Below are 72,089 nucleotides of genomic sequence, written 5' to 3' on the forward strand. Positions count from 1 at the left end.
CATGTCAACGCACCAAGGTACCAATCAAAAGAGATGAGATGCCATTAAGGCCAATGATGGGGGCAAAGGCATTTGCAAAGTGGGGCATTGATTTTGTGGGACCTATATCACCCCCTGCATATTGCACCCATACCCAATATATCATTGTGGCTACGGATTATCTCACAAAATGGGTCGAAACCAAAGCAACACAAAAAGCTGATGCACGCACCACGGCTCAATTTTTGTATGAGAATGTTTTTGTACGTTACGGGTTACCAATAGAAATTGTCAGTGACCGTGGAGCACACTTCCTCAATGAAGTCATTGAATATCTACTAGAGGATTTCATGGTCATACATAGAAAATCAGCACCATACCATCCACAGGCCAATGGGCAAGCGGAGGCCACAAATAAAACACTATGCACGGTTCTCACTAAAATAGTGTCACATTCAAGGACCGATTGGGATCAACAGCTACACTCAACACTATGGACATACAGGGTAGCTTACAAAACCTCAATCGGAACAACACCATACAACATGGTGTTTGGGCTAAATGCTATACTACCCATAGAGTTTTTAATCCCAACTCTACGAGTAGCAACAAGCTTGGATTGGACAGGGCATGAACTCTCTTCACGAATTAAGGATCTTGAAAAGCTAGATGAACTCCGCTTATGAGTTGTCGCTTCGATCTATGCTAAAAAGAGAAGGCAAAAGGAATTTTTCGACAAACATGTGCGTACCAAAGAGTTTAAAACAGGTGATTACGTACTTGTTTATACCTTGAAGCAACATGCCAAGAAACTAAAAAAGCGAGGGATGGGACCATTTGTGATTCATGATCCATCACAAAGTGGGGCTGTCAAGCTTGCTACATTAGCAGGTGAAGAAATGCCAAACTGGATTAGTGGGTGTCGACTAAGGAAATATCACCTACCACTCACACAGGAGATGCTCCAACAAATTCATCAAGGAAAGCAAAGAATGAAGGAAAAAGAGAGAGTAAGGGAGGAAGCTCAAACCGAAGCACAAGAACGCATTGCAAAAAGACGGCTTCTGCGACAACAACAACAATGTAAACCACCATTGAGAATCAATGCCATTCGACTGGTGAACTTGGAAGAGGACACAGTAGAGCCAATAATTACAGTCAAGGTGGGCAACAATCAAGTTGAATCACCAACCTTGCTCGATTCGGGTGCTCAAGCAAATTTGATCTCTTACGGATTATACCAACAACTCCAAGTCACAGATCAACTTCATCCTACTTCCCAAGTGCTGGAAAGTAGCACATCACATCCATTGAAAACATTAGGGTGGATTATATTGCATATACATTTACATCAATATATTTACCCACACAAATTCTATGTGGTGACAGATGAAAGCACACAACAACCAATGATGCTAGGGCAACCTTGGCAAAAAGCATACAATGTCCAAATAGAATGGAAAGCACAGGCGGTCAAAATCAGCACGAACAGCAGGTGATAGCTTTTGCTCAAAAGGACCATCAGGATCAAATGCAAGCCATGCAATCACTGGCAACAAAAACAAAAGAACACATACCACCAAAGATCAACATGAAACCTGAGACAAACAACCAGGTAAAGGCCAACCATGCTCATCACAGACAGCCGAAATCATCGACTACACTGCAAAAATCTAGGCTACCAAAACAAGGTAAACAAGTATGGCTGCGGAAGGATAGAAAAGCCATGGCGGGAAAAACACAATGTGACAACCGGATTCCAACAAAGCAGATGGTGCAACCCAAAACCAAGGTAACCAAGCAGATATGGATTCCAAAGAAAATGCTTATCCAAAACCCTAATATCACTCACATTTGGATACCAAAGCAAAAGACAAAGCAAATACCTATGGTACAAGCAACAATGGAAAGCAGACATCTGCAGGTCAACCCGGAAAACAAATATAAGAGGGTGCCGATGACAGACAAACCAGTGGCAAAGTTGGTAGCACCAAGCTACCAATGGAAAGCCAAGGCCATACGGCCCATAGCTATCACATCCCAGCCAATTCCATCCTCAGAAACAGCTACGAGTCCATCAACAGTGTCGGCAAAGCAGTTGCCTCTGGCCAAAAAGACCATTAACAAAGAGCAGTAGAATTACAGCTGCTACTTGCAAAGAAAACAGGAAACCTCGACGGCGAATGCCAATAAGCATCTTGCTTATTCCCTTCTCTTGCACAGCATTAATTTTTCCATGCATTAACCGAGTATGCATAAAATAGGGCCACATTAATCGGCCAGGCATTAGCACGACTTTTTCAACCTATGCACGGCACATACTACGAGGCGAGACCTTGTCGTCCGGGAGGACTCCGACTAGGAGGGGGGGAGGCATTCTCAATGCGGAACCAATAACAGAAATAGCAAAAAAGGGCATGATTTTTGACTTTTTAAAGGGTTGACGTTTGATTGCGAAATTTTCTGGAGTAACCCAAGTATATATGCCCTTATACAGCATGAAGCTACAGGTATATGGGGCCAAACGCCAAGTCAAGCCCTTACGTGTGTATATAAGTAGAAATAGCCATTTTTCAGGCAAAATACTGGTAAAACGGAGAAATCCGGCCATAAAAATTACATGTGAGTGTATATAATGTGTTGCGGCGATGTTTGTGATCTATTATGAATTTTGGGGATTTTCTGGGTTTGATTTGCTATTTTCCTTTTAATTTTGCTAATTTTTGGCAGAAAAACTTCAAAAATACAAAAAGCAGGTGAAAAATAGTCGTAATGAAAAACAAAAAATATGGGGATGACCAGTGACTAAAAGAATACCTATGGTACGGTGGGGGTGCAATTATGAGACTAGAGCGGAAAGCGTGTTTTGGCCATGTTTTGACCGAAATGACAAATTTCTGGTAAACAGAGCAAATGGAGTCCAAATCCAGAAATTTTTGAGCGTAAACCGCATCTTGCAGAAAGATAGGAGTACATGTCAAATTTCATGAAAAATGGTTCGGGGACCTCCATTATAAGAATTTTTCACCCCATTTTTAGCTCATTCTCACTATTGACCTTGTGGAGAGAGCTTCTGCCACCTAGAGCAGATCGATCTTCCAGCAGCTTCTATGACGCGCACAGCTACCCGACCAGCTCCAGACATGAGAGGTAGGCTCACCACCTTGAGCTTTTCCCGCATGTTTGTCATTCTGTCGCGAGAACTAGCGTAGAAGTCACACACAAAGCGGGCGGTAGAGACTTGCAAGTAGAAACGGCGGCCAAACGGCTAACCCAAAAGCAACAAGACTTCATCGGCAGCTTACCCTAGTCTAGGAGACCAGCCCTGGATAGCCAAAGGCAGTGGGAAACCATCGGGAAAAACCCTAATTCCCAAAAACCCGCAAGAGGCCACCAAATGGGAAATCAGCGAAACGGCGACCAAATGCTACCAAAATTTATAGGTAGGAGCATATCGACATGCTCGACAAGTCCATATGACCCGCATGACCAAAAAGTGACCCGAAGCGCCACTAAACCTCAGAAACGGCATCACACAGACAAAGCGTCAAAATGCACTTGCGGCCAAACCACAAGTCCGTTTGCCACCAAACTTCACGAGCGGCTTTCCTAGACCATCAACAACCAAGTCCTATGGTGGTGGACCACCACAAATCATCAAAGGTATGTAAACACAGCCACGGGTGCTTCTAGAGCGACAAATTTCCAAATGAAGCTCCGGTGAAGCCGAAGTCGACAAAAACCATACGGCAAGGATCCCCAAGGGATTGGGAAGCTATGGAAACCAACATCGAGGAATTTCATCACCAAAAAGCACTCCAAAAGTCAAAAAACGGCTCGGAGGCTCTGAAGTCCACACAGGGAGTTATACTCTATCCATTTGACTTTTTTGTTGAAATTAGGCTCAAAAGGGACTTAGGGGGGCAAAGGGCAAGCACTGGGAGCACTAACAAAGGAAAAATCACCAGGAGACATCCTACGCGTAGGATGTCTCAAGGGCATTTTTTGGCACAAAACCCAACAATTCTTGTCATGCACATGTTCTGAATGACACTTACAAGCCATACCCCAAGTTTCATCACATTTGGATGAGATTGGACCTCATATGCATGGAAAAACGCAAAGTTAGGGCATAAAGGCACTAATGGGCCTTTGACCTACCAAATCTTGTCCAAATCTCATGAAACTTGCACAACACATTCACATGCATATCGGCTAACTTTCTGTGTGGTCTGGGAGTTAAAATGAGGAAATAGACATCCTACGCGTAGGATGTCTTATGGACCATCTGGGCATGAAGGAGAAGTTTTGTCATTTCAGAATTGATAACCTCATCAACAAGAGCCCATATGTCAAGCTTCAAGCCCTTCAAATCACTTTTGAACCCCAACACCTTCAAGATACACTTTTTTGAGCCCAAAAACACCTCACAGAGCCCTACAGGCATCAATTATTATCCAAATGCAAATCCAAGAACATGGCTATGTTCCATGGGTCAAGGACAACACCCAGATCAAGTTTCATGCAATTCTGATGAAAAAGACATCCTACGCGTAGGATGTCTTAAGCTTAGATTTAGAGTTTTGTGCAAGAAATGACATCATAGGAGCTAATACCATGATGCATTGAGCCCATATACCAAGTTTTAACCCATTTGGACATCAATTGCTTCCCATGATGGACAATCTACCAAAATTGGGACCTAAAGCCTAAATCAGCCCAAAAATCCACTTTTTGACATCCAAATTCAAATCCAAGCTTATAACCATGTTCCATGAGCCTTACACTACCTACATGTCAAGTATGAACCATTTCTGAAGAAAAAGACATCCTACGCGTAAGATGTCTAGATGGATTTTTTTGGTCAAATTTGCACTGTGAGCACATGCACAGCTTCACAACTTCCTTTTAGGCTATAATTTCAATTTTCAAGTCATTTGGATAAGTAAAACTCAGTTTAGCAGCTGATATGGAAAAAACGTTAACTTCGGATTGCTGAGTGCAACAGGGTCTATGGCAGCCTCAAAGTCACCGGCAAAGAAGAAGAGGATGACAATCAAATACTATCTGGACAAGGTGGAACCATTTGTCATTCCAGAGGGAACATTAAAGCCCACAAGCACCTTGATACAGGAAGATCTACTAGAATCAAACGACCTAAATATCTACCAAGGTGTGTTCAAGGACAATGACGGAAATGTAATAGAGCTGCCAATGCTGCCCAGGGAGCTCAATGAATTTGTCCGAAGCAAAATGGCCGGCTACTTGGAGAAAATTGACCTCCATAACTATTTCGAAGCAATCCCAGCAGGGGTGGACGTCAAAAGGGTATGGGAGTTTGTGACCAGCATTAAAGAAGATGGAGTGGCCAAGGTGACTGATTTGCACGGCAGACCCAACATAGAGATCATTATCACGGAAAGGGTTGTCGCCCATGCACTAGATCTCTCCAATCAGGGAGACAGCGTGACAAAGAGAAGGGATGAAGTAAAGGTGTACAAAGAGAAAAAGGATAATTACACTTTTGAAGACATCGCCAACCTAAAGGTGGCGATCATGAGCCAATTGTACAACCAATACTTCCACATGTGCACGAAGAGGCCGCAGAAGTACAGGATGCCGCCAGGAGCAAGTGCCACAACATTTATTTGGGCAATGACGAAGGGCACCCCAAAGATAATCAATTATGCGGCATACATACATGACATCCTAGTGAAGATGGGGAAAAAAAAGCCAACCTACATAGTGCCAAGAGAGATGATAACCAAGGTAGTTTATGCAGCACTGCACGCCAAGGGAAGGTGGCCTGACCCCCCATCTCAGAATGACTGGCTCAGGGTGAAGGAAGACAAAGAAGACGAGCCACAAAGAGAACCAAGGGTGGCTACAAGGTTGAAGAGACGACTAGAGCCAGTGGAAGAGGAGAAACTTGAGCAGAGGAAAGGCAAAAAAGAATCTTCTCAAGTGCCAATCAAAGAGACTCGATCACAAAAAGCGGCTAGACTCAAGAGGCTGATGGAGAGTTTCCGAGCAGAAAGAGCCCTCAAGGGCAATTTAAACGAATTATGGAATCTATACCTCGAGTCTATGTCCGGATCCTCAAGAAGAGTGTAGAGGGACCGCTTTGAAGACTACATCAAGAATTTCGAGATTCTTGATGCCGCAGCGGAAAACATTCCCCACATCCCTTTCACCGAGGAAGAAGTGGAGCAGATACCCTTGCTAGATGAACAAGAAAACCAGGAAAGGGAAAGAAAGACGAAAGTAGATAGAGATATAAAGGGCAAACCTACAGCTTTACCAGATAGCCCTAAACCTAGCCCACAGCCATCACCATCACCATCACCACCTCCTAGCAGCCCTCCACCAGAAGATAAGGAGGCTGGAGACAATCAAGAAGAACACCGGGCTAAAGATCAAGAGCAAAAGCTAGAACCTGAGCCCAAGGAAGAGGCCAAGCCTGCATCTTAGCAAAAAGAACTTGAAGAAGCATATTATGCATTTCTGGACCTGCTAGCTGCAGGTTGTACAAGAGAAGAAGCCGCCACAGTCGCATTCGACTTGGTGAGGACAGGGCATGAAGAGCAGATGCCAAGCATCCGGCTAATTGAGCTAAAGGAGATTGCTACCGACACGGTAGACCTGCAACCGCCCTCAAATGATTGGGATGTGGTGATGACAATGCTAGCCGGAATAAGGGCACAATCTGTGGCATCAGACGAGGAATTGATAACTCTAAAGGCCACTGAAGGAAAGACCAAGATGGAAAGAGATCTACTGTAGACAAAAATCCAAGGACACAAAGAAAGAGAAGCTCACCTCCAGGTCACCTCCAGGCCAGCCTGGCCACTGCTCTACAAAACTGCCAAGCAAAGGAAGAAGCAAATGAGGCAGCGGCAAAGAGATTGCAAGCAGCTGAAGAAGAGTGCCTGCAACTCAGCAAGTCATTGCGAGATGAAGAAAAAGAAAGAGATAATATGACACTCCAGCTAGCAGAAGAAACTAAAGAAGTAGAGGCCTTGAGGAATGCCAAGGAGAAGGCGGAAATAGAACAAGAAGCAAGCCTGGATGAAGTCCTTGAGCTCAAGGACCAATTAAAAGTCAAAGATCAAACCATCCAGAGGCTATGAGCATCACCTGCGAGAGTTAGAGCTACAAGCTCAACTCAAGTTATTTCGGAGAGTCAAATGTATGAAGAGCAGATGCAAGAACTCCAAAGGGAGTTGACTCTTGAGAAGAAGCAGAGGGTGATCATGGCTGAAGGTTCTATCGCAATGCAAACCAAATTGGAGGACAGCCAAAAGGCCCTACAAGAAGAGTTGGAGAGCATAAAGATAAAGCTCGAGGAGGCTGAAAAAGTAAATGCTGAACTCAATGACCTCCTAGTGACTATGGGCGAACAAGCCGAAGTGGAAAAGCAGACGCTCCTCAAGCAAATTGAGGAGTTGAAAGGCCGGCAACAAGCAGAAGCAGAGAGCTCAGGGCCAGCTGCCAATGAGGGCATCGACCTTGACAATGTGGCAGATCCTGTGGACACACCCATGCCAGAGGAAAGCATAGCAGGCTCCTCTCAAGAGCCCCAGGCTCTAACACTAGAAGAGGAGGAAAAATTGCGAAAAGCAATAGAGGCAGAGCTCAGAGAAAGCACCAAAGAGGCCTTGGAATGGGAACAGAGGGTTTTCAAATCAATGACAATTCAAAAAATCGACGCCAGCGATCTCAGGCGTGAATGGCTACAACCCTCTCTCCCATATCCATTGCTTAAATATGAAGCGGAAACAATAAACCAGCGGATCAGAGAAGAGCCAACGGTCCCTCTCTACAACGCCGACACCTCGAGGCCAGAAGAAGTAAGGTTGATAGTGGATTCTCAGCCCAAGTGGAGGAAGGCTTGGCTTACCAAGTACCCGCAGTACCTAATACACTTGGTAGAGGCACCTAAACACATCAGAGACAACCTCAGCTTCTGCCCTCTACCAAGGGTTAGGACGTGGAAAGCACACGAACTCTTACAAAGAAGCCAACCCACTTGGCTGAACTACCCAAAGCTGCCAGGCGTGAAGGCAGGTGAGAGAATAAGTGTACAATACATGGTGAAAACCCTAATGGGCGCCATAAAGTTGTTCACTGGCTCACCTGACCTTACATGCATCATGATGAGAAAGATCTGCAGAACAATCCTAGCAGTGTTTGAAACCTTCAAGCCAGGACAAGTGACTGACAGCATATTTTTATTCCAGGACACATACAGATGTGCTTATGATATGTCAGGTCAGCCTTCCAAGGAGGTGATACATGCATTATACCAAAGAATCATGTTCCTCCCATCTTATCACCTCCAGGCGTTTGAAGAAGCTTTCTACACGGGATTCTTTACCATGCATACAGACATCTTTGGACCAACAATGCTAAATCTACATGCACGGTACGAATCACTGCTAAAGATGCGGGAGACCATAAGGTGAAGCAAAAGATCAAGGCCATGTCGGGGACGACATGAACAAGGAGGGGGGGGATGTTAGAAGCTGGACACACCCCACGGCATCTAACTACTCGGCGGATTATTATTTTTTTGTAATTAGTCATTCATTGAGGAAAATCCGGTTTTTCACCTTGTAAATATTGGGACTTACAGAAGTTTCCAGATTGTATCCCAGTTTTGATAGTTAGATGAAGTAGATGGATGATTTTGAAACTTTAGGGTTTGAGAAGTTGTAAGGTATATATATCACTTTTTGACCTTAATGAAAAACCTTTTGTCATTTTAAACAAGTTTAAGTTTGTGAGTGAGCATATTGTGTACGTGAGAGAGAGTGTGAGCTTTGTCTTGACGCTACGTATGCTACAGTGGTCGGAATCGAGTGCGGAGAAGTGCAGCGTGTTGCCCCCGACTAGAGCTACGAGCCGATACCAACATTGCGCGCGTACGGCCCGGCTTTGGGAGCTCCTTCTACGAGCTTCATCGGTTGTTTGGGTGAGCATACGTTGTCCGATTTTGCATTGCAGCATATCCACGCATTCACAATGAGTAGAACTACACATTAGGCACTTCATATTTCAAAAACGAAGACCTCCAGATTTTGGCCAGACATCCTACGTATTTCTGCACCGGGTGTTTTGGGTCGTGATTTTGGTGCACAGACCTTAGGGAGAGTGGCCTATAGGTATTAGTAGGGTCTCCTTCAATTTCTATGGTGTTTCGGAAGTGTTTGATAGGTATTCGGCTCTAGCAAGCGTTGTAGGAAGCATCCTCTTTTGTTCTCTTGAAGACTGTGACTTAGACAAGTGGTAGGAGCCTCTGCAGGAATTAGTTAGGAGTCGGTCGAGTGTAGGTTGACACCTTATGCTTGCTTCCACGCGCCTGCGGGTCGAGCTTCATCCTTAGCTGACATTACTTGTTAGGTGAGTTCTCGTTGTGCTGATGTCCGTCGCAGCGTACCCGTCCAACAATAGTCTAGCTACGATTTCCATTAGTTGGCCAGATACTCTCCGGCTGGCCAATTTTATTGTAAAAATTGAATGGTAAGTGAGGGAGTTGACCACCAAAAGATGTGCCATGCTTTAAGTAAAGAGTGGAGTCTTTTCCCAAAAGCAGGAGGCTATTCCAAGCTAAAATCTAGCACTACTTGTAGCTTGGTCATCACTCTGACCAGCAGTAGAACCTATAAGTTGGCATAGAGTGCTGAGTTTTCAGTGCCGTCTATTGCATCTACTACCGCAAGGCTATACGTATCTATTATACGGAGTGGTGTAAGCTCTTTATCACCATCTTCATAAGCTCTTCTCTCTTTGGAAGAAGAAGAAGAAGAAGAAGAAGAAGAAGAAGAAGGGTACTCTCTCTCTCTACTTTCTCATTATCTTCTCTCTCGTTTCACGGTGTACACGCCCTCCAGAATCTTTCGTGGTGGATACCTCTATGTAGCTCTCATCACCGCTCTCTTGCAGAAAAGAAATAAGCCTTTCAAAAGATCCTATTGATTGTAAAGCACGGTGAGAAGCTCTAAACTCCATAGCCATCATCTCTCTGTTGTTTTTTTGAGTAGTCATCCTCTCGGTGATTGTTTTTCGCATACCAGTGCATGTATGGATTAACTGAGTATGTATGAAGTTGCCCCATGATTATTTCATCATGTTTAACACGCTAATTTATGCACATAATGCGTTTATGATCACGTGCGTACATAAAAAGCGCTTTTTGTTTCACGTCATAGAGGCGGTAGGAACTCTGTTTTGGTCATAAATCAGAAACCATTATGAATCAGCCCGAACCCTTTATACCAAAGATAAAACACATCATTTAGAATATTTTATCTCTTGGTGTCATGTGAAAAACAAGCACGACCTAAAAGATATGGTCAAAAAACAGTTTGCTACTGCCCACTGTACTTAACCAAATTTTTTGACTCCATACTCCTTGGAGAACCGCCATATAGATTCACCAGATGGGCAAAACCCACTTAACCAATTGAAAATCATTATGTAACCAGTTTTACCTACACATATAGGGGGGGTACCATATGAAGTCGTGAGTTAACCGAGTTGTTTTTATATATTTTATGGTTTTTTTGGTGAGTTGATTTCAACTATTAGATGGCCATAAACCTATCTGAGAGTATATGGTTAAACATCCCGAACCACATGGGCAGATATGATTAAAGTGGCTTTCTTTTGGGGTTACCGTTTGTTGTGTGAATACCATATGGGTGAAGTGATGTGATAGAGTGATAGTCTATATTATGGAGCTGAGCTTGATGCATTAGTTTGAGGTCAAATACTTTCATTTGCATGTTTTGCGTACTCTCAAAAATGCCAAAAATTTGTCTTTTGCATATGTGTGAAGTTATGGGTTATGGTTGACCTAAAGGTCAGAGCTGTTTTGCATCATGTTTATGGTGTTGGAATGTTATCATATGATGTATGGAAACTTATGGATTGATGTGGGTGCCCCATATGCATGGTTATGATTGATTTCCACCTTTCTGGGTCAAACTTAGCTATATGTGGTAGAGGGGTGAAGTGTAGATGTGATGCATCAACTTTGCATGGTTGGATGTTGTCAAAAATTGGATTTTTATATCATCATTAGTTTTTGACCGGACCCTTTTTATGCATGAAAGAATCACGCCCTAAGGGTCACATGTGTATGGACTCCAAATTGATTGTAGGGTTATGTCAAACTCCAAGTGTGGGAGTTGGTTCAATGTGATTATGATTTATGGTTAAGGTTTGAGATTCCCTCATGGATTATGGTTGAAATTTTATGGTGGAAGCCGGTGTGGCTTATGGTTTTTTCTTTTTCTGGATTTGGTTATGTTGCCGAAATTTGTGCAGCCATGTTATGTTCTAAAGTGGTTATGCAGGATTGGTTGTGCCTCAACCAAGTTGGGTAGAGTGCTCACCAATGTGATGGGATTGGGTTATGTTTTATGGTTTTCGATTGGATCATGAAGTGATCGAGATGGTTTATGATAAACGTGTAAGCGTAGAGACCCTGTATAGTCTAGCTGCTTGGAAAAGATTGTTTGTGCATATCGAAAGTGCTATTGTGATTGGATGCATTCTCATGGCAGCATCGCTACAAGACTAGGATCACCTACATCGCTTAGCCTTAGACTAAAGGGTCATTGACATGGGCCTTTGCTGGATTGGGGGTCTTGCCTAGGTCTTCTTCTTTTTTGTTAGGCTCATCTACACGGTTATGTCTGGCTCAGGTAGGTTGGAGGTGTTCTGGTAGCAAAGTGAAATTCTCTATGTCCATAGTAGAGTGGAGGCGGATGGGTGGACCGGTCGATCCCTACTACATAGGGTTCGGTGCTCTGAAATTTTTGATGTTATGGTATACCCAGACTTTGTCATTGCATTAATACATGGTTGCCTGTTTCATTTAGACGGGGCATTTAAAGATTCTCTGTTGTCATTCTCTCGCGTCTTTGTGCACTCTATTTCACCCTCCACTATATTCTCTCTCTCTCTCTCTCTCTCTCTCTCTCTCTCTCTCTCTCTCTCTCTCTCTCTCTCTCTCTCTCTCTCTCTCTCTCTCCCCGCATTGCGGTGTACACATATATTCACCCTCCACAATGTTATATTTTTCTTGAGTACGCTTCCATTCATAACACCCATTCAAGGGTAGCACTAGTCGCTGGGTACCTCTGATGCAGTCTGGCTCATGGCCTAAACTCCATGCTTGGTCGAGCGTTGAGGACTCGAGAACTCCTCCCCTATGCAAATTCTTTTGCAACTCTGATGTATATTGAAATTTGTATAAAGGTGTGAATTGTATATTTTGTGCATAGACTTCCGGGAAGGGTATCTCTCACTTGGTCTCAGAATAATGCTTAGGGTTATGGGATATCCTAAAGCCTGATACTAGTCAAGTTAGTTATGCATTGTGCACGCATTCATGCATGTTGTTTGAAAAAAGATATTGTATTCATGATGCATCTATAAGTGACATTGGTTGGTGGTACTTGTTTGACTTGTCTTCTTGAGTGGAAGTGTTTGCTTTGAGTTATGATTGAAGTGTTCAAACAACGGTGTTGTAATTTCTTTGAGTATTTGTTTTGTAGTAAAAAATGGCTCCCAATGTGATGTCTCAATGCTTTAGCCAGGGGAATGAGGTTTTGACCATAGTGTTCAGCAATATGGTGACACGAGTGTCAAGGGATGAACGGGAACTCTTTTACTTAGAAATCGGGACCAAAGTTTTTGGAATGCCAAGAAGCACAACTTATTGGAAGAGTGTTGGTTGTAGTTACCTTACTCGTCACCAAGAACCCTTCCGTCATTCTTCATCTATATTGATGTGACAGTCCAAGAAATTGGTTTTCCAACCTCAAACTACTTAAAGTCTGGTTATGGTTAGGCCTAGAAGATATGTTATACTACTTGGCAATGTGTTCCCAAATGTTAAGGATTGTCAAAGTCGTTAAGAAGTTTGAAGCTCTTGCAGCTGTAGGAAAAGAGAAGTTGGAAGATAACTACAGACCATATTGTCGCGTGGGAGGTCTGAGAGAATACCCTGTTATAAGAGTTAAAATATTATTTAGAGAATTAGCTCCAAGACACCCATAATATTGCAATGAAATCGTAAAGATCAATTTTTGATGAATAAAAGAAGCATAGACTCAATTTTGGTTCACATATATACTAAGTTTTCTCTCTCCTTGTCTTGTTTTAGATGGATCTTCTTAATCGTCTAGATGAACTCCCAAGTGATTTTGCACAAAGAAAATTTTTCAATTATGCGGTTGGATTCAGTCTCCATTGGGAAATTAAAGTGGTTCGAGTTTCAAAGGGGACTAAAGATTACCTTGTACCCAACACTTACGTAGAATGGGAGTTATATGTTGAAGCTCAGCCTGAACATCAAGCACAAGTGCCTAATAGGTTTATGACCAACCCACAGCTTTGGGTAAAGGAAAAGATCCAAGAAGGCGATCTTAAAGTGCAAGGATATGTTCTTTACCTTAACTTATGCTCTCTTTTGGACATACCAAGTCATGAACTCATACTTAGTAAGAACGCCCTTATACTAAACCAAAGATACGGCTTTTGTGAGAAATTCATAATCAGAGTATGAAAGAAGTGTTAAACTTTAATACCCGAGATGTGAACAAGTATAAGGGTAGAACCACAGTTGTAGGAACCAAGAATCGGTTCATAGGACCCTTTTTGTAATTATGTATCTCCCTAGATACACTATGTATCTTTTTGGCCTTCTGCGGTTATAAAAATTTGATTTTGATATAACACATATTGTTTTGAGGATTTAATATTTGAGTTTGAATCTTGATTTATCATCCTAACTAACTGAGTGATGGGGTGTGTGTGTAGATGACTGACATCTTACCTCGTGGGTATGGGCGGATATACTCTCTCGCCTTATGGTGGAAAAGCATTTCCAAACTGGAGCAGAAGTGCAAACGCTTGTCACTACCACACAAAATAAGAAATACAAGAAAAGATTGATTTCTAAAGGAGATGACCTTTACTTTGGTAACCGTCTTTGTATTCCAAATCAAGGTAGAATCAAACTTCAAATATTATTGGAAGCTCATGATATACCTATAGCAGGACATCTAGGATACATTAAGACTTACTCTACTGTAAGAAAGAGTTTCTTTTGGCTGGGACTAAAATATGATGTGTTGAACTATGTTACAAGATGCTTAACATGTCAACGTATTAAAGCTGAACGAATTCGATACCCCGGTAAGCTTCAACCTATTGATGATCCACAAATGAAATGGGAATGCATATCCATGGATTTTATTACATGACTTCCTACATCTCTAGGATATGACTCTATTTTTGTGGTTGTTGATATGCTTACAAAGATGACTCATTTATTTCCAGTCAAGACAATGTTTATGGCTAAGGATATAGCTCAATTCTTCATGAAAGGTGTTTTCATGTATCACGGTTTACCTCTACGAATAATTTTTTATTGTGATGCAAAATTCACCTCTAATTTTTGGAAAGCCTTATTCTCAGCTATAGGAACCCAGTTAGCCTTTAGTACTGCTTATCATACTCAAACTGATGGACAGAAAGAAAGGACAAATCAAATCATTGAAGACATGTTAAGAGCTTATTATATGCATAAGCAGGGTAAATGGACTAGATATTTGTATTTGATTGAAATTGTGTATTATTTCTCATTCCAACGCTCAATTAGGATGTCTCCTTTTAAGCATTGTATGGACAAGAGTATCTTACTCCACTCAAATGGACAGACCCTCTCATACGAGTTCAAGCATCCAAAGAAATGTTGGATAAAATGTAACTACAAACCGATCTTATACGATAAGATATTAAGACTGCTCAAGATAGACAGAAGAGTTATACTGATCCAAAACGATCTGCCAAACTTCTTTTTAGGGTGAAAGGGTATTTTTTAAGGTTGAAATTCAAACGTAGTTCTTTATCAATAGGTAAGTGTAAGAAGCTAAGTGCCAAATATTATGGACCTTTTGTAATCACAAAGTGGATTAATGATCAAGCTTACAGGCTCTTGTTACCACCACACATAAAAGTACTTGATTTTTTTCACGTTAGCTTACTCAAGAAGTATGTACCTGATCCGCAACATATTCTTGATGATTCTCTATTATCTAACTTTACCAATGGAACTTTTGAGGTATATCCCAAAGTAATACTTCATATCAGAACCAAGCCTCTACGCATAATCGGACCATTATTGAACACCTTGTTAAATGGTCAATGTATCCTCAAGAAGATGCCACTTGCATGATGATGTAATGAGACTAAATTATCCAGATTTCATATCGAGGTGAGGACACCTCGGATTTTTCAAGTGTGGGAGGATGTAAGATCCCCAATTTTTGGGTCTCTTCTAAAAATAAGAAAAATAGCTTTCCATATCTATTTTACCAAATTTTGACTTAAGATGCTTGATTGACATTGTTGGAAGGTTCTAAAGTAAAATAGCAAGGTTGTTTCCATGTTCCAGTAGGTTAGACATACGTTTGGTGCAGTTTTGAAAAAATATGCTATTTTTAGCCTTTTTCATGCTTTTAGGTGTTTTTTTCCAAAAAACAAGGTCGGATCCTTGATCTACGTGTTCCAAGGAAGCTATGGTCCAATTTTATAAAAATTTGTTTTTTGAGTGCTTTTTACTCTATTTATAGTTTTTCATGATTTTTAGTGTTTTTTAGTAAAAAGCGAGTCCGCTTTCTTATTCTAGTAGACGAGGAGAACTCATAGCTCAATTTTATAAAATTTTGCCTTTTTTTTGTTTTTTACGCTATTTTTAGCTTTTCGTGCTTTTTGCGTTTTCGAAAATCAATGTGCTTTTTATGATGATCCAAACGAAAAAATATTAATTTCAGTCTTCGTCGGATTTAAAAATGATCACCTGGAGCAAAAACGGGACCAGTCGGGATTTTAATGCGAATTTTTTTATAAAAAGCGGTACCGTAAATACGTTGGGGCAGTACCGGGAAGACATAATTATGTCGGAACATTACGTTACGATGAGTAGTCACCCTCTCAGTGATTGTTTTTTCACATACAAGTGCATATGTGGACTAGCCGAGTACCTACGAAAGTTGTCCCATGATTATTTTATCATGTTTAACACGTTGGTTTATGCACATGATGCGTTTATGATCACGTACGTGCATAAAAAGCGCTTGTTGTTTCACGTCATAGAGGCGGTAGCAACACTATTTTGGTCATAAATTAGAAATCGTTATGAATCAGCCCGAACCGTTTATACCAGAGATAAAACACATCATTTAGAACATTTTCTCTCTTGGTGTCATGTGAAAAACATGCACGAGCTAAGAGATGTGGTCAAAAAACAGCTTACTGCCCACTGTACTTGACCAAATTTTTTTGACACCATGCTCCTTGGAGAACCACCGTATAGATTCACCGAATGGGTAAACCCACTTAAACAATTGAAAATCTTCATGAAACTTGATGTTAAATGAATTTAGGTCTCCGTTATCACTTCGAGAATGCGAGTTATTAATCGTTCTATAACCTGTTTTACCTACACGTATAGCGTTGCTACCAAGGGGGGGTACCATATAACGTCGTGAGTTAACCGGGCTGTTTTTATATGTTTTATGGTTTGTTTTGGTGAGTTGATTTCAACTATTAGATGGCTATAAACTTATGTGAGAGTATATGGTTAAACATCCCGAACCGCATATTAGGCAGATATGATTAAAGTGGCTTTCTTTTGGGGTTATCGTTTGTTGTGTGAGTACCATATGGATGAAGTGATGTGATAGAGTGATATTCTATATTATGGAGTTCAGCTTGATGTATTGGTTTCAGGTCAAATACTTTCATTTGCATGTTTTGCATACTCTCAAAAATGCCAAAAAATGTTTTTTGCATATGTGTGAAGTTATTGTTGGACGGATACGCCGCGACGGACGTCAGCATAGCGAGAACTCACCTAAAATATAATGTCAACTAAAGACGGAGCTCAACCCACACGCGCGTGGAAGCAAGCAAAGGGTGTCAAACTCTACTCGACCGACTAATGACTACTTCCTACAGAGATATCAAATCTACATGCCATCGGTTTTGTGAATGTGAGAGTCACCTATGATGCTACCGCAAGCCAAAAGCCCATTAGACGTTCTCGAAACGCCACAGAACTTGAAGGAGACCCTACTAACACCAATAGGTCGCTCTCCCTAAGGTCCATGAACCAAAATCCCAACCCTAAACACCTGGTGCAAAATCGCGTAGGAACAACAAGACCTTGAAATCTATTTGAAGCATTCAATCAAGGTAATGGTATGGACAGTAATAATGGTACAGATTAATCACTATTTCTATCTGTATAAGTTTTATGTGGTCAAAGATACGTCAGTGCAACATCCATTATTGCTCGGTCAACCATGGCAGAGACAATACAATGTACAGATTGATTGGAGCTCTGATACAGTAAACATTCAACATGCTACTACAAACCAAGAAGTTCCCTTTGCGGCAGAACAAAATGACAAACCATCGACAATGGACTCAAAAGCTAAGGGCAAACAACCCTTCCTTACAACAGATCAGTAATGGATTCCAAAGACCAAATCAAAGGAGATTAGTATTGTGGAGCCAAGCACAGAACATATTCCAAGGGATATGTTCAACAAACTTACCAAGAAACAACCACCAATGTGGTCACCAACAGCACCTAAGCAAGTCTAGGTCAAGAAGGTAGAGGCTGCACAATTACAGCAAACCAAGCTTAAAGCTACATCAACAAAGACAAATGATAAACCATGGAAACAAAATCAAGTATGATCAAGTATGGGTGTCGAATAAGTTGATTGATGTACAAGATAACCAAGCGCACATCTGGATTCCAAAGCGACACAACAAGGAACTCCCTTCAGTACAAATCCCTCAGATCCAACCAAAACCAAAGCCATATAACCCACGAAAAAATGTGAAGCAGATTTGGGTACCCAAGAAATTAGGACCAACTTCAAAAAAACCAACTCAATTTTGGATACCTAAACAAAGGACAACACAAATGATATATGTGGATCTTGGATTCAAACAAGAATGTCATCACAAGTTGCAACACGATCCAGGAGTACAAAGGCATCCATTCTCAATCAAACAACGAGTGGCACAATTAGAATGATTATTATTTCACCGCTCTATTATTGGTACTCCCATAACAAGAAACCTGAACATCGAATGCCAATAAGAAAATTGCTTATACCCTCCTCTCGCACAGCATTAATTTTTTCCCTGCATTGATCGAGTATGCACATAGGGCTACATTACATGGCCTGCATTAGCACATAGTTGATACCTATTCACAACACATACCCTAAGGAAAAACACCATCGTCCAAGAGGACTCCCACTAGGAGGGGGGGAGGCATTCTTGACATACTTAAAAGTACTAACAAGGCACTATTTTCTATGCTTTTGAATTTTGTTTCTTTTGGATTTTTTGGTAAACCCAAGTATATATTCCCTTATCTAATGTGATTCTACAGAGATATGAGGACAAACGCCAAAAATGAGCCTCTAGTGGGGGGGGGGGGGGGGGGGGGGGGTGAAAAAACTAGTAGTTTTTATGCAAAAAAAAAAAATGAGAAACATGGAGCAATCCGGCCAAAAATACTACAAATGAGTGTACATAGCTGCTTTTCATTTTATTTTTTATTTATTTAGATTTATTGGTATTTTTTGGATTAATTTAATTATTTTTCTTCTATTTATGTTCTACATGCTTTTTCCCTAAACACATTACATCTATCTAAATGAGTTGGTGTCCTTTGAATTGATTTTTAATCCATCATGGTGATGATATATTATGACAACGAGATTTAGGAGCTTCATGTTGTTCAAAGCATACATACTATGTGAATGAACCAAATAATACTTGACTCATCGGGGCTTTGGTATCAAAAAACTTACAAGCACATTTTACATAAGGCTCAAGGGAGTCTATCTCTAGACAAAGCCAAGTTAATCAAATCACCATTCAATACGTGCTTTTTGGATCCTAGCAAGTGTGTCTCAAACGGATCTATATAGAAAACCAAGATGCCATAAGCAACCGTAGAGTATTATTCTCACTTTACTTGGAATATTTACATACCTTATATAAAATGTGCCTGTAAGTTTTTAGACAATATTACCCCTATGAGCCAAGTATTACTTGCTTCAATCAAGTAGTATGGTATGCGTTGAACAACCTAGAGCTCCCAGATCTAGTTTTCATAGAATATCACCGCCATATTTTTTATTGTGTAGCTGTCTATGGTTCAACTTGGTAAGTTGTCTAGGAAAATTTAGGCCTCTATCTAAATAAGATCTAGAAAGCCTTTGTTGGGTAAGGTTTAGAGTTGATGGTCAACTCTTATTGAGCCACCTCAACTTGCTTAATTAGGAGGAAGGGAAAGTTTTGGTGACTTTATTAGGAGGAAGGGAGTTTGGTGACTTTGGGCACAAGGTCCAAAAAAATGTGGTTTCACTCATGGTAGAATAGTTTTGTTGGAACTCTTTGACAGCTTCAATCACTATTGGAGTCTTGCAAAACACACTACCTTTGGCAAGTACAACACGTGTGGCTGGAATGGTAAAAAATACCATACTAGGACCATACAACTTTTGTAAGAAGCTTGCAAGATCGGCACTTGAAGATAAGAAGGCATCTAATTCTTCACTATGACATTTAGTGACGACATGCATTCGTTTGCTAAGATCCACAAGGGGTTTAATACTTTCCTTTGCTAATATCCACAAGGGATTTAACACTTTCCTTTGCATCTTGTTAATAGTTGCAAGTAGTCGAACCCAATCATTGAATCTAAGCAAATGGAAGAGAGATTGAGAACCTTTTGAGACATAAGAAGAGATTATTTGATTAGGTGCTTCAATATTTGGGAAACATTTTACCAAAAGGCTAGCTCTAGAGATAGTCTTGATTGGTATCTCCAAGCTTTGGGCAAGAGAAATACTTTGAAAGTAAGTTTAAAGGAGCTTTTTGCACTTTTCCAGGTAAGTTCTCATCCTATAGGCTTTTATATTTAGCTAAAGCCATTTTCATGAGCATCAGTGAGATAACTTTCATTCTAATGGTCTTTTTGAAGAGAATAGTTTCATGGAAAACCAAGGCTTTGGTAAGATAATTGGCACAATGGAAGTAGATTTAGGTGCTCCTAGATCCTAAAAGAACCAACAAATTTGATAGGTATTATTGTTGTGTGTAGGAACCTCTCCTCCCTAGACTAATCATTAACCTCACTACCTCATCACAAACCAACCCAAAAGGTACAACGGTTGTGCACTTATTGTTTGTGTGTGTGTGTGTGTGTGTGTGTGTGTGTGTGTGTCTTTGTCCAATCTTAGTGCATAAAACACAAAAGAACTTGATAGTTCAAGGAGACAATTAATCAATGGTAGTGATTTCATTGTACAAATTTTCAAATCTAATAAAACTTTGTATCAAAGTTGTCAAAGAATGAAATTTCATTCTATTTAGTATAGGGTAGAAGGTTATGTCCTCTTTCATAAAGTTTTGTATAGTAAGAGACCCTAGAATCAAGGAAGAAGGGTCCTCATCGACATCCATACAAATAACATGAGCAGAATATTAGGCTTGGATGTGATTTACAGGCATCAACAAATCCACTAGTTGTTATTCATCCTAAGAATCCAAAATACTTATTATCATACGATGAGTAATTGATAACTAAAGAGAGCATCAATGATTCTTTCTCAATAAGTGTGTTGGTCACAACCATAGCCATAAGAACCAAAAGCCAAATTCTTGACCAATACACTTTAGAGGCTCTTGCTAATCGTCTTAAAACATATTCCTTGGTAGGCATTCCTTGAGTGTGAACAAGTATCAATGTATACTATGTAAGACCATATTCATGGCAGAGAGAGAGAGAGAGAGAGAGAGAGAGAGAGAGAGAGAGAGAGAGAGAGAGAGAGAGAGAGATCTCCTAATAATCACAACAAGGATCATAGATGTTATTTAGAGATCTCCTAATCATCACAACGAGGATCCTAGATGTTATTTAGAGATTACTATTTTTCTTTCCACAAAAGGTCCTTATTTTACAAGTGAACCAAGAGTGATTAGACCGTGTAATGTATGAGTGTAACAAGAAGCCTCTTGAACTGAGCCCAATGGATATCATTTCCATAATATTATTTGTGAAGTTTCAAAACTAGCCAATAAAAAGTCTCAGCACCCAGTAAAAGTTTAGAAGCTTTAACTCCTTGAACTATGGAGTAGCTTTATTAGTCTTATAGCATATAAGTTAGTAAATAAAGGCCCTATCACCCAACAATAAAGGATTTATATGCTTTTTTGCAAAGAGAAGTATTTATGCAAGCTAGGCCTCATACATTCCTAAAAGAGACACCTCTATTACATCAAATCTTAATGGTCTTCAAAAGAGGCACATTAGTTAGGTTTGATTTGAAGTCAATAAATATTCCCAACACCCTGTAGCCAAGCAGTGCTGTGAATGGGTCAATTCACAGTGCTTGAGAGTTAGTGTGAATTGGTGAAGTTTCCACAGTGCTGTTAATGGTCTTCAAAAGAGGCACATTAGTTAGGTTTGATTTGAAGTCAATAAATATTCCCAACACCCTGTAGCCAAGCCTAGCTTGTTTGTATGGGTTTCCTCTAGTTCAATAATTAAATTATACTTTCATTTCTACAAGAGAAGGTTCCACAGAGCAAAAGCAGTGAATCTTCTATTGCTAAGGGCTAATTCACACAGCATTTAGGCAATGAGCTACCACAACAAAGAGGTTTCAACCATTTCAACAAAGAGGCTTCAAGAGGGGCATTAAAATTTTCAAGTTTCAAATTTAGGAAAACTCTCTCAAACTCTCTCTCTCTCTCTCTCTCTCTCTCTCGCGCGCGCGCGCGCACACACATTAAAACTCTATGCATCCAAGCAAAACATTTTTCACACATGGAAATACATATCCTCATTCCCTTTGGAGATGGTATAGTCATAATGCATTTATGTGGAGTCTAGACACTAAGATCGATTAATACTATTCCATAGATTCTTAAAACCGCTCCATCAAGCATTATGGGAGAGAAGGATTATGGAAAGTTCAATGGTCAAGGGCTCTCCACTTGGCAAACCAAAATGAGAGTTTACCTTATGAAAAAGAATTTGTAAAGTATCATCAAGACATCCTCAGATAAGTAACCCAACCTAAACATCCAACACAAACTAGGGCTTCATCTTCACATATTATTGAACATCTCCAATCATATCCTTGCACACAAATTATGTACAATTTTTTGAGTGCACAAGATCGATCTAAAAACAAAATTGTATAGGCTTACAATGGAGAGTGGGGAGAACATTGCAACCTTCACCAATAGACGTGTAATCCTAGTCACACAACTTATATACAACAAATGTGAACATGTAAAAGAAGACAAAGCTGCAATGTTACCAAGAGCACTTCCGACCCCATATCCTCACATTGTCACAATCTTAGAAAGACAAAGCATACACCAGATCTTTAAAGAGTCATCAACTCTCTACAAGAGCAGGAGAAGAAGCACAAGATCCATTCGGGGGGGGGGGTTAATCTATTTAGCTTTCTACTTGTCAAACCAAATTATTTACATGCGAGAAGCTAAGACACCAAGCAAAGAATTGCTACAAGAATAACAAAGGCACCCATTGTGACAACAATAGGTCTACCACGTGAGATACTACTTCAAAGATCAAACCAAGAAGAAGAAGGCCATCATCGACGCTTGATTCCAATTCAAACATATTGTGGAGCACATGTGACTACCACCCTCCACCTCATTCTATTGTATCATTTTGGAGATAACCCCAGAATACTTCGTCATGGTTATCAACATTAGTTTAAGAGGAGGGTTCCATGAGATAGTCACTTTGGCAATTGTGAGGCACTTATGATTTATGAGCCACCTTTAGACTCTTACGAGTTTGAGTATGAGTCCAAGTCCGAGTCATGATAGATACCTTATGAGTATAATATGAGCCATTGTTGACATATGAGTGTTTCTACACAATCCAAACCCCAAGAGGAAATTTTATTAAGATGGGTTTTAGCCTTTGAACCACTTCTTAAGATATGCACATGACATTACATGATAGTTGATGGCATGACAAAAAATGAAACCCAATGTATATGAAGTGTGTGCATCAATTGACGTCCAAATTCATTCCCCCCTTTTTAGGGTGACCCCATTTGTAAGGATGCTTGTACATAAGATTGGCACCTAGTGAGAATGCTTGCACGAGATTGGCACCTAGTGAGAATGCCACCTTCACTAATTCATACTTGCTCTCAAGCCTAGCTCAAGGCTACGGGTGACTGGCTTTCATTTAATTCGATTATCAAGTTGTACTTTCATTTCCATTCTCTTGCTTAATGCTCTTATGATTATGTTAACCATGAATGGCTCTTTTCTCAATCTCCATACCTAACATTTTTGTGGGCATCCACTATTAGTGTACGTCTTCTTATACCATTAAATTAAGTTTAGAAAATTCTCCATGTATATTTACGAGCATGAGAATCCCAGTGAACAAAAACCAGTCCAGAATATCAATTAAGCCAATTTCCAATCCTATGTCCATCTGAAAGTCAAGTAAAGTCTATTTAGAGCTGATATCTAAGTTGAAAATTCCTAAAGCCCATGTAAGGACTGGTCATAGCTTCAACAAGAAGAACCAAAATGCCACATGTAACTTTTTCCGAGAAAAGCAAAGTTAGCCCAAAATAATGTTAATCAGTGTTTCAAACATTCCGCCATCTATTTATGCAGTTATGCGCTAGTAAAAGGGTCGTTACAGTGTTCTAAAAGTTAATCAATGTAACTAGAACTAGCGAACTTTCCATACAATACATACCATTAATATTCAGCCTTTCAGTTTGAGCCACTACTACATGTTGGGTATTCAAAATGAAAGAAAACTTAAGTACGTTGAAAGTTCAAGGTCACCACCACTTTTCCAAGTTTAGCCATAGGTGCTAGCAAAAAACAGTGAGGTGGAAACAAAAAGATGTGAGAGTGAGCAAAGTGTTGCTCACCTTAAACAGCAAGAGAGGTAATGATTCTCCAATAACACCTCGAGTAGGATGGCATGGCGTATTCCGGGGGAGTGCGAAGATTTGCAGATAACATTCGCCATTGCATATGCAGAGTGACCAACCAATACTTTGAACTCATAATAGGTGAGGTCTTACCCAAGGTTCATATCCTAATGGGGCATCGTGTTCACATTTACCCGGCCAAGATAGACAAATTGTTACAAATTTTCTGCTGCAAGTATACTCTATTAGTAGTGCCTTCCATGTAAATATCTGTATAACTGAAAGGAGTGACCTTAAAAGAAGCTAACTATCAGTTATATGTGCTGAAGCCCAGGTAATTAGTAGATTTTTGTTTGCACTATTAAGTGCGCGTGTGCGTTGTGTGTGTCGCACGCACAAGTCACCTGCCCATTTCCTCATACAGATGCATCACAGAAGAGCCTACGACATGTTAATTAGAGCAAGACAGACAATCCTTCCTCCCAAAAGAAGCAGAAGAAGAAGAAAATAGGCATATTACTCTGCTTATGGTCCTTATGCAACCCGCAATACAAATATCTGCTCCGATACTCAAGACTCTAAAAGAACAGTAACCTAAAGCTCCTATCATCCTTTTGCAAGCCAAAGGATCTGCCATGCATTGAGAAACCTCGAACCAGCCGTGAGACCCAAGAAAATTGCCGCAGCTACCATAAGCAGTGGCTGCACTGTAGCTTTGTTGTTTGCAGAAGTCTCAATTTCCTCCTTAGGAGCCCTCCAGTGGTTGTAAATAGCTGTTGCAAGATATAAAATCAAGACCGCAGCTTTCAAGGCAGGTTCAGAAATGGCAACAAGTAGAGCTGTTGCTGGCAGAGCTGCCAAGACTGCATCTTTCTTTTGCACTAACAGAGAATAGCCCGTCAAAAGCAGCAGCAGCAGAACAAAAACAGTAGGATTGATCACCCTCCAAACTACAGCTGCTCCAAAAGCACTTGCCATCAGAAAGGACCATGGCTGCTCACTTACAGCTCCCGGGTTGACAGCCTCACCAATACTCAAGACCAATGTAACAAGCAGTAAAGCCCTCGTTGTTGGCCATATCGACGTGGTATTGACAATCACTGTATACACACCTCTTGCAAAGATGCTAAACCATCCTGCCAATGTCAGCACCCATGCAACCGGCACTTTCACTAGCTGTAGTGCTTTGACCAAAAAAAGAAGAGCCAGCCTCTGTATGAAACCGACACTTGCAAGGGCCATTACTACTAGGATTGATGCCCATTGGACAAGTTCTTCCAATATTGCTTGCCTGGTTAGATATACAAGGGTGAATCCTGTAAAAGGCAAAGAAGCAAATAATTAAAGTAGGCATTTGACTGATTCCAAGCTAATCAGTCAAGCAGTGAGCATCGTTATAATCCAGAGAAACATCCTGATGAGAAAAATTGTTCATGTACTGGCTTAGCCTGACAAAATCTGCATGAAAAATCAAATAATGAAAAGAAAAAAAAAACAGGAGCAAAGAGGACATCTCACAAAGAAGCTCGAGAATTCTTTTTATAGAACTCAGACAGTAGAAACAACTTTCTGAATAATACTGACTATGATGATAAAGAGTACAAACTGCTGAGTACAATTGAGTGCAGTCTGTTGCAGTGCCAGTACATCTACCTACCTAAACGCTCTTAAACGAAACCCTTCAAACCAGTGACCTACTGTTTCTTAGATCCTGAACTAGACAATCAACACAAGAAGCAAAAGCGTACACACTGAACTTCACCAAACAGCACCTGACTGCCATCTCCACCAAATCACCATATCTGAGTCAAGATCTACAATGACCACCCCAGTGAAAGAAACACATATGAAATAGCCAAGCCACCCTCGGACACCCAAGCAGAAGTGGCACTCCAGTCTACAACAAATCTGGTTAGGTCAGGGAGAACATGTAGCAAACAGGCAAATACAATCAGCCGAAAAAAAAATTACAGGCCAAGAACCCCAGTAAAGAGAACGAAAAACCAAACACAAAAAGGGGGTGACCTACAAGGGCAGGAACGAACTAATGACGTGCACCAGGGTGGGAGCGGGACTCCCCTCGCACGAGCACCTCCGCGTGTGAAAGTCCCCCCCCCCCCCCTCTCTCTCTCTCTCTCTCTCTCTCTCTCTCTCTCTCTCTCTCTCTCTCTCTCTCTCTCTCTCTCTCTCTCTCTCTCTCTCTCTCTCTCTCTGTGGCGCGAGGGCGAGCAGGAATCTGAGGCGATGCAAGCTGGCTGAGGCGAGGGCGAGCTGGCGCGCTGCCAACCTGCTGGATGAGGGACGAGGGGCGAGCTCTCTCTCTGCTGGACGAGGGGCTTGGGCGAGGGAGAGCTGCTGATCTTGGACGAGGGACGAGCTAGACTGGGTGAGGGGCGAGCTGCTGGTCGAAAGGCGAGGGGCAAACTGCTGGACCTGGTCAAGGGTGAGCTGCTAAGCCTGGGCAAGCTGCTGGTCCTGTGTCAAGAGGGCGAGCTCCTGGGTCGAGGGCGAGGAGCCTACCAAGGGCGAGGACGAGTTGCCTGCCCAGGGCGAGGGTGAGGGTCCTGACCTCTGAAGGACGAGGGCGAGCTACCTGCCAAGGGCGAAAGCGAGCTGCCTACCAAGGGCGAGGGCGAGAAGAGCCAAGGGCGACGAAACGAGGCCAGCCTGCCAAGGCTAGGGCGAGGAGTCAGCCAGGACGAGGGCGAGGACTTGGTGACGAGAGCGAGGCCAACCAAGGCGGAGGCGAGACCTCTGCCGGTGAGGGCCTTGACTCAATGCTCGCTTTGTTTCTTCTCTTTCAGATGGACCAACCAGCCGAGGATGGTGATGCAAGTGGCTTCACCACCCCACAAAAAATGAAAGCGACTTTCAAGCGGAGGAACAGAGATAGTATACTCTCGATCACTGCAGGCAGGGAAAACCGTCAAGAGTCCAAGATGATTTAATGATGGAGAGGGTTCAAGTGATGATTAAATCTGAGCTCAGCTTTATGAGAGGTGACATCAGGAAAGAGATGTACGCAAACGCAGATAGTTATAAGAATTCTATGTATGCAGATATGAGGAAAGAATTAGATAAAGCGATGCTTGGTAGGCATGATGAGATGTATCTATCTGTGAAAGGGGAGATGCAGGCTCTAATGCGGGCAGAAGTGAATGTAATGGAATGTATTATGCAGAAAAAGTTGGATGAGGCAATTGCAAGCTTTGAATCTTGGAAAACCAATGTGGAAAAGTGCATGAAGGAAAAAGATGCAGTGATTGAAGAGCTTAAAGGGGAACTTGCAGCTTGCAAAATTATGCCCAAAACGGAAGGGGGAAATCAGCCCTCGATGTTAAAGGAGCTCGAAGATATTAAGGAGCACGTGAAAACTCTGCGTGAAGGGGAAGAACAAAACTCGAAAGAGGCTTCCTAATGGATGGAGCGCCTTTCTAAACACAGGAGAAAGTTGACGAAGCAGAAACATGGATTGAAGGTGCAAAGAAAGGGAAGGTACGGATGCCAGAAACCGCACAGACTTCTACCATCATCAATATGACCATTGAGGACGAATAGAAGAGAAGGACTAGAGCCCTCCATGTGCGTATTACTGGTATCAGAGACACCGAATGAAACCGGCCCGTAGGGCGGTAGGCGTTGGCTTTCACCCGAAATTCTTTACTTTAAACACACACACAGAGCACTTTGCAAAGGAGACCTGTAACGGGAATTAACACTTAATCACACACGACTCGGAAGCTAGAATGCTCCGAGCAAACACCGACAACCTGTAGGCCCCAAAATTGGCGCCACTTTCGGTATTTCTTTTTTCTTTAGGAGGGTAAATTACAAGGTAAGGTCCTCGGAATCCTTCACGTGTATCCACCTAGATACCATTGGATTTGGCCAAATTTCGGCAGCATAACAACCCCAAAACTTGCGCGAAACCAATTCCCCTGCTAGAACTCACTTGCACTGGCGTATACCCTTTGATTCCTGGCCAAAAACACTAAATTCAGCATGCTGTATTTACTGGTTTTTGCCCTGTTTTCAGCCCCAAACAGTCCCCTTACTGTCCTCTGCCAGTGGGGCACGATTCCCAAGTGTCCTGGCGTCCGTATGGCTGAAAAACAGTCAAATTACAGCGCATGCACAGCGCTGATTTTGCACCTGTATGGTGAGGTTATGACCCTCACCAGTGCCTGCTTTGGAGTAGCCCTGTTCCTGCTCAAGGAGGCTCTTGCCTCAGCACGAAAGCATGAACCCACACAGCTGTACATCAGTCAAATGAGGAGCCCTCTTGTGGGGCATCACATAACTGCACGTAGGGGAGAGAGAGAGCAGTGTGTAGCGTGCAAGGAATCACTCCTAGCACCACACTGTATATGAGAGGGAAAGGAAGCACTTCATAGCTCTTAACCTGTGACAAATTGCATAATGAGGCCTTCCCAGCTTAAAAATTCAGCGCCATTTCTTCCTGGAGAGGTAAGTGCATAAGAAAATGACACTTGGCGCATTTTCAAGCATTTGCCCGTTTCGGGTTCGCCGCTTAAAAATATCCCAACCGACGAGTCAGTTGACTTTGCGGCAGAGTTATAAAGTGTTCCCCTAGTCATACCGGAGGTAATGACGCGAACACATTTCACGGCCCAAAATAGCAGTTCCCTAAATTTTAGGAGATGCTTCCGTTGGGCTCCCACTGGTCTTCTGACCATCTATCCTCATTGGAACCGCATCCAAAAGTGCAATGTGGCCCAACTGTCAGATACTTTTTGTTGGTAGTCCCACCTTGACTTTACGCCTTAATTGAGTTCACATCCTAGTATCCACCAACTTACTAAGTGCAACGAGGGGACCTATATGATCTTGCTATGAGCCTAGACATCCTCTTACCATACGAATTCCAGTACCGACCACTTCCCGTCTACAGGTGAATGTACCATTCACATTGGCCATACAATGTCTGACCGTTTGCTACTTCAAAAAGAGGGTCTCAAAACAAATAAAATAAACCCCATTGGAAAGAAACCAACAACCAAGGTTAGCAGTAGCCACATCCTTGTGACATGGTTAATAACTGCCACGTCCTCGTGACATACCCCCCTCTTGAAATCGCAAACGTCCTCGATTGCATACCATAAATACACGCCATTGATGATCTTGTGTTGTCAACACTCTTTTATCATCGCATGTATCCACAAGAAAGGTCGTAACATACATAGATACAAATGACTTAATGAGACCTTCATACTTTTGCCATTTCCATCTATGGCACTGAATTCATATGTACATTTGATGTACTAGCTCTATCATTACCCCTCCTTTGCACACGTTGGGTTGGGGCATAAGTAGGCTGTAACCCAAAGGCTTCAAGGTAAAGCTGCAATACATTTGGTGACTCTGACAGTTCATGCTCTTCCATCCACTTTACATCCATAGGCGGATAGTTCTTGAACTTCACCAAATAGCGTCTTGCAACTTGTCCTTTAACTTTTCTGTCCTTATGTGCCAAAACTTGCTCTAGTACCAGGATCTCATCAAGTTCCTCAACTTCTAGCTGATTCTCATCTGGCATATCTTCTGGCACATCACCCACGAAGGGTCTTAGAAGACTCACGTGAAACGCATTATGAATCTTCCACGCATCAGGCAATTTCAGCCTGTAAGCCACAACGCTGATCTTATCAAGCACTTGAAAAGGCCCATAGTAACGCATATAGAGCTTAGGAAACAGCCGTTCCTTGCCTTTCATCTTCTTTAACCTTGCCTTTTCGAACCTTAACAAAACACAATCACCAGGTGATAGCAGCAATTCACGACGGTGACAATCAACAGCCTTTTTCTGCTTTGCCTGAGTCTTATCCAAGGCAACTTTAATCTTCTTATACATCTCATCCATGTTCTCAACATATCGATCTGCCTCAAAGATCTTGTCCTTTGTATGCAAAATGGGAGGAACCTTTTTGCCGCCTTCGACAATCTCAAAAGGTGCTTTGCAAGTAGACGAATGCACCGTATTATTGTAAGCATACTCAAGCATAGGCAAATACTGTTCCCACTTGCCCTTATTATCTGACACATAGCATTTCAGCAGATCTAAGACAGTAGAATTAGCCTCTTCTGATTGTCCATCAGTTTGTGGATGAAACGAAGACGAGAACTTGAGCGTAGTACCCATGTTCTCAAACAATCCTCTCCAGAACAAACTGGTCATGCGAGGATCACGACCACTAATAATCGATTGTGGCATACCATGGTACTTAAACACATTGTACATGAACAAGCGTGCCATCTGATCAGATTTTATCTTCTTCCTGAAAGGGATAAAATAGGCCTGCTTGCTGAACCTGCAGATAATGGTCCATATACCATCATTCCCTGTTGGCGTCCTTGGAAGATCAAAGATAAAGTCCATAGCAATGCTTTCCCATGGTTTATCCGGAATCGGCAGTGGTTGTAACAACCCTGGTGCCTTTTGCCTGTCAAACTTGACCTTTTGGCAAACTATGCATGCTCGCACAAAGGCATCCACATCTCTCCTCAAGGTAGGCCAATAGAAGAATGTCTCTACCGCTTTAACTGTTGCATCAATGCCACGATGCCCTGCATACGGTGGGACATGACTCTCTTCCATGACCTTATGTCGCAATGGCCTAGTGACACAAAGTCTGCCATGCATCATCATAAAACCATCTCTGAGGAGGTAGTGCTCGTGATGTTGCCCCTCTTGTAACTGTTCAAAGATCCTTGCTAAATCTTCATCAGCAGTATACTGTTCCTTCATGTCATCTAACTAATGATGATAAGGAATTGACACAGCTGAAATTTGTGGCTTTCTTGATAACGCATCAGCCACAACATTCTTCTTGCCTTCCACATGCATAATCTGGAAGTGGAACATGGAAAGAATGTTTGCCCATCGCATATGCTTTTCGGATAACTTTGACTGTGTCAAGAAGTATCGCAAGGTCTGATGATCTGTTTGGACAACAAAATCAGCACCTAAGAGGTAGTGCTTCCAGCTAGAAAGCGCATGAATCACGGCCAAGAGCTCTTTCTCATAGACCTACATAGTCCTCTCTGGCCCTTGCAAAATTCCGCTTTCATAAGCTACTACCGGTCCATCTTGCATTAGCACTGCTCCGATGCTACTGCCACACGCGTCACACTGGACCACAAATGACTTCCTGAGATCTGGCAAAACAATAACTGGATCTGAAGTCAACTTTTCCTTTTTTAAGAGACTAAAAGCTGAAATCTCTTTTTGGGTCCATCTAAAAGTGACCTCTTTCTTTTGCAATGCGTAAAGAGGCGATGCTATCTCTGCAAAATTTCTGATAAACCTTCTATAGTAGGAACACAATCCCAAGAAGCTTCTGACATCGTGCACAGTCTTCAAGTCTGGCCATGTCTTGATAGCTTCCACCTTTGCGGGATCCATTCTAACACCATCCTTTGAAACAATGTGGCCCAGAAAGTGGATCTCTTCGAGGAAGAATTCACTTTTCTTAGGATTGACAAGTAACCTGTGACTGTGCAGCTCTTCAAACACAATGGTCAAGTGACGCCTATGCTCCTCTTCATTCTTCGAATACACTATCATGTCATCGAAGAACGTTCCAACAAACTTTTGATGCGAGCGGAAAATCCGGTCCATCATTCTGTTGAACGTGGTAGGAGCATTTGTTAGCCCAAACGACATCACTAGAAACTCATAAAGACCAAATGTCGTTCTAAACACAGTCTTGTGCACATCCTCTGGCCTTATACGAATCTGATGGTACCCACTCTTAAGGTCTATCTTGCTGAAAATTGCAGCACCCTCTAAACGATCGAGAATATCATCAATGCGAGGAATAGGAAACCTATTCTTGATGGTATTCTTATTCAACGCACGGTATTCAATACACATGCGCCATGAGCCATCCTTCTTCTGCACTAGGAGCACTGGGGAGCAAAAGGGTGAAGAACTAGGCTGAATCAGCCCCTTCTCTAATAACTCCTCAACCTGGCCCATAATCTCTTTCTGCTGCGCCGCACTAACCCTGTAGGGAGGTCTATTTGGTGGGCTACACCCTGGCACCAAATCTATCCGATGGTCCTCAGGTCTCTCTGGCGGCAATTGCGACGGTAATGAATCAGAAAAACAGTCACTAAACTTTTGCAAAAATGCTGACCTTTCTTTATCTAACACAGATAAATTTGACTGATCATTGTCTGAGACATCACGTGCAAAAATCAAGTACACAGAAAGATGATTCTTTATTACAGAAGTGAAAGCAGAAGCAGATACAATAGGGACTGACTCTCCTTTAAGCTTTACATCCAAGATGTGAGTTTTGCCCCTATGCTGTACAGTGATCTTTTTGTTGTAGGCATCCAAGACTCCATGCACTCGGAACATCCACGGGATCCCCAACAAGGCGTCACAACCTTCCAGCGGCATGATGTAAAACTCTTCAGTGTCCACATACGACCGAATATGCAGACGCAGTTTTCCAATGATGGGAGTAACACACTCTGAGTGGCCAGGACATGCCAACCCTACCTCTGCTGTGTATCCCATCTCTTCAGCTCTGATGCCCACCTTCATAGCTAACTCTGGTGAGATAAAGTTGGCTTTGGCACCTGGATCAAAGAAGATGAGTGCCGTCTGATCCCTAACTTTACCCCATGCCCTACATAACTCACTGGCATCTGTGCTAGGCCTGTCACCCACCATGTCTGGCACTAAACCTGCCGTGGGTTTTGGCTTCTTGCCTTTCTAGTCTTCTTTATCCTCTGAGTCAGCTGGCCTTTTCCTTTGTGGACAATTGATAGAAAAGTGAACAGGCTGCTCGCATATAAAGCATTTGTTCTCAGCCATTAGGACCTTCTGTTCCTCGAGCGACTTGCGCACAAAAGGCTTCCTTTTCTGTTTCTTTGCCTGCGCTCCATAAGTCCCGGCTGAATCCTTGTCTTTGGTGGCCTTTTTTGACCCCCGTGACGCATCAGGAGCCGTTTTCACAAAGGGCTTCTTCGCTGAATTTTTCTTTTGCTGCCCTCCTTTGTCACTGCTCGGAAATCCATTGTCCTCTCCTTTCAACAAGGCAAGACCAGTGTTCGCAACTTCCATAAGCTGAGTAAGGATAGCCACTCTGTTCTTTGTACAGTAATCGGGAAGCCCTTTAGGCAGCCCACAACAGTACTTCTCTATCTGCTCTATCAGTGGCACAAATCTATAGGAGGTCACTGAGAGTAATGCTTTACAAAACCTCCTATTGTACTCCAGCAAGCTCTTGCACGAAGCTGAAGTAAGCTGGTGCCAATCTGTCAAGACATCGGCTTCAAATTCATTTGACAGCCAAGCAGATGCAAACATTTGCTTGAAGTAAACCCAAGTGGCGGGTGCATGTCCTTGCATTAACAAGGTCGCCCACCATGTAAGCGCATTGTCCTTTAAGAAAGTGGCAGCTTTCCTGACCTTCGAGGCCTCCGTAAAATTCCCTCCCGCATAAGCTGTATCAAACTGCTGGAGGAAAGTGAGGGCCTTAGTCTTATCCTCGAAACCACTGAAGGTACTGAATTTTACCGCTACACCACCTTCTTTGTAAGCCTTCGGCTTCTCTAGTGCCCCCAAATTGTCATACGGAATGGTCTGCAACATGGGCACTGTAGTAGGCGTGATCGGCACGCCTTGGCCATTCACATTTTGCGTCAGAGGTGTGGTATCTGGCTACTGTCCAGAAAAACCAACCATGCCAAAATGACCCTGTGGCACCCCAAATTGGCCCTGGTTGCAGTGGAAACCTTGCTGCATGCCGATACTACCATACATGGGGTTTGGCATGATGCCTTGCATACCCCCGAACACTGTTCCTGGCATGTACGGCTGACTTCCAGGTCCATAACCAGCCATACTTTGGAACACTGATCTACCCCCGAAATACCCAGGATGTACCGTGGGTGGTGGAAAAACTGAGTGCATAGCCTGGTATCCAGCTCCCTGTCCATTCAAGACAGCATGCTGGCTCTGAAAGGTGGCGGGCTGAACTAGCATAACCAGTGGAATAGGCGTTCTAGCCACCTGTTCAAGCACGGGAGAAACCTGCTTTGGAGCCCCTGACTCCGCAACATGCGAGTGTTCCCTTTCCTCCTGCGCCACATGAAGTACCTGGACTTGAGCATCAACAAGCTCCGTACGCGGCGTAGGTTGCCTATTTTGTTGTTGCACTCGTGGCGCTTGCAAGAATTCCATAAACCTCGGATTCTGCACCAGTTGCGAAAAGACATTCACCGCGGCAACTAACTGGGTCTTGAATGCATCATCCTCAAGTTGCCCAGTCATAAAGCCCTGTACTACTGGAGGGACATTCACGTTGACAGGAGGTACAGATTGACGTGGCCGTGAGCTCTCGCCAATCTCAAAAACCATAGGGATCTCCTGCCTGTCCTTTGAAGAGGAACCCTGAAACCGGCCTGTTCAATCCAAAAAGGGCGGTAGACTTTACTTCAAACCTTGATTTAGCTTTCACCCATTATTAGCCGTCTATTATACCTGCGCTATAGTGACACAAGAGAGGGGAATGGGATACAGATGCTAGAATGCACCTGTATGAGAAGACCGACACCAGATTGGCCCCTAACTTAGGCGCCCCTTTCGGTATTTCTTTATTGTTCAAAAGAGGGAATGAACGCTGTGGTTCCCTACAAGCTGCCCCGCACAAACTCGACTGAATTTCCACTGTTCCAGCCCGATTTCGGCAGCATAACTGTACTAGAACCCTTCACAGTCAGTATTCCCACGCATTGACTGACTTTCCCGACGCATACGGGCACTTTGTAAAACCTGGCGAGAATCTGCAGCACGCTGAATTCTCTGTTTTCAGCCCTGAAAATGCGCCAGATCACCTGTACAACGGTCCCCTTGCGTCCCCGAACCTCCTGGGGGTATTAGGGTCCGTTTAGGGCCAAAACCCTAAACCTGCAAAAATACACAGCAGGCTGTAATTCACTGTTTCGGGCTCCGTTTCGCGTGCCGGTCGCATCAGTAGCAAGTCCTCGAGCTCCCGCACCTGTAGGGCTACTTGCCCTTTGAATTGGACGAGATTTCTGGCGTGAAACCTCTCCGAATTCACCTGTACCTGCGGGGGGGTTAGCCGCTAGCTAATCCAGTACCTGTGCAAGAGGCTCTTGCCTCGGCAATCGCGCATGAACCCACACAACTGTACATTGGTCAAATGAAGAGCCCACTAGAGGGGCATAACATACTGCCAAAGGGGAGATAGAGGGCAGTGCGTAGCGTGCAGGGCATCACTCCTGGCACCGCACTGTGCATAAGAGGGAAAGCAAGCACTCCATAGCTCTTAACCTGTGACAAAAGCTGCAAATGAGCCTCTCCCAGCTTAAAATTCAGCGCCACTTCTTGTTGCATGAGGCAAGTGCACCAGAAGGTGCCACTTGGCACATTTATAAGCATTTTCCCGTTTCAGGGTTGCCGTCTAAAAATATCCCAACCGATTGCCTAGTTGACTTCACGGCAGAGTAAGAAAATGTTCCCCTTGTCATTCCGGAGGTAATGACGTCAACACATTTCAGGTCCCAAAATAGCAGTTCCCTAAAATTTAGGAGATACTGCCATTGTATCTTTCTAGGTCATCCGACCCTCTTTGTACACTGCGGCCACATCCAGAACTGAAATGTAGCCTCTGTAGCAAAGGATTCCACTTTGGCTAGTCAATGACCCCACTTGGCTAACCATAGTCCTTGTCCAACCTTAGTGCTCTCTTGCCCTCAGGCCTGGACTCCCTCTGGACAGTTCCACACTAGCTATGCAATGCAGGGCAGTTAGATTTCCCGAGGGGTGTTTCCAAAAAGTGAAAGTAAATAGATAATAAGAAAGAAATCAACAAAAAGGATAGATAGTAGTCACACGCTGGTGACAAACCCTCTTACATAATTCCCTTCCCCCTTGTCGGCCATAGTGTAATCCCCGCGTTCCTGCAGTGTGTCTTTATCCCAAAACAATCCAGGCTCACTCTTTAAGGAAAAAGTGATTGATGTCCCGGCAACGGAACCATGAAACCGGCCCGTAGGGCGGTAGGCGTTGGCTTTCACCCAAAATTCTTTACTTTAAACACACACACAGAGCACTTTGCAAAGGAGACCTATAACGGGAATTAACACTAAATCACACACACGACTCGGAAGCTAGAATGCTCCGAGCAAACACCGACAACCTGTAGGCCCCAAAATTGGCGCCACTTTCGGTATTTCTTTTTTCTTTAGGAGGGTAAATTACAAGGTAAGGTCCTGGGAATCCTTCACGTGTATCCACCTAGATACCATTTGATTTGGCCAAATTTCGGCAGCATAACAACCCCAAAACTTGCGCGAAACCAATTCCCCTGCTAAAACTCACTTGCATTGGCATATACCCTTTGATTCCTGCCCAAAAACAGTAAATTCAGCACGCTGTATCAGGGTAGTTTTCGTTCGACGTACGGGACGTCTAGTACCGTTCGGTCGGACCCGTTCCGTTCCGTACGTTTAGTACGTTCTGTACGATCGAAAAATGTAGCCGTTTATGACCGTTGGCGGCAGTTTTTGCACGTGTTAGTGGGCGTTTAGGGAGCCATTTTGGAGCATGTTTGCAATCATGTGGCATGTACCAATGCCTATTGCCATGCTCTCCCTCTCACATCCATAATGCCCCATGCTCTCCCTCTCCCATGCTCTTCCTCTTCCTATAATCTATTTAAGCAACTCCTCCACCTTGTTCTCAACACAACTTACAAGCTACAAGCTCTAGCCTCTCAATGCTCTCATCATCCATGTGCTCCCATTGAAGCTCTCAAGTGACAAGGCTCAAGCTCTCCTTCTCTCCCTTGGGTTTCTCCCCCTCAAGCCCCCATTGAAGCTCTCGAGTCTCAAGTGACAAGCTCTCCATCGTCTCTCCCTCTCAAGCTCTCATAATTGTAATCTGTCTAAATGTCAAGTTTCTTTAAGGCCTAAGCCTTAGGCTTAAGAATTATTTTATTTTTTTTATTTTGAACGTACATAACGTCATCGTACATCATAATTTTTTTTAGTTCGTTTAGTACCGCACATCATCGTACGTGTACAAAACGTACAAGACCGTACGAGACCACCCTGCGCTGTATTTACTGGTTTTTGCCCTGTTTTCAGCCCCAAACAGTCCCCTTACTGTCCTCTGCCAGTGGGGCACGATTCCCAAGTGTCCTGGCGTCCGTATGGCTGAAAAACAGTCAAATTACAGCGCATGCACAGCGCTGATTTTGCACCTGTATGGTGAGGTTATGACCCTCACCAGTGCCTGCTTTGGAGTAGCCCTGTTCCTGCTCAAGGAGGCTCTTGCCTCAGCACGAAAGCATGAACCCACACAGCTGTACATCAGTCAAATGAGGAGCCCTCTTGTGGGGCATCACATAACTGCACGTAGGGGAGAGAGAGAGCAGTGTGTAGCGTGCAAGGAATCACTCCTAGCACCACACTGTATATGAGAGGGAAAGGAAGCACTCCATAGCTCTTAACCTGTGACAAATTGCATAATGAGGCCTTCCCAGCTTAAAAATTCAGCGCCATTTCTTCCTGGAGAGGTAAGTGCATAAGAAAATGACACTTGGCGCATTTTCAAGCATTTGCCCGTTTCGGGTTCGCCGCTTAAAAATATCCCAACCGACGCGTCAATTGACTTCGCGGCAGAGTTATAAAGTGTTCCCCTAGTCATACCGGAGGTAATGAAGGGAACACATTTCACGGCCCAAAATAGCAGTTCCCTAAATTTTAGGAGATGCTTCCGTTGGGCTCCCACTGGTCTTCTGACCGTCTATCCTCATTGGAACCGCATCCAAAAGTGCAATGTGGCCCAACTGTCGGATACTTTTTGTTGGTAGTCCCACCTTGACTTTACGCCTTAATTGAGTTCACTTCCTGTATCCACCAACTTACTAAGTGCAACGGGGGGACCTATATGATCTTGCTCTGAGCCTAGACATCCTCTTACCATACGAATTCCAGTACCGACCACTTCCCGTCTGCGGATGAATGTACCATTCACATTGGCCATACAATGTCCGACCGTTTGCTACTTCAAAAAGAGGGTCTCAAAACAAATAAAATAAACCCCATTGGAAAGAAACCAACAACCAAGGTTAGCAGTAGCCACATCCTTGTGACATGGTTAATAACTGCCACGTCCTCGTGACATCGAAAATGTAGAAGACGAAGTGAAGGAACTCTTGCAGCGCATGGGCATCCCGGAACCTATGCACACAGGTGCTTGGAGAGTAGGAAAGAAGGGAGTTGATGAGAAGGGAAACGTCAAAGAGAAAGCACTTATTTTGTGTTTCCCAACTTTGGAAACAAGGAAGGAATTCCTGAAGAAGAGACCAGCACTTAAGAAAACTGGAATATTTATGGGGGATGACCTTACTTTAGCACAAATAGCACATATGCAAGAGTTGATGCCAGAGATCAAGGCAGCAAGGGAGAAGGGAAAAATTGCCTTTTATAGAGGGGGGAAAGTAGTGGTTTTGGAAAAACGCACAGCATGATGGTGCGAGACATATGGGACCACACTCCGGATGGCGGCATAGAATTGTAATGGATCATATAGACTGGGTGTGGGTGCCTTTGAGGATAGCTTCAGAGACAGAGACATTGTCTTTTACTCAGAGACACATCAAAAATCCGGACAGTTGATGCCAAGTGTGACTAGTTACTTATGGGAGACAGCTTGTCGGCCAGACGCTAGATCCCAGCATGGGAGTCGAGGTTCAGGAGGGGTAGCAGTCTTGTTCAAGGAGGAGTTGCAGCCGCTATTACAGATTGTCCGGAGAGATGACCCGGCGAGATACATGTGGGTGAGACTAAGAGCTGAGACAGGCAGATTCTTATACATTGCTATATGTTACTTTCCCCCCAGCACATCAGTCTATACCTCACCTAGAGGGCAATCTCCTTTCTCTATACTTGATGATGACATATGGGAGTTCTCTAGAGATGGAGATATCATTCTCTTCGGAGACTTTAATGCCAAGACTGCCAACTCCCAAACGGTATTTTATGATACCTCGGAGGAGATGCTTAGAGAGATGGATATATCGGAGATGGCGCTTGACAGACACTCACAGGATAGAGAGCACACAGAGTATGGGAGATATCTCATGGAGATGACGACTACGCATGGTCTGGCCATACTTAATGGTCTAGAGATTTTTCCTTCGTCTGGGGGATTCACATGCTTTCCACACAGACATGGGGCCAGTACAGTGGCCTATGTCATGACTTTACCGAGCTTCATCTCTAATATTTAGGATTTCAGTGTGGGCCCTAGATGTGTTGGAGTAGCAGTAGACCATGCTCTCTTGACTTTTTCAGTCTCTTTCCAGTATAGTGTCTCTCAGACACCACGGAGGATTGCACACACACGGTATACTTTTACACCAAAGACGAATTCAGTTTATGTGGAAGAGATTTACAGACGGATGTGGGCAGCCGAGCCTGTATATACAGTGGAGGAGATCACCACTTTATTGGCGGAGATCTTGCATGGGGCAGCAGCAGAGGCATACCCACACACTCAACCTGATCAGAGAAGACGTTCTGGGAACATGCCTCACAATACTTGGTATGATGAGGAGTGCAGAGAGATGAGAGTTCAGATTCAGAGCAAGCTTATACTTGGAGTCATTACATATAGACAGTCTCGGATTGCCCTTCGGCGTTTAGTGCAACGGAAGAAGCGGGCCTTTTAAGCCCAGATGGAACGTGATTTGTATCAGCTCTTTTTGAGTCGAGATTCAGGTGAGGCCTGCCGTCTCTTCCATGAGCACTCTCCTCCTCCAATGATTACCTCTCCTGAGACTTGGGGTCAGTACACAGCATCATTATATACAGTACCTGGGCAACCACCATTACCAGACCCTCTAGAGCCATGTCCATCCACTAGTACCTTCTTTACCACTGAGATGGTGAAGAACGCCATTGACAGGATGAGGACTAGGAGAGCATATGATCATGATGGTTTGGTGGCAGAGCACTTGATATATGCTAGGGATTTACTGTCAGAGGTTCTTGCACGGTTGTTTAACCGTGTCATGTGTGAGGGACTACCCAAGTGTTGGAGATTATCTACTATTGTACCTCTCTTCAAGGCAGGGGACCCCACAGTACCAGGGAACAACCGTACTATTATGATAGGACACACATTGGCACGGTTGTATGCATCCATTCTTGAACAGCAACTGAGTAAATGGGCAGAAAATGAGGGCATACGAGCAACAGGACAGGCTGGATTCAGGAGGGGTTTCTCCACTTTGGACCACATTCTTACACTCAGAGCCATTATTGAGGAGGGTCGGGCACATGGGACGGATGTATTGCTGCTTTGTGGACTTCCGCAAAGCATTTGACACGTGCCGAGAGCCAGATTGATGCACAGGCTACTGATGTTGGGAGTACCCACAGAGATCATATGGGGGATCATGGCTTTATACGGCTCAGTGACTGGCCAGGTATGCACTCTTGAGGGGATTTCTGACATTGTTCATTCCACTATTGGAGTGAAACAGGGGTGTCCTTTGTCACCTACACTTTTTGGTATGTATGTAGATGAGGTCTCTGACTACATTGACAGAGAGGGTGACAAAGGCGCTCAGCTAGCAGGGACATGGATCCCTTTATTATTACATGTTGATGATATCGTGTTGATATCAGAGTCGCCAGAGGGCATGCAAAGACATTTGGATGCATTGCACAACTTTGCAGAGGATAGTGAACTGTCTGTGAACCTTGGTAAAACCAAGGTTATGGTGTTTACCACCACACCACAGTGGGTCAAGAGATCGGCACCTACACTCGTATATGGTCAAGACACTGTGGAGTACACAGATGAATATACCGAGGTTTACTCTGAGGAGAGCAGCAGAGACTAGACTGTCCAGAGCCTATGCGGCATTGTGAGGGCTAGAGAGGATGTGTTCGCAGGTTCAGTTTCATGAACCACGAACAAAGTTATGGCTCTTTGATACTTTGGTTGCTTCAGCTATGCTTTATGGGGTCCAAGTGTGGGGACCATCTGTGAATCATGACAGTTGGAGGAACATGGAGAGACCCTTGGTATTTATGATATCCCAGATGATTAGAGCCAAGGCCTCCGTACCACATGCGATTATTCAAGCGGAGGTAGCCGCCCCTCCTATAGAGATTGAGGCTCTTACCAGATCAGTGTCCTTTATGCACAGTCTATGGGATACACATAGAGGCAGATATACTAGATTGGCTCTTGAGTCCTCTAGACAGTTAGCGATGCAGGGAGATGCATCATGTTGGTATACGCAGATGACCTCATGGTTGTAAGAGCACCTAACCATTCTTCTTCAATTTCAAATCGCGACGATGGCGATCTGCTGCCTTTTTCCGTCTTTCTTGAGATTTCTGCAAAGCCTCGCGGACCTTGGCAAAAGCAGTGTCCAAGTCGCACATGTACTCATCGACTTCAAAAATCTTATCTTTCGTGCTTAGGAAGGGTGTAACCTTCGTAGCACCTTGAATAATCTCAAATGGCACCTTTCCCGTCGAAGAGTGTATCGTGTTATTGTAGGCAAATTCCACCAAAGGTAAATACTTTTCCCGTTGAGTATTCTGATCCGAGATGTAAGAAGACTTCAATAAATCTAGTACCACTGTATTGGCAATCTGAAATTGCCCGTCAGTCTGCGGGTGGAAAGATGACGAGAACTGCAATCGCGTCCCAATGTTCTCCCAAATAGCCTTCCAAAACAAACTCCTAAATCTAGGGTCCCTGTCGGAGACAATTGTCTCGAGCATGCCATGTAATCTAAGATCTGAGCCACAAACAGTCTCGCTAAGTGATCCGGCTTGACTGTTTTCCTCATTGGAATGAAATGAGCTTGCTTGCTAAACCTGTCAATAACAGTCCAGATACCATCGTGACCACTCTGTGTTCTCGGGAGATCAAAAATGAAATCCATTGCAATACTTTCCCAGGGGCGGCTTGGTATGGGTAAAGGCTGTAACAATCTCTGTGCTTTATGCCTGTCAAACTTGACCTTCTAGCATACCAAGCAATTGCGCACAAACTCGTCCACATCCTTCTTGAGTCTCGGCCAAAAGAAGTATCTCTCTACCCCTTTCAAGGTGCTAGCAATGCCACGTTGACCCGTAAGAAGTGGACAGTGGCATTCGGTCAATAACCTTTCCCCTCAACGGCTGTGTAACGCACAACATGGTTTTCCTCATCAAGTAGCCATCCCGAATGGAATATCCCGCTATTGTCTTTCCATCCCGTATCCGTGTGAAAATGTCTGCAAAATCTGTATCTGTGGCATACTGATCGACCATATCCTCGAAGCTCCTATGATGTATCACGGAAACAGCCAGAACCAACGGCTTCCAAGACAAAGCATCTGCCACCAAATTCTTCTATCCCTTCACATGGACGATCTGGAAGTGAAATTGTGACAAGGTGTTCGCCCACTGCACCTGCTTTTCCGATAGCTGCTTCTGTGACAAAAAGTAGCGTAAACTCTGATGGTCTATGAAGACAGTAAAATCCGCTCCGAGTAGGTAATGTCGCCACTGAGTAAGAGCATGGATAACCACCAAAAGCTCTTTCTCATAAATCTGTGCTGTCAATTCCGGTCTTGTGAACAATCGGCTCTCGTAAGCAATGACATGGCCTTCTTGCATTAAGACCGCACCCAGACTACGACCACAACCATCACAATATACCTCAAATGACTTCTGCAAGTCCAGCAAAGTCAAAATTGGTCCTGTAGTCAATTTCTCTTTCAGTGTCTGAAAGGTAGTCACCTCTGTGAGTCCCCGCGAGAAAGGGACTCCTTTCTGTGTCAAAATATGCGAAGGGGAAGCAAACTCTGCAAACTTTCTAATGAACCGCCTGTAATACGAACACAAACCCAAGAAGCTTCTAACTTCATGGACGTTCTTCAAATCGGGCCAATCACGGATAGTCTATATCTTGGCCAGGTCCATCTACACTCCTGCTGCTAAGACAATGTGTCCCAAAAAGTGTATCTCTGGTAGAAAAAATTCACTTTTCTTCGCATTAATCACCAACTTGTGATCTCGTAATGCCTGAAAGACCTCTAGCAAATGTTCTCTATGTTCTGCCTCATCCTTGGAGAAAACAATGATGTCATCAAAGAAAGTGCCACAAATAGTCTGTACTCTAGAAAAATCCTGTCCATCATCCAGTTAAATGTCGCAGGAGCATTGGCTAGGCCAAAAGGCATCACCAAAAACTCAGATTACCCAAAAGTCGTACGAAAAGCTGTCTTGTAGACATCTCCCGGTGCGATTCGGTTTGATCATATCCGCTCTTCAAATTGATCATGCTAACGCACGAGGATCCCTGTAGTCGGTCAAGTATATTATCGATCCTAGGAATCAGAAATCTATTCTTGATGGTGATTTTGTTGAGAGCTCTATAATCGATGCACATTCTCCAAGATCCGTCTTTCTTCAAAACCAACAACACTAGAGAGCAATACGGTGAAGTACTAGGCTGGACAAGACCCTTTTCCAAGAGGTCTTTCACTTGGTTCAGAATTTCTTCGTTCTGGGCTTGGCTCACATGGTAAGGTGGCCGGTTCGGTGGTGTGCTTCCAGGTATCACATCAATGGTATGATCCTCAAGACGAGCGGGTGGCAACTCACCTGGCAAGCCCTCTCAAAAGCAATTGGCATGAGTGTAGAGAAAATCTCGGCGTTCTTTTTCGAGGTCAAAACATATTCGACCTTCATCATCATTCAGTCCTTTCCAAAAAGTAAAGAAACTGAATTTCATCAAGTACAATGTCTATGCCCTTCATTCGTCAAAGTCGCTTCCTCAACCCGGTAGTAAACCACGGCGTTGTTCTTGTGGTACCAAGGGATTTCGAGTAGGAAGTCACAACCTCCCAAGGGAATTACGTAGAAATCCTCGTACCCCTGACATTGCAAACGAAGTTTGCTAATGATCGGTGTAATGACAACATCCCATCCAAGTGCCGCTAGAACTACCTCTGCCTGTGGCCTCAGGCTGTCGGGCGTAATTCCAAATCGAGCCGCTAATTCAAGTGAAAAGAAGTTGGCCTTGGCTCCTTCATCTTAGAAAAAAAGGGCTTCCTGATCTTTCACTTTGCCCTAAAAGCGACAAAGTTTTGTACTTCCATTCATTTGATTCGGTTCGGGCCCCACACAATGTGGTACCGGTTTTGCTTTCATCTGCCTTTTCTGCCACGTTTCTCAGCTGCTTTCAAACTCTCTAACCTTTCTTCATATTGTTCATTCGGTGCCTTTTTAGGGCACTTCGCGGAGATATGCCCAGTTTCCCTGCATCCAAAGCACTTCCGCTCTTTGATGTAGAGAGCTCTCTCCCAAAGTGTGAGCTCGGGTCGTGCATCCTTTTCTTTCTGTTCTGGGTTACTCTTCTTCTTTCTACTTTCATTGTTTCAAGTGTGTTCAGTTCGCTGCGTCATGATTTCATCTGTGTGGTAGGTCAAACTGCCTGAGTGAATGGCAAAACCCCGTTTCGCATGACTCATTAATTCCTGAATGGAATCTGACTTTTGCTCTACGCAGTGATCTCGGATCTCTGTAGGAAGTCTCAAGGTAAACCGCTCAATCTATTCTTTGAACGAGATCTTTTTAAATGAAGAGGCTAGTAGAAAAGAGCTCCAGAATCTCTCGCAATATGCGTCCAAAGTATCCTTCTTGGTCATCCGAAGATGGTTCCAAGCAATTCGTATGTCGCCTTCGTACTCCCGAGTCAACCAAGAAGAAATAAAAAAGCCTTTTAAATTTCAACCATTTAACTGGCGCTTTCCTGTTCAATAGAAGCGTGGACCACCAAGTTTGAGCATTTCCCCTAAAGTAGGAAGTAGCCCCCCGAATCTTGGAGTGCTCTGAGTAACGCCCTCCAGAGAAAGCTATGTCAAACTGCTGTATGAAGGCCAAAGCCTTCGAAGCATCTCCAAAACCAGAAAACGTGTTAAATTTAATTGATTGTCCACCTTCTTTGAACTCTCGGTTTTTCTTGCTTTTATCTTCCCAAAAGTCATACTGGTTGGCTTTGTAAAAATTCTTCTTCCTTGCATAGAAGCTGTTGTCATCGGAGTCCGAACTATCCGAAGACGAGTCCTTTGTAGAAATGTCCAAAACTGGGCGAGATTTTGACTTCTTTGCCTTTTTCTTGCCCTTTCAGAAGCTTTGCTTTTTGCTTCGCTAGGCATTGGCCCAAAAAGCGCAGAAGCGCCTTGAAAATCATGAGTTATTTTTAGAAGTGGGTCAAAGCTCATCAATCATCTCATATCTTAGCTGGTGGTCCCCAAAAGCAACAGCAAGTCGACAAACCATGGCTTGCGCATAGCACCCACCACCTGAATAAGCTCCCAACCAGCAATGTGCACATCTGAGCTGGATGATAGCATCAAAGCTCGATCGAAAGCACTCTATCCAGGAAAGCATAGAGCCAGAGGTGCCACAGATCTCTCTCTCTCTCTCTCTCTCTCTCTCTCTCTCTCTCTCTCTCTCTCTCTCTCTCTCTCTCTCTCTCTCTCTCTCTCTCTCTCTCTCTCTCTCTCTCTCTGACTGTGTGTGTGTGTGGCACACACACAGAGTAAACAATCAGTGAAGAGAGAGAAACAAAACTAACCAGCAGCCAAAAGGAGGTAGTTGGGAGGCTCAGGAACAGGTGTCGAAAGCTCCTCCCATTCTGGAGGAATCTCCCCTCTTCTTCTGAATAAGGGGGGAGCCTGCTTGGTATTCCTAGAGCTGGCATCGTCTTGGGGAAGAGAGCCGGCAGCAGCTGATATTTTGAACCATGACGAGCTTCTCTGCCTTTGAATGCAGGAAAAAGAAGACAGCTTCAAGTTTTCCTTCGAAACGCGCTGCTGCCGAGCGCCCAAGCCCAATAAAAGATGGTGCTGCTTGCACACCTTAGCCATCTCTCACTCAACTCTCTCTCTCTCTCTCGCATAAAACTCCCGTTTTTTCTCCCCCTCTCCTTGAGACTAAGTGACACCCATATTAAATGCCATGGGATCAACGGTCGGGGTTGCAGGGCAGGATCTCGAGGCACACTATACTTGGCCAACGGGAAAAACGAGGCACGTCGTCAAAAAGGCAAGGCGTATTAAAAATGGCCAATGAGAAAAATGAGGCGCGGTGAGGCGATTTGAATCCAAGACTTGGCCGTCCTGGTTTAGGGACGCATAGGCTAACCACCTCACTCGCGCATGCATTGTGTACCCACAACCGTTTTTACAACATTTTATTAACATGCATTTTTCAAGCTGTCCAGGTTTAGTGCCCGTCCAGGTTTAGTTTTTGATTTGACTGTTGCTGCTGCGATCTCCTCTGCTTTCGAGCGTGAGCTTCTCCGCCTTTGATCCCATTGCCCCCCCCCCCCCCCCCCCCCCCCCCCCCCCTTTAAATATGGGTGTTACTTAGTCCTGAGGCCTCTCTCTCTCTCTCTCTCTCTCTCTCTCTCTCTCTCTCTCTCTCTCTAAAGAGACTGCATGAAGTTATATAAAACAAGTGATAATCACAAGGCCATTGATAGTGGCATACCGGTTCATCTTTAAAAAATCAACTATCCCAAAGAGCCCCTCAAAGATTTTCTACCTCTGACTTCCCCCTACTCGCGCTTGTTGCGGCAGACGCACACGCCCTCCTCCCCCCTTCTTTCTTGACAGTGCCATGCAGAGGGCATGGTATGTGGATAGATGGTGGACACGTCTTTAAGAGCCAACCTGAGAACGAACCATTGAGTTATGCACTCAGCTTCTCTCTTCTCCATTAGCTCATCATCTCCTCCCACGCCAATATCCTTGGAACCTTTGTTATTGCAACACGGCAACCTTCCCCTTGTGTACTTCTCTCCTCCTTTTTGTTCGTGCGTGCTTTGGCGCCTTGCGCGCGCACACGCACACACACACAGAGATTGAATTATCGTCCGTGGAGATCAGATATGATCCATGGAACGGAAATCAAAACATTACAAAGGGGTTCTTCTAAACGAAAGGATCATGAGATACATCTCAGTTAAGGACTTCCAAAGATGTGTCAAAAAGAAGAGCTAAAATGAACAAAACTAAGAAGGGGAAGGTGAGGAAGGAGCCAGCTTGGGAGTTCGAAACTCCTGAATAATGGCTTTACCTCCTCAATAGACTGCCCATTTCCCTGTTGTGCGCGCTTCTCGCATCTTCTGGAATTCTACCTTCTTTTGTTTGAGTTGGCGGGTGTGAGATCTTCTGCAAACCAAATATTAGTATCCTTGAGAAGCCTTGATTGCTCAAGGAGTTTGATTCAATCCGCCTTGGTCTTGAAAGTGAGAATTGCGTAATTGGTGCGATGTATGAGAGGTGATTGTTGCGAAATCCCATTCTACCAAGTGGGTTATTGCTTGGATACGGGAAAAACACACGTGAAACTTGAGATCCCCCTCCCCTTTCCAGTCACTTGGGAGCCGAGGTGTTGGGCATGGAGTTCTCAGGCATATTGGTGTAGTAAAAATTGAGCAATTGACAAAGGTAGGGCAAGTTTAGATGTGCGAAAAAGAGGTGTTGAGGATAATCTTTAATCACGAGGCTTGCATTGATCATGGGCCCGACGGGCGTGGTGAAGAGTGGATAAAAGTTGTACAGGTGCTACCTCATGAGGAGGGAAAGATTGGAACAAGGAGAAGACCCACTTGGTATAGGACAAAGAGCGCCTCTCAGTGATGACCAACCTTGTTGTGGCTCTAGTTATGGCAGGACACCTTCCATGAATTTTTGAATGGCTTCTTGGCCACTCAAACCTCTTACTATCTTACAAAAACCACAAAAACCCAGGGATGCATTTGCTACAAATTCTAGAGTTGCTACCAGTTGGAATGTGACATGGCATAATCAACAACACAAAGCCTAGGGTGTAAGCTCTCTCTCTCTCTCTCTCTCTCTCTCTCTCTCTCTCTCTCTCTCTCTCTCTCTCTCTCTCTCTCTCTCTCTCTCTCTCTCTCGGTTGGGGTATAAAGCCCAATGTGGTCGCCCAGGTAAGTGGGCGGGCTGCCAGGTATGTACACATATTCTTTTGTTAAAACCTAATAAGAACTCACTATGCTCTACACATTATAGTAGAGTGAGTTCACCATATCATCGTGCTCTTCTTCTCGCACTCTCTCTCTCTCTCTCTCTCTCTCTCTCTCTCTCTCTCTCTCTCTCTCTCTCTCTCTCTCTCTCTCTCTCTCTCTCTCTCTCTCTCTCTCTCTCTCTCTCTCTCTCTCTCGTCGCACTTCCGCTCGTACTCCTTCAACTGGTATCAGAGCTCAGATCGAGGCTCGGGGCAGCATTGCAGGAAGCTAGAGTCACCTACTCAGATTGGAGTGAGATTTGATAGGCGAAGACACGGCCCCAAGTCCTATGGGATAGCTCGAAGGGCTAGGTGTTCTCAGAATTTCATTCTGAGGTCATCTCGGCCACCGTTTGGCTTCGACAAAGTTCTGCGCAAGCCATTTTCGACTACGTGGTCTCAGCGGGTGCAGATCCGACTCTGCAAATTTGGGGTTTCGGCCTACGACGACTGCAGGTGTGCTGAGGATATCAGCACTCCCAGAGTGCTGATTTGTGGCTGTCTACACATCGAAGGAAGGCTCACAGTTCTTGGAGGTGTGTCACATATGACACGGGCGCATCTACACACAGACTGTAGGCAACATCCACTAGTTCATCAGGTAGCTTGTGTTTGCTGCTTGATATTTCAGATTTCATCCTAACATTGCAGGTACTTCCACATGGGATGTATTGTCAGAAATGATGTATGTATGTTGAGGGTTTGCTGGCTGTGAGTCACGCAGCAAACAACCGCCGCAGCGGTTACAGCATATAGTGGGAAATTTGTGGATATATGACTTTGTGGGAAGTCTATGTATTGTCAGATTTACTGCAGCCTTTGTTGAGGGTCGAGTGAGGTTTTATTGAGCTGGGGGATTCTCGAATGTTGAGATCCTTTCGGTGATACAGGTCTTGGAGCGATCCCTCGAGCACCCTTACATAGGCAGCTAGGACGTATTGATTGTGAGTTAGACAGTTGGGATTGCATCTTTGCTTTACTGCCGTTGAGGCATTGTCGCAGTCTATGCTTACAGGACAGTGACAGGACATTGAGAGACAATACAGGTGCAGGACAGGTTTACCCACAACTTACAGTGTTAGAGAGACAATGGTTTTTTGAGTTGTTTTTGGTCTGTTTTTTAGTACACCATAGCCATTTTACAAAGGAGACTCTGCCGAAATTTCTGCAGAATCTGAAGCTTTCTCGGTTCATTTGACAGGTTGATATTGGTTCAGAGGTCAGTTTACAGGGGAAACTCTGCCGAATTTTTCCCAGGAAAGTAAACTACTGTGAACCGTAGTTATGGCTGGATCACAGGACACTGCTCTTTACAATATCAAGAAGATGGATGGAACCAATTTCCCATTGTGGAAGAAGCAGATTTGGCACGTGTTGGTACAAAAGAAGCAGATAAAACCTATAAAGCTCAAAGGGATAAAACCAAAAGATATGGACGAAGATGAATGGAGTGAAATGGATGAATTGGCACTTTCTACCATTGTGCTGACTTTGGCTGAAAGCGTTTACTTCAATGTAGCAGACGAGATGTCGGCTTATGAAGCATGGACAAAGCTGAGTGATCTTTATGAGAAGCAGAGTGCAGCTTCACAGGTATACTCGCTTAAGAAGCTTGTTGACTTGAAGATGAAAGAAGGGACATCTATGTCCAATCATCTGAATGAATTCAACACCAACTACAGTCAGTTTGTCAGCTCAAGGTGTCAAGTTTGATGAACCTGTTAGAGCTATGTTCCTGTTGATCACATTACCGGAAAGTTGGGACACTTTTCGCACAGCTTTGAGTAATTCTGCACCTCCAGATGGTTTGACCATAGCAGGTGTAGAAGGCAGTCTGCTTACTGAAGAAACCAACAGAAAGACAATGGACAAAGGCAAAGGAACAGCCTTAGTTGTCAGGGGAAGGACCAAAGAAAAGGACAAAGGTGGAAAGAGGAATCAATCTCGTAGCAAGTCCCGCAGTGCTAAAGGCAAGAGTGACATAGAATGCTACCATTGTGGCAAGAAGGGTCACATGAAAAGAGACTGCAGAGAATGGAAAGCAGAAAAAGGCAAAGAGAAAGCTGAAGACCATGGTGAGAAGAACAAGTCCTCAGTGAAGATTCAAGAAATAAATGTGACAAACATTGTTGCAAAGGATGACAGTCTAGTGTCAGGAGACATCTACTTCTTGAAGAATACAATGGACTCAGCTCTTCTTAAAGCATCTGATGGAAATGCACTGAGTGACTGGATTATAGACTCAGGGGCATCACTTCATGTGTCTCCAAACAAGGAGTGGTTTACCTCTTATGTGACCACTAAAGATCATGTTCGGCTAGGCAATGGGCAGACATGTGAGACCTTAGGTGTTGGATATGTTCAATTGAAGTTTCAGAATGGCTCTTCTTTCACGCTGAAGAATGTGAGACATGTTCCCGCAATTACAAAGAGCTTGATCAGCACAGGTTTACTTGATGATGCTGGCTACGTCACCACTTTTGGAAAGAACATGTGGAAGATATCCAAGGGTTCTATGACAGTAGCACATGGAGTAAAGTTTGGAGGACTTTACATGATTTATGTATCAAATGTCTCTAAAAATGTAATCAATGTAACCGAGCAGCCGAACGTTTCTTTGTGGCATAGCCGGTTAGGACATATGTCCAAGAAGGGAATGGAAATCTTGTCTCGTTCTGGTTATTTGCCTGGCTTGTCATTTAATGATTTTGAATTCTGTGAACATTGTTTGTATGGTAAGCAAACACAACAGCCACATAAGCATAGAAGCAGTAGAAGAGATACACAGTTGGCACTTGTTCATAGTGATTTGTGTGGACCTATGCCTAACCTATCTCTAGGGGGATCTTCTTCCTTTATGACATTTATAGATGATTACTCGAGGAAAGTATGGGTTTACTTTCTCAAGCACAAGGATAAAGCGTTTAGTGTTTTCAAAACGTTTGTGACACTTGTGGAGAATCAGAGTGGCAAGAAGCTTAAATGCTTACGCACTGACAATGGTGGAGAGTATGTTTCAAAGGCCTTTCAAGACTTTTGTGAGTCAAAAGGTATAAAACGTGAACTTACTGCTCCTTACAATCCTCCTCAAAATGGTGTTGCTGAGAGGATGAATAGGACCATACAAGAGAAGGTCATATGTATGTTGTCTAATGCACAATTGACATATGGGTTTTGGGCTGAAGCTGTATCAACAGCTGTTCATCTTATAAATAGATCTCCTAGCAAGGTTTTGCAGAAGGATTCAGTGGCAGAGATGGTATGGTCAGGCAAAATGACCTCATACAAGCATCTCAGAGTCTTTGGCTATGAGGCATATACTCATGTTCCAAAGGAATTTAGGAACAAACTTGAGCCAAAGAGTAGAAAGTGCATCTTTCTAGGCTATGGTAATTCTGGTGAGATGGGGTACAGACTTTGGGATCCCGAATCCAGAAAGGTTATCCGCAACAATGATGTTCACTTTAATGAAGCCAAATATCATTCTAAACCAGAGAGGGTTGAGGAGATTAGAAGAGTTGTCTTCCAAGAAGATGGACCTGCACGTGCAAGACAAAATGTCAGGGCTCAAGAGGAGCAAGGACAGGATAGAGTGGAACCACAGGTTGTGGCTGAGCCTCAACCACCTATTTTACGTAAATCGGGACGGATCTCACGACCTCCTGATCGGTTTGTTCCATCTATGAACTAAGTCATTTTGACTGATTGCAATGAGCCTTCATGTTACAAGGAAGCAGTGCAAATGAAGGACTCCGGGAATTGGCAATTGGCCATGCAGTCAGAGATGACAGCTCTGCATAAAAACCAGACATGGAAGCTAGTTAAATTACCACAGGGCAAAAAGGCTCTACCTTGTAAATGGGTTTACACGTATAAGATCACCGCTCATGATAGTCAACCAAAGTACAAAGCAAGGCTTGTTGCCAAGGGCTTTAAGCAAGAACAAGGCATTGACTTTGATGAAGTCTTCTCTCCGGTGGTCAAGATGACTACATTGAGATGCTTTCTTGCATTGGTTGCCATATTAGATTTGGTGTTGCACCAAATGGATGTCAAGACAGCGTTCTTGCATGGTGATTTATATGTGGAAATTTACATGCAGCAGCCAGAAGGGATTGTTGAGAAAGGCAAGGAAGATTTGGTATGCCAGTTGTTAAAGAGTCTTTATGGCTTAAAACAATCACTGAGGGCATGGTACCATAAGTTCCACAAGTTTATGCTTTCTCAAGGCTACAAACGTAGTGAGTTCGATCACTGTCTATATACAAAGAAGGCTAAGGATGGCAGTTGGTTGATCCTTATTTTGTATGTGGATGACATGTTGATTGCTGGCAAGCACTTGGAAGAAATTTCAGCTTTGAAGTCAAAGATGGCAAAATCGTTTGACATGAAAGACATGGGTGAGGCAAGTCATATACTTGGTATGCGCATTGAGAGAGGCAGATCAAAGAAGTTGATTTGGTTATTTCAAACAGAGTATATTGACAAGGTTTTGCAACGTTTCAATATGGAGAAGGGAAAGGCATTGAGTGTTCCATTGCCACCACATGTGAAACTTAGCAAACAAGATTGTCATGTGTCTGAGGAAGAACAGGCTGAAATGGATAAGATTCCATATGCCTCTGCAGTGGGTAGTTTGATGTATGCAATGATTGCTACTCGCCCAGACATTGGATTTGCAGAGGGAGTAGTAAGTCGATACATGTCAAACACATGCAAGAAACATTGGGAGGCAGTGAAAGGAATATTGAGATACCTGAAAGCTACAAAGAGTATGCGTATATGCTATGGGAGTCAGGAGCTAAGTGTAAAGGGTTTTACACACTCAGATTATGCAGGTGACTTAGACAACCGAAGGTCTACGTCAGGGTATGTCTTTACATTGGCTGGTGGAGCAGTATCATGGCGTTCTAGATTACAAGATTGTGTTACTCAGTCTACTTCAGAGGCTGAATATGTTGCAACATCGGAGGCATGCAAAGAATCAATTTGGCTCAATCGACTAGTAACAGATTTGGGACTCAAAGAAGACATGCCTGTGATATATTGTGATAGTCAAAGTGCTACACAATTGGCTCGCAATCCAGTTTATCACTCAAAGACAAAGCATGTGGATGTGAAGTATCATTTCATCAGGGAAATGCTCAAGGATAAGCAACTTCACCTTGTCAAAGTTCACACCACAGAAAATCCTACTGATCTACTTACAAAAGGACTTCCCTCAAAGAGCTTTGCGCATTTTCGCAAGCAGTTAGGTGTAGGGTAGTACATCACTTCTCTACATCTCTTGTATATTAGCTTGTATAGTAGCTTCTCTCACGCTTAAAGTACCACATTGGACTTTAAGTGGGAGGTTGTTGGGGTATAAAGCCCAATGTGGTCGCCCAGGTAAGTGGGCGGGCCGCCAGGTATGTACACATATTCTTTTGTTAAAAACTAATAAGAACTCACTATGCTCTACACATTATAGTAGAGCGAGTTCACCATATCTGTCATAAAATCTAATATCTAACTAACCCAAATGATTTTCTCATATTAAATTGATCACTTAATGTGGGAGAATAAACGGGAACAAGTGTTAAGATATAGGTATGTGCTTTTAGATCTATCTCAACACGGGGCCAATGTAAAGGGGCCCAAAAGGGAGATGGTCTATCAAAGAGCAAGGCTAACCAATGGAGCATAAGACCTTAGGGTTAGCTTCATTGAAGACCTCCAATCAATGTGTGTAAAAGTCCTTTTGACCTTAAGTAAGCTAGGGCTGAGGTGGGAACCCGGCCCAAGCTCGAGGTGCTTGTCCTGCTTGAGGTGCTTGTCATGCTTGAGGTGTTTTTCATGCTTGAGGTGCTTGATTAAGATGCTTGAGGTGCTTGACTGGCTCCATGCTTGAGGTGCTTGACTTGCTGCATGATTAAGGTACTTGAGGTGCCTTGAGAAGCTTGCCTGAGATGCTTGTGGGAACACCCCCTAGTTCAAGTGCTTTGTCATGCTTGATGAGTAAGGTGCTTGATCACCTAAAGTCAAAATCATTCCTACAAGAGGGGGGGCGAGCCCTTTTCCTAGGAGCTAGAGAGAGAACACCCACTCACACACACAAGGGAAGCCCCAACTTGAAGAGGCAGCAAGGACACATGTCAGGCCCCTACCCATGTTACCTTCATGTGTTGCTTGAAGCCTATTGGCTAAGCTTCAAAGGGGTCCAATGATAAATTACATGAATTATCTAATTGTTTTAGCATTTATCAAGTCCTCTCTCTCAAAGGGGAAAGGGGGACACTTGTCCCAAGGCTACCCATGTTGCTTGTAATGGCTCCTGCTTGTGATTGGCTAGGCCTGGAGGGGTCCAATGAGCTTCAGGCATGAGCTACAAGGGGGGGTCGACCCAAGCAAGCTAGGGGGGTGCCTAGGGGGTATACTCACCCACACACACTCACAATCACTCTCATGGTGTGCTATGCAAAGTGCAAGAGCTCCCTCTCCAAGCAAGTAGAGGTTGAGAGCCTACACCAACACTCTTGGCTATGGAGTGCAAATCCAACCAAGAGCCATGCTTCAATGCTTAAGCTTGCCATCTCCTTCTTCTTCATTACTATGCTATTATGTATGCTAGCAACAAGAGTATGATAAGTGAGGAACTAATTCTTTCTCTTACGAAATGTTTCTTCTTCCTCTTCCCTACCCTCATTCCCTGCTAGCTCTCTCCACCTTCGAAGGTGTTTGAGGTCTTGGGACTGAGGCTTGGGATAGTTAAAGCTTTCTTCAAGTTTATGTTATGTTTGTGGTGCATGAAGCCTTCCATCTTCATGGCATCACCTAGGTCACAAGGAACACAAAGACTGTATTGTAACAAGTCTCTCTTTATGGGAGAAATCATAATACAAATGCCTATTGGAGGGGGGACCGGCTCCACATAAATCCGGTCCTCAATTGTTGTCATGTTCTCTAAACTCTCTCTCTTGCAAAAGTATTGTCTATGCCAAGTTAACTAATTGCTATGATTATGTTGCTATCTTCAATTATGTCTACCCGCTATGCTCACAAAATCATTTCTTGAAAGTACTCTCATTAAATTCCGCTATTCTCAAATTGAATAGGCAAATTCCATTACATTGGTATCAGAGCATTTGGTTTCTCTTTTCTTGCTTAAGAAGAGAGGTCCTTAAGTAGCCTATAAATGGTTGATGTTGTTAATTATAATAGAGTAAGTGGAACTGGGATCTAATACCGGTTTTGTTAAGCCCACTATGTGGGGGATGGTGCACACCTCGGGAGCTTTGGACTTAATAATGGAGTCTTTTTAGACTTGCCTACGGCTTTACCATTATTGAGCCATAAGAAGTCCGAAAGGAGCTAGCCCTTGGCAACTCTGCTATGTTAGACCTACTCCTCTATTCTCTATAATTAACCACTTTGAGCCGTGGGTGTAGATACTTAAGAGCCGATTTTCAAAGGCTAAGAGGAGTGGCAACTAAGGTTTTGAATTGCCAAAGCATACACTAAGTACATACATAAAATTTTGTTATCATGGCTGACAATAATCAAGAGAGTAGAATGAACATTGATAGCTTTGATTTTGCACATGAAGGTGCTAATGATGATGCTCCCATGTTTGTGAATTATCTTGTGACTAGGTTGCAACAAGCTATGGGCAACCCAACCTTGCAAGCCGAAGTTACTCAACAACTTCGTGCTTATGGAATTTCCCTTCCTCTCCAAGAGGAGAGAGAGCTTAGGAGGCCTCTTGAAGAGACCCCCAAAAGAAGACTCTCTCCCATTCGAGAGGAGGAATCCAAAGAGAAAGAAAGCAATGAAAGTCTAAGTTCTTCTGAAGATGTGGCTCCACGAAGAAGGCGGTCTAGACGATCGCCTACTCCTCCCAAGAGGAAAAGAGCAACCCATAGTCCTTCTCCTCATCACTCTCAAAGGCAAGAGAGGAAACAAAGGAAGAAAAGGGCTAGGAAGAGGTCACCCTCTTCTCCTTCTTCTTCACCTTCCTTCTCTTTCGATGAAAGTTATGGCTATTCTCCTAGAGAATACAAGAGGGGAGGACATCGCAAATCATTTCCTGCATGGCGAAGGTCACAAAAGCTAAAGAAGTTCAAGGAGGGAGGAAAGAGTATCTCTTTTCTCACCTACGATGGCACCTTTGGTGCTACCGACAAAGTGTTGGCCTTCATCCAGCAATTTGATGCGGCCTTTGGGGACGAGGGCTTCACAGAGTCCTCCAAGCTACGCCATGTAGCTATGCACTTCCAAAAATCAGCTCGTCAATGGTGGGCTAGCCTTCGTGGCAATGGAGAAGCCCCAAAGACATGGAAAACTCTACGAGTTTCCATCATGAAGCAATTTCTTCCAAGCGATACTAAAGATAAAGTTCTTACCGAATGGCGCGGCTTGAAGCTCCTCTCTCATGAGTCTATCAACAAGTATGTAGATAAGTTTTGGGATTTACATCTCAAAGCTACTGTCTTTCAAAAGATAGACTTTGCCGAGCAAAGACAACAATTCTGTGCGGGATTACCTGAAGAGATGGCCGAATATATCAACTCTCAACGGCCCGGTACTATTACCGAAGTAATCCACCACACCATGGTTGCTTCACGCATCAATTTCCATCAAGGGGCTAGACGTAATGTCAAGCCCATGGAAAACAAAGATAAAAATGATGCAAAGGGGAAATCCAATGCTCAAAATAATTCCCAAGGCACTTCCAACAACAACAACAACAATCGGTCCAAGGAGAAGGGAGTTTACAAAGGTAAAAACAAACTCTCTCCTGAAGAGCTTGAAGCTTTTCGCAAGGACCATAAGTGTTTCAAGTGTGGGGAGCAAGGACATGGCTATCGTTCTTGCCCCAAGAAGAATACTCGCAATGAGACTCCTAGGGCTTCCACCATCGAAGCTCCAAAAGAGGATGCTCATTGCAAAGGATCATCACTCTCCTATGCTTGGGGAAAGGTAAGAGAGCATGATGCCTTCATCTTGTTTGATCCTGGCTCTACTCTCAACTTCATATCAATAGAGTTGGCCACCAAGTTGGGCATTCAAGCTTTTGAGATGGGAGATATAGTAACAGCTGATGCAGCTTTCAAGGGACAACAAGCCTCCGTTACTCCCTTGATTGGGAAGTTGAGGCTTCATGTCCAAAGCTATGTCGACAAAGAAGACTTCTTCATCTCTCCCCTCCAACATCAGGATGTTATCCTAGGGGCACCATGGTTTGATCGCATGGCTGCCAACATGAAGTTCCCTGAAAGGAGAATTTACTTCACCTACAGGGGAAAGAACATGTATATAGATGCTAGTGAGCGTGGTCGCACTATTCCACTTGTAAATCCTCTTTCTTTTGATAAATCAATGAAGAGCTCAGTTTCTGCGTACATGATTTATGTCAAAGAGTCTCTAGAAGCTAATAATGTTTCATCAAATGAAAATGATAGGAATCAAGAAGAGTTAGACTTGTCTACTTTTCTAAAAGGATTCCAAGATGTGTTCATCGATGATATCCCTATGGACCTACCTCCAAAACGAGGGGATGATGACCATCGTATTGAGCTCCTTCCAGGAAGCTCACCGCCTAACAAACCTCCTTATCGAGTCTCACAAGCTCAACAAGAGGAGATCATGAGGCAAGTACAAGAGCTGGTAGACAAAGGGATGGTGAGGCCTAGTTCCTCTCCCTTTTGTTCTCCAGTCCTTTTAGTGCAAAAGAAAGATGGTACATACCGTATGTGTGTGGACTATCGAGCACTAAACCATATCACTATCAAAAACAGATTTCCCGTACCTCGGGTAGAAGATCTGTTTGATAAGCTACAAGGCTCTACCTACTTCAGTAGGATTGACCTTAAGAGTGGCTATCATCAAATAAGGATAGTGGATGAGGATATCTTAAAGACCGCGTTTCGCACAACATTTGGTCTTTATGAATATCTAGTCATGCCTTTTGGCTTGACTAATGCACCAGCTACGTTCAATCGTTTGATGGAGAAAATTTTTAGATCATATCGAAAATTCACTGGAGTGTTCTTCGATGATATCATCATCTACTCCAAGTCTTTGGAGGAACATAAGCAACATCTCCAAGTGATTTTTCAAGCCTTGAGGGAGAACAAACTTTTTCTCAACCAAAAGAAAAGTGAATTCTTCCTTCAAGAGATTCAATATCTAGGCCATATTATCTCTCACGATGGTATTCGTATGGATCCATCAAAGTTAGAGGTAATAAAATCATGGCCTAACCCAAGGAATCTACATGAGCTAAGAAGCTTTATTGGTATGTGTGCATACTATAGACGCTTCATAGCAAAATTCTCTCAAGTAGCAGGACCACTACACAACTTAACCAAGAAGAACGTTAAGTTTGTATGGTCTGCTAAGGAGCAAAATGCTTTTGAAAAACTCAAAGAGAAGCTTACTTCCCAACCAGTCCTCGTGCTTCCGGATCTCTCAAAGCCATTTGAGGTCCAATGTGATGCTTGTGGTGATTGCCTTGGAGCAGTTTTACTTCAAGAAGGGCATGCCATAGCATATGAGAGCCGAAGGCTCAATGGTGATGAACGAGTCTTGGGCATTTATGAGAAAGAGCTTTTAGCTGTTCTACATGCCCTAGACACATGGAAGCACTACCTATTGGGGACTCCATTTATCCTACGAACCGACCACCAAAGTCTCAAGTATTTCATGACGCAAACCAAGCTTTCCGACAAACAAATGAGGTGGGCAAATTTTCTTTCGCAATTTAATTTCCATATTGCTCACATAGCTGGTAAGCACAATCAAGTTGCCGATGCACTTTCACGACGACCAAAAGTTAATGCGGTGTCTATAGCTACTCACAATGATCTATCCTCTATGATAGATGAGTATGCTACTGACCCTTACTTTAGAGACATAATGTCAGCCCTTGCTTTGGGGAAGAAAGAGGAACCATTCACCTTGCAGGATGGTTATCTTCTCCACGGCAATAGGCTATGTGTTACCCATTCCCTTCGTGAGAAGGTTATGTATGAATCCCATGCTCCTCCATATGCAGGTCATAGAGGTATTCAACCTACTCTCCGAGGAGTAGAGACGTATTTCTATTGGCCTACCATGAAAGTGGACATACAAGAGTATGTTTCAAAATGTGTAGTATGCCAAAAGACCAAGTATGATAGAGGGAAGCAACCTGGATTACTCCAGCCATTGCCTATTCCAAATTCACCATGGGAGAGTATATCCATGGATTTCATCTTTGGATTACCCAAGTCTATCCATGGGAATACAGGAATATGGACAATAGTCGACAGGTTTAGCAAGCAAGCACATTTTATTCCTGTCAAAAAGACTATTAAGGCACATCAAATGGCAACTCTCTTCATATCTCAGATTTTCAAACACCATGGATTACCCACATCCATCGTGTCAGATAGAGATCCTAGAATGACCAGTAATTTCTGGAAAGGTCTCTTTGAAAATCTAGGAACAAGATTGAATTTCTCTTCGGCCTATCACCCACAAACGGATGGCCAAAGTGAGATAGCCAATCTTACGATACTCGATCTACTCAAGACTTATGTTACCGAAGTAGATCAACGCTCACAATGGGAAAAGTATTTACCGCTAGTAGAGTATGCCTACAATAATACTGTACATACTTCTACGGGCAAAGCACCTTTCGAGATCATAGAAGGAAGACCTAAAAGTCCCTTGCTACTGAAAGTACATGGAAAGATCTTCGCCGCCGATGAGTATAGCCGTGACCTACAAGAATCTTTTCAAAAGATTAGGGAGGCTATAGCCATCTCTCAACAAAGGCAAAAAGCTGCTGCTGATAAGCACAGAAGAGCCTTAATGTTCAAAGAAAATGATTGGGTCTTACTCAAGTTTCCTAAGGCTCGATTAAGGCAAACGACGGGCAAAAATCCTACGGGCCATCAAAAGTATTATGCTAAACTAGCAAAAAGATACTATGGTCCTTTCCAAATCTTGAAGCCTATCAATGAGACGGCTTATCAACTCAAGTTGCCCAACCATTGGCTTATACACAATGCCTTTCATGTAAGCTTACTTAAGCCCTACAAAGGAGAGCCACCAATTGAACCAATTATTGAAGACCCTCCCGAAGTTGAAGACCAAGAAGAGGTGCTACAACCCGAAGCTATCCTTCGGCATGAAGACAAGGTACTACGACATGGTAAGATTATCCGACGGTATCTTATTAAGTTCAAAAATTATCCTTTTGAAGATGCTAAATGGATGCAAGGAGTACAACTTAAGGATAGTATGAACCTTGTCAATGCTTACAATGCTACATTAGAGTAAGCAAATGTACAAATTTCTTTTAAATAACTCATGTTTTTGTCTTATATGACTAGACCTCTTTTTAATTGTGCACAAATTTAACTAGTATGCATGCTTAGAATCATGTTTGTGATGACGACGTCTCTCAAACACCAAGTAGAATTTGTCACTCTACTTCGGGAGAATGAAATGGACTAAAGAGCAGACATGCTTGCGGCAGCTATGTCTCCCAAGCACCAAATGGATTAGTCATCCATCTTGGAAAGATGTCGTAGGGTGAAAAGGGATCCTTTACCCGCTAAGTACGATTGACTAATGACTAAGACTTTATCTCTTCTACCTCATAGTCGAGGACGACTATGATTTCAAGAGAGAGGTAATGTCATAAAATCTAATATCTAACTAACCCAAATGATTTTCTCATATTAAATTGATCACTTAATGTGGGAGAATAAACGGGAACAAGTGTTAAGATATAGGTATGTGCTTTTAGATCTATCTCAACACGGGGCCAATGTAAAGGGGCCCAAAAGGGAGATGGTCTATCAAAGAGCAAGGCTAACCAATGGAGCATAAGACCTTAGGGTTAGCTTCATTGAAGACCTCCAATCAATGTGTGTAAAAGTCCTTTTGACCTTAAGTAAGCTAGGGCTGAGGTGGGAACCCGGCCCAAGCTCGAGGTGCTTGTCCTGCTTGAGGTGCTTGTCATGCTTGAGGTGTTTTTCATGCTTGAGGTGCTTGATTAAGATGCTTGAGGTGCTTGACTGGCTCCATGCTTGAGGTGCTTGACTTGCTGCATGATTAAGGTACTTGAGGTGCCTTGAGAAGCTTGCCTGAGATGCTTGTGGGAACACCCCCTAGTTCAAGTGCTTTGTCATGCTTGATGAGTAAGGTGCTTGATCACCTAAAGTCAAAATCATTCCTACAAGAGGGGGGGCGAGCCCTTTTCCTAGGAGCTAGAGAGAGAACACCCACTCACACACACAAGGGAAGCCCCAACTTGAAGAGGCAGCAAGGACACATGTCAGGCCCCTACCCATGTTACCTTCATGTGTTGCTTGAAGCCTATTGGCTAAGCTTCAAAGGGGTCCAATGATAAATTACATGAATTATCTAATTGTTTTAGCATTTATCAAGTCCTCTCTCTCAAAGGGGAAAGGGGGACACTTGTCCCAAGGCTACCCATGTTGCTTGTAATGGCTCCTGCTTGTGATTGGCTAGGCCTGGAGGGGTCCAATGAGCTTCAGGCATGAGCTACAAGGGGGGGTCGACCCAAGCAAGCTAGGGGGGTGCCTAGGGGGTATACTCACCCACACACACTCACAATCACTCTCATGGTGTGCTATGCAAAGTGCAAGAGCTCCCTCTCCAAGCAAGTAGAGGTTGAGAGCCTACACCAACACTCTTGGCTATGGAGTGCAAATCCAACCAAGAGCCATGCTTCAATGCTTAAGCTTGCCATCTCCTTCTTCTTCATTACTATGCTATTATGTATGCTAGCAACAAGAGTATGATAAGTGAGGAACTAATTCTTTCTCTTACGAAATGTTTCTTCTTCCTCTTCCCTACCCTCATTCCCTGCTAGCTCTCTCCACCTTCGAAGGTGTTTGAGGTCTTGGGACTGAGGCTTGGGATAGTTAAAGCTTTCTTCAAGTTTATGTTATGTTTGTGGTGCATGAAGCCTTCCATCTTCATGGCATCACCTAGGTCACAAGGAACACAAAGACTGTATTGTAACAAGTCTCTCTTTATGGGAGAAATCATAATACAAATGCCTATTGGAGGGGGGACCGGCTCCACATAAATCCGGTCCTCAATTGTTGTCATGTTCTCTAAACTCTCTCTCTTGCAAAAGTATTGTCTATGCCAAGTTAACTAATTGCTATGATTATGTTGCTATCTTCAATTATGTCTACCCGCTATGCTCACAAAATCATTTCTTGAAAGTACTCTCATTAAATTCCGCTATTCTCAAATTGAATAGGCAAATTCCATTACAATATCATCGTGCTCTTCTTCTCGCACTCTCTCTCTCTCTCTCGCGTCGCACTTCCGCTCGTACTCCTTCACCCCCCCCCCCCCTCCCTCCATGATGGATCCCCATCAGGAAGACCAAGCCTTGTGCATATGGAAGTCCATGGGTCTCAAAGCAACAGTGTAGCTAAATGCAATGGGCATTGTTGCAAATCATGACGACCTGAGGTTTTGTTAACGCTAGTAGATCAGAGATCAGTGAGAGGCACTCTTTGTCCTATACCAAGCGGGTCTTCTCCTTGTTCCAATCTTTCCCTCCTCCTTAGGTTGTTGGTGAGCAGCGCCCGTACAACTTTCATCCACTCTTCATCGCACCCCTCGGTCCCATGATCAACCTAAGCCTCATGCTGATTGTTGGAATAAGGGTTGCAGAGAAACGCACACAGCTTGGAGAGGACGAAGGAAGCTCAAGGCACACAATAGAGAGTGTGTTACTTAGTGTGCAATGGAAAGATAGATAGCCCTAGAGTGATGGGCGTTATACAATGCTCGGGGGGGGGGGGAAATGCCCCGGCGGTCCTAGTGTGTTTACACACATCACTACCACATGTATGTGGTAACAAATCCCCCCTAGAGTGATGCGGTGAACGAGAGCTAGCACATGAGTAAAGGGAAGTGCCATGCCCTAAAGACATGATCAGTCCACAAAGGGGAGTAAGCCCAAAGCTTTGCGGAAAGCTTCAAGCTTCTCATGAGACAATGCCTTTGTGAAAAGATCTGCAAGGTTTTTCTGTGATGGCACATAAGCCAAGTTGATCTCTCCTGCTGAGAGCCTCTCCCTGACATAGTGGTAATGCACCTCAATGTGCTTCGTGCGAGCATGGAAAATTGGATTCCTCGCAACTACCAATGCGCTCTGACTGTCAGTGTAGATAGTGTTGGCAGTGTCTTGTCCAACACCCAAATCAGCCATAAGACGTCTGAGCCATACACACTCAACCGTAGCTGTGAAGACTGCCCTGTACTCATCCTCACAACTCGAAGTGGCCACAGTACGTTGCTTCCTGCTCAACCATGATATACATGAACTGCCAAGCATGAAACAAAAACCACTTGTGGACACTCGCGTGTCAAAACAACCAGCCCAATCTGAGTTTGAAAAAGCATGTAAGTCTGGCGGCAATGATCCCCCCTTGGGATAAAACAAGCCCAGATGTAAAGTGCCACTAAGGTAGCCGAAAATCCTCTTGACAGCCTGCCAATGCTTAGACCCTTGGCTATGCATAAATCTGCTGACCTGTGACACTACAAACTAAATATATGGCCTCGTGCTGCATACATAAATGAGGCATCCAACAGCAGTTTGGTAAAGAGTGACATCTGCAAGATCACCAGCATCATGTAGACTCAATTTCAAACCTGTTTCCATAGGAGTGGCAATAGGTTTGCAATCCTCAACTCCAAACTTACATAGCAATGTCTCTATGGAACTTTTTTGATACAAGGCAATACCACCATCACACTGCTTAAACTCTGCCAATGCACACAGAAAATGCATTGTAGTCATACAACAAGTTGGAGAAAAATTCTCTTCATAATCTGTGCCTTTTTGCTATGCATAATCCTTTGCAACAAGTTGAGCCTTATGGCAATCGATCTAACCATCCACCTTGCTTTTCAACTTCTAAACCCACTTCGTACCAATGGCCTTTTTGCCAAGAGGAAAATCACACAAAGTCCATGTGTCATTTTCTATAAGTGCATCATATTCTGATTGCATGGTAGCCATCCAATTTTTTTAATTTTGTGCTTCATCAAAAGACAGAGGTTCTTCAACATCATGTAAGTTATACACAGCCAATGCATAACAATCTAATGCATAAGATGCATGGCGAGAGCCTGAACGAGTACGACTAGACAAAGGTGCATCCAATTTATTGTCACGCAAAGTGTGCGCCAGCCATTTTGGCATACCTCTAGCCTGCTCATTTTCAGCCCTTTCCTCATCAAGTACATCATGTACATCTACATCAGTAATAGGCTAATCTATAACATTTTTGAAAATTCCCATAGGTTGTACATTTGCCTCATTGGAATTTACATTCGAACTTCCACCACTGAAAAGAGGCAACAAAGTGTCATGAATGTCCTGTGAGCTTACATTACTGTCTCTAGTACATGACAGCAAGGGCTGAACAGAATCTTCCACAAACACTACATCCCGTGAAACCAAAATACGCTTTGTTTGCGGATGATACAACCTGTAACCTTTGCTTTCAGCAGTATAACCAAAAATATTGTCATGGCATGTGCTCAATAGATGGCTTTCTATCATGCCATGCTTCATATGGAGTCATAGACTGCAACACTTTCGTAGGACACATGTTGAGTACATAAGTAGCACACATGACAGCCTCGAGCCAAAATGAATGTGGTAAAGTTTGACTCTTGACCATACATCTTGCATTTCCATAAGAGAACTGTTTTTCCTCTCAGCAACACCATTTTGTTGAGGCATATACGGCACTGTACATTGGTGTTTTATCCCACGATTAGCCAGAAATGCATTAAATTCATGAGACATATACTCCCCCCCTCGATCGGAACAGAGGGTGCCCATAGTACATTTCGATACATTTTCAGCCATAGCCAGAAATTGTTTGAAGCACATAAAAACTTTGGACTTTGCTTTAAGAGGAAATACCCATGCATGCCTGGAGTAATCATCAATGAAAGTCACGAAGTACACGTAATTGACCAAGGACGGAGTTTGCATGGGCCCACAAACATCACTATGCACAGGCTGCAACCTGCATGTGGCCCTAATTGAACCATCCTTTGGAAACTTAGAACGCTGCATTTTACCCAAAATACAGCCTTCACAAACATGTTCAATAGGTGCTTCAAGAGGCGGCAAAGAAGCAACCATATCAGATTTCTGCAAATGCAGCAAATTGGAAAAATTCGATGCCCAAAACGTGCATGCCAAAGTTTTGCATCTGAAATAGCCCTTGGATCTGCAATTGCATTTGCAAAATTTTGTCCACACTTGTCATACAAAGTGAGCTTAAACTGAGATCATGAACTATACATATGTCATCCACAAATTTGACTACAAGTCCAAGTCTAGCAAGTGCGGATACAGACAAAAGATTCTTCTTGATCCCAGGTACATAAAGTGCATCAACAAGTGTGAAAGAACTGCCATTTGCAGTAGTAAGCACGATCTTTCCAACCCCCTGAATCGGATAAGAGGCATTGTTGGCACAAGTGACTGAATTCCCATGAGGGACAGACTCAAGAGAGGTGAACAATTCACGATGTGAGGTAATGTGCTTTGTAGCACCGTTGTCGAAATACCACACATGTGAATCTGCAGCAACTGAAAAGCATGCATCATGGACAGCAGGATTATGAGTGCACTTTGCACTAAAAGCCCATTTTGCATCAACACCAGCGTCACAGTCTCCTTTTACAAAAGACTCAACAATGACTACACTTGTAGTGGAACCAGCATTTGCAGTGGAACCACCCTCTTTCTTCTTAGCCTCTTTGGCCTTCAACTTAGGACACTGCTTGATCAAGTGATCGTTAGCTTAACAATAATGGCAACGCATCTTCTTTTTGCCCTTATCACCAGAGTTGCCAAATGAAGTGTTGCCAACAGAAGCATTGGGAACAGAAGTTTTGCCACTCGTAGCAAAACCATAAGAAGTGGCTGCATTACTGTTACCACCCTTTCTTTGAGAAGCAATAAAAGCCTGCTCAACTGCACACTGTTTAGTCTTGTTTTTTCTGGAAAGTGAATCTTGCAACAACAATGTGCATAAGGCATCAAACTTGACAACTTCAAGATTTCCTTGGGTCATTAGTCTCCAAGTACTAGCAAAATTCTGGTAAGAATCTGGTAAGGCATCAAGAACAATCTACACAAAGGAACTGTCTAAAATGACTTCACCTGCAAAAATAAGTTGCTCATTGATATCCTTGACACCAGCAAGGAAAGTTTCCATATCATCTTCCTCATGCATAATCTTCGACTCCATCTCTTTACGCAGAAAAGCAATTTTAGCCTCATTGCGACTTGCATAAAGACCAGCCAAAATATGCGAAGCCTGTTTTGCAGATTTTGCTAAACGAATGTGAGGAACAATGGTGTGCTTCACAGACAATGCAATCAATGCATGAGCCTGTGCATCCTTTACATCCCAACGAGATTGTTCTGCCATAGGCCAAACAACTCTACTAGCATCAATTCTTGCAGCAAGACTTGCAACATCCTCAACGTCGCCTACATCCTCAGAACCAGGACGTACATCAATGCCCTGCACAATATTCCAGACGCCGTTTGACCCAAGAACATGTTGCATCATGTAAGCCCACATAGGGTAATTGTCCCCATCCAATCTATCCTCAACAGCAAACATCTTGAACACATTTGTGTTGTTGTCAGCCATGGTAAATGTTGCACCTGATGTGAAAACTGCCCGAAAAGAGGAGAAACAAAGCGGGAACAACACGTGCTATATAGCACAAGCGGTAGTAGACTGCAAGGCACCTGTTATGCAGTAAATAGCACTGACATAAATTTAACACAAAATGATGAAATAGCATGTGCAGTACTGCCTGTAGTGGAAACGGAGGCCTTAATGAGCTCAAGGCACACAATAGAGAGTGTGTTACTTAGTGTGCAATGAAAAGATAAATAGCCCTAGAGTGATGGGCATATATACAATGCTCAGGGGGAAAAAACCTCCTAAAGAGGGAAAAAATGCCCAGACAGTCCTAGTGTGTTCACACACATCACTACCACATGTATATGGTAACACTGATTGAATATTATCCTTAACACATTTTTCTTGCACATGCTAAACTTGCCCTACCTTTGTCATTTGCTCAATTTTTACTCCACTAATTTTCTCAAGAACTCCGTGCCCAACACCTCTAGTGGCATTGCAAGCTCCAGTTGCACGTTGTCCATGGAGGCGTCACCATTACCTCTACCTTGTCCGTGAGTGTGCTCATGGCAAGAAATATCTCTCTCTCTCTCTCTCTCTCTCTCTCTCTCTCTCTCTCTCTCTCTCTCTCTCTCTCTCTCTCTATGATGGATCCCCATCAAGAAGACCAAGCATGGTGCATATGGAAGTCGTGATACTTTGCACTTTGTCCATGGGTCTCAAAGCAACAGTGTAGCTGAATGCAATGGACATTATTGCATATCATGGGGACCTGAAGTTAACGCTAGTAGAGACCCATTAGAGATTGATCTGCAGCACTAACCTCAAGAGCCCTACTCAATGCCCTTGATGGGCATCAAGACCAAGCTGTACTGCTCTTATTTCAAACAGAGTCCCGTTGCTACCCACCATCATTTCTCATGTGCCTCTTACAAGGTGGTAACCACCATCATGGGATTGTTTCTCATGCCACGGGTAGGACCGGGCAAGGCCAAGGGCTAGGACGGACGTTTGTTAAGGGGGGTCCTATATTTAGCCAGGCCAAGGGCCTATATAGGACACGGTTGGGAGAAGAATCACACTTTCCAGTCCCATATGCCTTTCACTGGTATCAGAGCCAGGGGAGGGGAGAGTTATGGAGGAGGAAGGCTTTGCATGGCATGCAGGGCGTTTTATGTGCTCTCTCTCTCTCTCTCTCTCTCTCTCTCTCTCTCTCTCTCTCTCTCTCTCTCTCTCTCTCTCTCTCTCTCTCTCTCTCTCTCTCTCTCTCTCTCTCTCTCTCTCTCTCTCTCTCTCTCTCTCTCGGAGCTCCATGGATATGGGTCGTGGGCAAGATCCCTTGGAGGGAGGAGATATCGGGGAGAAGGCAGTTGTGTGCAAGCCCGCTTATGAAGGATGGATCCATGCTATCAATCTGCACAAAACCATGAGGGAGTTGGCTTGTTGGAGTCGCCCTGTGAGGCTGAGGATTTTTTGTCACAGGGGGATTCCCCAAATCCTCTTGTAGGGTGCACCATCTCCCGCTTCTTCCTCTCGGCGCTGTCCACCATGCATGCATGGTCTGCATGGGATCATATGCACGGGGCATACAACACATTTGAATAAGGGGTTTTCCTCAACCCAGCATTCTCTCTCTCTCTCTCTCTCTCTCTCTCTCTCTCTCTCTCTCTCTCTCTCTCTCTCTCTCTCTCTTTCCAACTTCTTTGTGGAAAAGGTGAAATGAAACTAGGCGTGCCTTCATTGACATCTTTCTATGTCAATACGTCACAGGAAGGGCTAAGAGTCCTCTATTGTCACTTATTTTGTGAATGGCTAAGAGCCATCTTTTTGTAATCCATTAGTGATAGCTTTCAAAATCAACCAACTCTATTCAGTTGAGTACGCATCGCTTATAATGGACAAGCAAGGGTCTTGCCATTAGTTTTTTCGGCATTATTTTAGCACTACACACTTTACGTGTGACAGTCACGTTGAGATTTTGAACATCTTAAACTCGCCAGGGCTTATCTCTACCAAGGTGTATGGATGAAGACGGCATTTTGGCAGCAGTTTGTTCACAAAAAACCACGATTATGGATTTTTGGATGTCCAATTTCAGTGGAGCTTCTCTTAGCACTAAGAGTGCCTCTATGAGTATAGTTTTGGGATACGATTCAGCATTACTAAATCACTTAGTACGAGTGGATGATCTATTCTTGGAACCTTCACACTTGCATTTTCAAGGAAAGAAGTCCACCGACTACCAAGGGGTAGTGTCATACCAGGAGCAACCCAAGGGGGGTCAGGGACATAGGCCAAGGGCCGATTGCTAGTTGAGCAGTTTTCCTACAAAATTTAACCAAGGGGTCTTGATTGCAAAGGCAACACCCAAGGTTACATGTGCAATACTACTTGCATTTCACTAATTTTCAATTAGTGTTCATGGGCCTTTGCAGGCGGGAAATTTGGGACAGGATTTGCGAACTATGTTATCCTCCATTTTTCCTCTTAAGAGATGACCAGGTCATGTAGGAGCCTAGCAATTTGGGTTGTGGGTTGAGAACAAATCAAGGACTTAAACTTGGCTGATGAGTTATGTCAGCAAGTTACTTTCATGGAAAGTGGTACTCTTTCGTGTACATCTTTGTTGTGATAACTCCTTTAGCATGCTCAGGTGCGTTCTACATGGAGTCTACACACTATGATTGGATAGGAACCGGTAACACAAGATGGTTGCAAATGGACAACAATGTGGAAAATCAAGATGCTATTCTTGGTTTCATTCAACTTCCTATGGAACCGTGTTCTGGTTAAGCAAACAGCTGGATCCACGAAGGATGCCACTGCGGAAAACATTAGTGTATCCTCACTCTTGTTTTCGAGGATGAAAACGCTTCTCCAAGGGGGGAGTAATGTCATGCCAAGGGTAGGACAGGCCAAGGCCAAGGGCTAGGACGGACGTGCGTTAAGGGGGTTGCTATATTTAGCCAGGCCAAGGGCCTATATAGGACACGATTGGGAGGAGAATCACACGTTCTAGTCCCCTATGCCTTTCATTGTTCCTTCCTCTTAGCCCATTACCATTCACAGAGTCTTTCCTCAAGCAACGTGATGCAAATGTACAATAGGGACAACATGAGTTCACTTCTTTGCAATGAGGAAAAAGCATAGAGAGAAGATCTCCGACACTATTTGCGTAAACCGTACTCTCCCCCACTTGTCGTGGTCCATTATAGGGGAGTCACGTGAGGCTTGGTCACTAACCCACCCATGGATTGCTTTCAGTGCTTTGGCTTGGGTTCACCCTTCTAGTCTCTAGTTGCTCTAGAGACTAAAATAGTGAACCCAAGGCCAAAGTAGTGAAAGAAAGTCACCTAGAGACTCCTTTGGTCTTGGGTTCACCGTTCTAGTCTCTAGAGCAGCTAGTGGATACTAGTACATTTAATGAGCACTACATTATATAATTTCAAAGACACTAGCCTTTAGAGAAACGATAAAGGAGAACCATGAAATTGATGTACAACTACTTATTACGCATTTCACACCCTTTCTCACAATTGAATGCATTTAGTGTCAACCAATGAAAATTTGAGAGCCATGAATACCTGTATCATAAAAACCAACAAGATTAGTCAAAAATAATTTTTTCGTTTAGTAAAAAAAATAATTTAAAAAAGTAAAAATGCATTTTTTAAATAACCTCCCCTTTTTCATTAGCAAAAAGGGGAGGCATCACGAAGGCCTTCCCCCTTTGGGATAGGCCAAAAACCTCTCTCTCTCTCTCTCTCTCTCTCTCTCTCTCTCTCTCTCGTGTGAGAGACTACATAAAGTTATTTTAGAACAAGGTGAAAGTTCAATATGGCTTAGGAACAGTCATTGAGAGGAATTTAGTAATAAGAGGCTTTTTTGTGAGATAAAAAATGAGAAAGTTGTGAATGCGCTCGTGCATGCAAGCGTGAGTGCGCGGTGCGGTGCAGTGCGTGCAAGGGGAGAAGGAAGGAGAAGCACTGTGTGGATGGAGCAACCTCTAGGAATGGTGAGGATCTCCTTATTCTTTGTGTATATGAAGAATAAGGAATGTTATGTACACGCAGTGGGTGATCGGACATCGGACTTCCAGCCCCGGGCAAAGGCACAACACCTTTACCCCAACAAACTCCCACTTAAAGGCACTGCATCGATGAGTGGGGCCTACTAGCTAAACTACTAGTATGTACAACAAATAGGCGGGAGACTCTCTCAACTACACCCACTGGCTCACTCAGTTGATCTACATGTAGCCGTATCGGCTCTAGTGATAGGCAAGCGTTTGTATCCATGCTAGAGCCTGCATGTATATCCTGCAGACAACTCTAAATGGTCTGCAAAGCTCCACGATGCATCATGCTAGTGTTAGTCACCGTACGACTGACAATCCTTGTTGCAAATGCTCCCACTGCAGTTACTAGGTCGGGCCTTGACACTAGTAGGTCGTACATGAGACGCCCAAACATTGACAAGATCTGTACAAACATGTCTATCCTAGCCTCCCCTGTGTTGTTAGTATGTACTACATTATCAGGAATACCCATCGTGTATGGATGTGTCATCGCCGACACTGGGATGGCTACATCCCTCTCACCCATAGACGGAACCATGCGTCTTGGCATCAACCCATATAACTCCATGTCCTCATCTCTACATGTGCCTCTAGGGAACAATCATGCTCTACCTCTGCCTCCATATACTCTGACAACGCTTGGTGTGCCTCACTAGAGCATTGCCGCTCTATCTTTGTCTCTACAGAGTCTACTGACATGTCCTTCACAACTAAATGCTCTGTCTCGTGAGCATGGTGGAGCTCACCTGCGAAGGAGACACGTCTTGTCTCTCATTCAATGCATGCCAACAACAAAACCAAAACTATGCCATCTCGTACCTCAGATACATGCATAGGCTATGTCAAGCCACTGCGGGCTCCCCTGACAATCACCAACGATTGTAACAAAGACTGCTTTTACTTGCTTTGGGACTACTAATGCAAACGATACTAGAATAAAGAAAAAAATAGACTACTCTCAAAGCAATGTCTAACACCCATAATTTGCTAGTGGTCTCAGTGAGATCAAGCTTTGTCTCAGCAGAGCAGCATAGCATACATGTCGTTGCGTATAAAATGCACCACTGGGTAATAACAAGAAAACATCTCCTGCACCTGCAATGTCAAACGCCAAACCATTGGCCAAGT

At 43.5% G+C, this 72,089-nt stretch overlaps 1 protein-coding gene across 1 annotated transcript; it reads right to left on the reverse strand.

The window, feature by feature from the left end:
• Positions 1-24,473: 24,473 nt before the first annotated feature.
• On the reverse strand, positions 24,474-46,058 carry EMB1923 (embryo defective 1923). The gene is made up of 2 exons (XM_086505055.1): positions 45,709-46,058; positions 24,474-25,360 (listed from the first exon to the last, which is right to left on the reverse strand). The coding sequence occupies exons 1-2, from the start codon at positions 45,998-46,000 to the stop codon at positions 24,651-24,653; spliced, it is 1,002 nt and encodes a 333-aa protein (XP_086361181.1). The 5' UTR covers positions 46,001-46,058; the 3' UTR covers positions 24,474-24,650.
• Between the last annotated feature and the right edge of the window lie 26,031 nt (positions 46,059-72,089).

The sequence above is a fragment of the Adiantum capillus-veneris genome, chromosome 28, assembly GCF_014529385.1.
Source record: "Adiantum capillus-veneris isolate H3 chromosome 28, ASM1452938v2, whole genome shotgun sequence".
Classification (NCBI taxonomy): Eukaryota; Viridiplantae; Streptophyta; class Polypodiopsida; order Polypodiales; family Pteridaceae; genus Adiantum; species Adiantum capillus-veneris.

Excerpts from the sequence above, each read along its gene's own strand:
- EMB1923 (XM_086505055.1), bottom strand. The coding sequence starts at position 46,000 with ATGGCTAAGGTGTGCAAGCAGCACCATCTTTTATTGGGCTTGGGCGCT. Across the intron at positions 25,361-45,708 it reads CTACCTCCTTTTGGCTGCTG|GATTCACCCTTGTATATCTA; the intron begins GTTAGTTTTGTT and ends TGCCTTTTACAG.